This window comes from Cupressus sempervirens, chromosome 8, assembly GCF_028749045.1.
Source record: "Cupressus sempervirens isolate cs-2001-9-10 chromosome 8, ASM2874904v1, whole genome shotgun sequence".
Taxonomy (NCBI): Eukaryota; Viridiplantae; Streptophyta; class Pinopsida; order Cupressales; family Cupressaceae; genus Cupressus; species Cupressus sempervirens.
This window is the reverse complement of record NC_143125.1, coordinates 681357004-681429092: the sequence shown is the minus strand read 5'-3', so window position 1 is coordinate 681429092 and position 72089 is coordinate 681357004. Positions and strand designations below refer to the sequence as shown.

At 33.4% G+C, this 72089-nt stretch overlaps 1 protein-coding gene across 1 annotated transcript; it reads left to right on the top strand.

Moving 5' to 3' along the window:
- Positions 1 to 52104: 52104 nt before the first annotated feature.
- LOC149544284 (uncharacterized) lies at positions 52105 to 53034 on the top strand. The gene has a single exon (XM_089795946.1). It carries the CDS (start codon positions 52105 to 52107, stop codon positions 52594 to 52596), a length of 492 nt encoding a protein of 163 aa, XP_089652072.1. The 3' UTR covers positions 52597 to 53034.
- The last annotated feature ends 19055 nt before the right edge of the window (positions 53035 to 72089 follow it).

Sequence of the window (72089 nt, the reverse complement as noted above, 5' to 3'; positions counted from 1 at the left end):
TCTCTTCATAACCACTTACAGAAGTAGAGTCTTTGTGCTCTTCCTTCTCCTAGATATCTTCTCCTTGACACCCTTCTAACCACTTCATAGATTTGGCTCTTCAGTAGTAATAGTATTAGTAGCATTTGCTTCTTGGTCTATGACTCCTTAAATAGAATTCTTGGACTTCCTTTTCCACTTTGATTCTTCCATTCTTTAATTTTAATTCGTATGGATTAGGTAGGATTCATTGCATCTAACCCATATTTTGTTTCCTCTAGAAACTTCTTGAATGATCCTTTAGAATTGACCCAAAAATGGTTTACATAGAGTTTTGTGCCACCAACTCATCATTCTTATCTTCTAAATCGTTCACAAAATTCAAGGTAATCACTTTGTCAGCTCAAATTTGGTGAATCTTTATCAAATGAAATAATGCAGTAGCTTGACACTATTGAAATACTGGTGCTTGACACATACTGTGGTACTCGACATCAATTGTGATTTTCCTAATGCTTGACACCTGAAGATCACTCAGCACCAACAAGGATTTTCTGATGCTTGGCACCTGAAGATCACTTGGCACACACTAGAAATTCTTGTTACTTGGCTTCAACTGATAACTTGCTCAGCTTCAACTAACTTCTTGGCACCCACTAATGATCTTAGTTTAAGCTTTGCAGTAATCCTTGTTACAACTTCTTTCTCCAACGTTTCTAAGTGTGACCAACCTTTGTATCTTTGAGTATGTTATCAATACATCATTTACCATTGTCTTAACTGATCCTTGTACTTCATTACAACATCATAACTCAACCTTTCCCTTAGGTGCTCTTGTTACATCTTGTTGATCAAATTCTCTTCATCAATCAACTAAGTGACAGTACTTGGATATTATAAGAAACTGTCATTCCTACAAATAGTAGGTTTGACATCAATGACAAAAAAATGATTGAAAACATTCTTTTACAACAATCTTCCTCTTTGATCTTCAATAATGAGCTTTTCAATCAAATTTCCAACAATCACCCTCTTTGGCATTGATGGCAAACCAAATTGATCAACCATCAGACTAAACTATTCAACCACAAGCTTACTAGGTTAGAACAGTAAGTCAAATGCCAAAAAGTATTTGTATCTTCACATCTCCTTCTACTATTCTGATTGCTTCATTTTTACTTCTCCCTCTTGGCTACTATATCCTTGTTCTTTGTCTTTCTCCCTCTATATTGCTCATATTCTACTGTTCTGATCAACTTCTGATTATTTCTATTGACTTCTCCCTCTATCTTCATTTAATCAATATCTCCCTCATACTTTTGACAACCAGATCATCAACATGTGATTAGTCTCTCACAACTTCTCCTATTGATCAATTTCTCACATCTTCTCCCTCTTTGAGAAAAATGCCAAAGACATATTAGCATCTTAATATGCAAGTATAGCTCTTGTAGGTCCATTTCATTTCTCACTCTATTTCCTTTCTTGTGACTGATTTGAAATTTTAGTACTTCTACTACTTTAGGCATGAATCCTAAAGTAAACATCCTCTGCATCAATGTGTAAGGTCTTTAACATTTAGCACATTTGATGTAGGGCATTCTTGTTTTTGCTTGAAGTAGCCTTGGCTAGGGGTATCACCCCTAACTTACCTCTAAGATACTCAAAAGAATCTTTAGGTAGTGCTTTTGTGAAGATGTTAGCAATTTTTTCTTTTGAGCTAACATATTCCATCTTCACTTGTTTGTCTTCCACCAACTCTCTTACATAGTCATACTTGATTGCAATATGCTTAGTTTTACCATGCATTATAAAGTTCTTTGATATGTTGATAACACTTTTATAATCACAATAAAGTATTACATGCTCAGTCACCTCTTCCTTCATACCTTGCAAAAAATGCTTGATCCATACAATATTGGTACAATTTATAGTAGTTGCAACATATTCAACTTTAGCAATGGACTGTGAGGTGTAGCTTTGCTTTATGCTAGTCCATGTAATCAACCTTTTTCCTAAGAAAAAGTGCTCCTCCACTGGTGCTTTTTCTATCATCAATGTTACCTCCCTGATCTACATTAGTGTAGGCTTTTAGTTCAAACTTTTACCTCCTCTTTTAGTACAAGCCAAAGTCATCAATTCCTTTTAGGTACCTCAGTATTCTTTTTAATGCCATTAAGTAATTTTCTCTTGGATTTGTAGAAAATCTTCCCACTATTCCAATAGCTAATGTAATGTCTAGTCTACTATGTACAACATATTGTAGCTTTCCAATCATTGATTTGTATAATGTCTGATTCACTTTAGCTGATTCATCATTTTTAGATAACTTATATCCAATTGAAATTGGTGTGCTAAGTAGTTTTGACTCTTCTAATCCAAATGTTTTGAGTATCTCCATGATGTATTTGGATTGGGTCACAAATATACCATGTTTTAATTGATGTACTTGCAATCCAACAAAGAATTTGATTTCTCCAAACATTGACATCTCAAATTCATGCTTCATTTGATTAGAAAAATCTTTGCATAGAACATTTTTTCCTCCAAATATTATATCATCAACAAAGATATCTAATATCAAAATGCCTTTACCTTTTTAAGCTTTGATGTACAAGTTTTTGTTGTCATCTGTTCTCTAAAATCCTATCTTCACAAGATATTTGTGCAACCTCTCATACCATGCTCTAGGTTCTTGCTTTAATCCATAAAGTGCTTTGTGTAGTTTGCAGACCATGTCCTTGTTCTTCTTGTCAACAAAATCCCTCTAGTTGTTCTATGTAGACTTCTTCTTCTAGCATACCATTTAGAAAAGAAAACTTTACATCCATTTGGTAGAATTGGAAACCTTTGTATGTAGCATATGCAAGTAATGTTTTGACTCATTCCATTCTTACAATAGGGGAAAATGTTTCCTCATAATCTAGTCCTTCTTCTTATGCATAGCCTTTACAAACTAATGTGAGTTTGTTTATTCTTATCTCACCATTCTCATCAAGTTTGTTTCTAAACACCCATTTGGTACCAATCACATTCTTATCAGCTGGTCTAGCAACTAAGGTCCATGTTTTGTTCTTCTCAATTTGATCTATCTCTTGTTCCATGGCTTTGTATTTGTCATCATCTTGTAGTGCATCCTTCACTATTTTAGGTTCAATCTTTCTTAGCAGACATAATTCATTTCTCAATCTATTCCTTGTCATTGGTCTAGCATACTTGTCATGAATGATTTGATCTATAGCGTGATGTATTCTTACATACTTGACTAACATTGGTTTTGTCCTTCTTTCTATGTTTGATCCTTTAGCTTTAGAGTCATTTTGTTCTTCTTTATTTGGAACTTCATCATTCCTCTCATGTATATAGTTCTTAGAACTAGAATGTGCATTTTCTACATTCTGTAGCTTGGCTTCTAAATGCAACTTGGCATTCATAGACTGACACTTGGTAGATACTGCAATTTTTTGTTGATTCTCAACTTGATTTGCAACATTTTCTTCAATAGTCATTCCTTAATAGAAGTATACAAAGGATCTATAATCCTCTGATTGCTTGGACTCATCAATTTGAACTTCTACATGCTCATCAAAATTTACATTTGCACTCTCCAAAATCTTGTTAGTATTAGTGTTCAAACACTTATATGCCTTACTTCTAGTGGAGTATCCAAGGAAAATGCCTTCATCACTTTTTGCATCAAACTTTCCATTTCTATTATCTTTAAGAATATAGCATTTACAACCAAATACTTTGAAATATTTAACATTAGGTGAGTGACCATACCACAATTCAAAAAGTGTTGCATTTGTACCTTTCTTGACTTGAATTCTATTTATTATCTAGACTGTAGTACTTACAGCTTCTCTCTAGTACTTTAGTGCAACATTTTTCTCCATCATCAAGGTTCTAGCATAGTCAATCATTGACCTATTTCTCCTTTCAAAAATACCATTCTATGGTGCAGTTCTTGGTGCTGATGTTTATCTTTTGATACCTTTTTTATTGCATAATATTTCAAACTCTTTTGATGTGAACTCACCTCCTCTTTCTGACCTTAGGAATTTTAGGTTCTTTCCTATTTCCTTCTCAACTCTAGCCAAATACCACTTAAACATTTGAAACGTATCATATTTTTTCTTCAAGAACATAATAGTCATCATCTTGGAATAATCATCTACCAATAGCATTATGTATCTATTGTGTAAGTAGCTTTGCACTTCTATTGGATCACATAAGTCAGTATGGACTAACTCTAGTACTTCATTGGAAGTGTATGTTCTACTTTTGAAACTAGACTTAGTCATTTTCCCTAGTTAACATTGTTTGCACATTTTTTTTTCAGGTTTATTCAACTTGGGAAGCCCTCTAACCTTCTTCTTTTTACTGATGCTAATCAAATTATCAAAGGTAACATGACACAACCTTTTATGCCACAACCACACATCATCAAGTCTAACAACAAGACATATTGCATCTTTCATATCTAGGTAAAATAGATTACTACTAGTTTGTTCACCTTTTCCTATCAAATTTCCATCAATGTCATAGATCTTGATAGTTTTGTTTCAAAATTAAACTTTGCAACCTACATTACCTAATTGTGATACACTCAACAAGTTGTAGTTTAATCCTTCAACATAGTATGCATGATCACATGAAATTTTCTTTGTGAGTTTAATAGAGCCTTTTCTTTTGATTTGACATGGAGCATCATTACCAAATCTAACACTATTTCCATCATATTGAGTAAAGGTAATGAACTTACTTTTATCTCCTATCATGTGATGTGAGCATCTACTGTCTATGATCCACTTGTCATTCTTGTTCATACACGTAACCAATGCCATTGCTTCATCTTCATCTTTATTTGATTCATCCTTCATGACCACATATACTATTTCCTCATCATTTTCATTAGAATCTTCTTCAACAATGTAGCATCTCTTGCCTTTCTACCTGTAGTCTTTTCTATCATCTTCTCTCTTGTTCTTGTATTTGTTTCCTTCTTTGTAGTTCTTCTTCTATGTACATCTTGTAGCAATATGACCTACTTCATTACAATTGAAACATATGATAGGGAGCTTACCTTTGAATTTACCTTTACCTCTATGGAATCTCCTAGCTAGTAGTGCTTCTAACTATTTCACATCTTCCTCATCTGCATTGCTATCACTAGATGCATGCTTTCCCTTTCTTCTCTTTTTGCTTGATGTCTCTTCCTTAATGTCCTTTATTTTCATTTCCTTGAAAGAAGATTCAAGGTTCTATGGTCTATAGTTATCAAAGTTGGACAATTCAAATGCAGTAAGTCTTCCCACTATTTCTTCAAAGGTTAGTGTGTTTCCTTGTACACACCTCAGTTCTTGGATGGCTAAAAATCTGATAGCATAGATAGGGAGAAAAGTTCTTAAGTATTTGCAGATGACAATTTGTTCTTCCAATTGACCACCTAGACTTCTTATTGCACCTACCACTTCTTTCATTCTTGCAGCATATTGAGCATCATTTTCACCTTCTTCCATTTTGATGTCATCAAACTTTCCTCTTAGGCTTTCTCTCTTTTCTCTCTAGACATTGTGATCTCCTCCATAGATATCTGATAGAGATTTTCACATCTTGAATGCAATGTCACAAAATTTTATGTCATCATATTCTACATAATTAAATGTAGAGGCAATCTCCAACATTGCTTGAATGTGCTCCTTTTTATTCAAATCATCTGCAGTAAGAGGTCTTGCTAGATTTACATGTTCTATTCCAATTGAGGTTTGTACATAGTCACCTATTGATCCAAGATTCAATTTCATCAAACTTTGCAATGCAACAAAGTTGTCTTTTTTGAGCTTGGGAACTTCTCTCTTGGACATCTTGATCTTCTTACTTCTAGTACCTTTAAACTAAATCAGCATATGGCTTTGATACTAATTTTTAGAAATGATTTAGAATATCTAAGAGTGGGGGTGAATTAGTTATTCAAGGTCCAAATGTCCCATTCAAACTTTTCACTAAGTGTAGTGAGCCCATTCAACCATTCATTCATTGAAGCTTTAACTTTTCTAATCAACAAGTTACTATAAATCAACATGCAAGCATAACACATAAGAAATCAACATATAACATAGTGATTTATGTAGAAATCCAATTTGGAAAAAATCACCAATAACATGCTACTCCATTCTCACTCTTCTAAAGTGATGCCCTATGAAAGGCTTGCCCTATTAAAGGCTTACAACACACTATTAAATGTGACCTTGTTAGAGGATTTAACTGCCCTGTTAGAAAAGGGCCTAGTTAGAGGACTTTAGAACATTCACTTGGAATGTCACCTTGTTAAAGAATTTACAAATGGCTATTAAATCAACCTAAGTCCATAGGATTTTCATATCTAATACAATTGCTAGAGAGTATTAGAAAATCTTTGACTTGACTATAACATACAACTTATCTTGTAGATCTTAGATCACTTCTCAACTCATACCATTGCCTGGCCTTTAATCACTATAACTTTGATAGCTTGCCCTCCTTTCAATCTTAGTCTCTTTGAGTCTCCATGCTTAATGTACCAGTGCAATCATCTCTTCATGACCACTTATACAAGTAAAGTCTCTATGCTCTTCCTTCTCCTAGATGTCTTCTCCTTGACACCCTTCTAACCACTTCACAGATTTGGCTCTTTAGCAGCTATAATATTTGTAGCATTTTCTTCTTGGTCTATGACTTCTTAAATAGAAGTCTTGGAGTTCCTTTTACTACTCAATTTTTCCATTCTTTAATTTTAATTTGTATGGATTAGGTAGGATTCATTGCATCTAACCCATATTTTGTTTCCTCTAGAAACTTTTTGAATGATCCTTTAGAATTTGCCAAAAAATGATTTACATAGAATTATGTGCCACTAATTCATCATCCTTATCTTCCAACTTGTTCACAAAATTCAAGGTAACCACTTTATTGGCTCAGATTTGGCGAATCTTTGTCATTTGAAATAATACAGTAGCTCGATAGTATTGAAATACTGGTGCTCAACACATACTATGTTACTCGGCATCAACTATGATTTTCTTGATGCTCAGCACCTAAAGATCACTCGATGCCAACTAGGATTTTCTAATGCTCGACACCTGATTTTCACTTGGCACACACTAGAATTTCCTATTACTCAGCTTCAACTAACTTGCTAGACACCCACTAATGATCTTAGTTTAAGCTTTCCAGTCATCCTTGTTACAACTTCTTTCTCTAGTGTTTCTAAGTGTGACCAACCTTTGTATCTTTTAGTATGTTATCAATACATCATTTGACCATTGTCTTAAATTATCCTTGTACTTCATTACAACATCATAAATCAACCTTTCCCTTAAGTTCTCTTGTTACATCTTGTTGATCAAATCCTCTTCATCAATCAAGTGATAGTACTTGGATCTTATAAGCAAATGTCATTCCTACAAAGTAGGTTTGACATCAAAGGAAAAATAATAATTGATAATATTCTTTTACAACAATCTTCCTCTTTGATCTTCAATAGTGAGCTTTTCAATAAGATTTCCAATAGTTTCTTGCATGAAAAAGTATGATGAAGCTACACCTAGGAGGTCTTAGAGATCATGCAAAATCTACCATCATCCCTGAACATGTTGATCATGTTGGAGCCCTAACTACTAATGATCTGAAAAAGAAGAAAGAACACAATAAGGAAATGTTGGAGATTGTCTCTACCCTAAATTATGCTACATTTGATGATATAAAGGGTTGTGATTCTACAAAGAAGATGTGGGATACTCTATGCACTATTTATGGAGGAGACAAATGTTTTGAGAGCCAAATATGAAAGTCTTAGATGTAAGTTTTCTAACATGAGGATGCAAGAACGTGATAATGTTTCTCATTGTTTCTCTAGCATAAAAGATGTTGTTAATGTTATAAGAGGATCTAATGGTATTATTGATGATGATATTATATTAAGTAAAGTACTGAGAACACTATTGCCTATCTTTTGAACTAATATTTATAGTAGGTTCTAATCTAACTTTGGAAGTTTTGGTAGATAGGCTCACTACCTTTGAGGTCTCTAATTTTGATAACTTCAAACCTAATAGTATTGAATCTTCTTTCAAAGCTAAACTGTCATTAAAGGAGCCTAAGGAGAAAAAGAAAAAGGTCAAATATGTTTTTGGTGATAGTGACAAAGATGAGGAGGATGTAAAACAACTTGAAGCACTACTAGCAAGGATATTTCATAGAGGCAAAGGAAAATTTAAAGGCAAGTTACCTATCATGTGTTTTAATTGCAATGAGGTTGGTCATAGTGCTATTTGATATCCAGAGAAGAAGAACAATAAAATTAGAGAAAAATACAAAAGTAAAAGAGATGAGGACAAAAAAGATTATAAATAAAAAGGCATGAAGTTTTGATACATTGTAGAAGAGGAAATTAGAGATGTATTTAATGATCATGATGATGAAGTGGTGTATTTTGCAATGAAGGTTGATTTTAATGAGGATGAAACAACTATATTGGTGTCTTGTGTGAACAAAAAATATAGATGGATCATTGATAGTGGGTGGTCACATCACATGACTAGAGATAAAAGTAAGTTCATTACCCTAAATTATTATGATGGAAATAGTGTAAGGTTTGGTAATGATGCACCTTGTCTAATAAAAGGAAAAAGATCTATCAAACTGATAGAAAAGATTTTGTGTGAAAATTCTTATTATGTTAAAGGACTTAACTATAATTTGTTGAGTGTGTCACAACTAACTAGTTTAGGTTGCAAGGTTGAGTTTGAGAACAATATAACTAAGATCTATAATTCTTATGGGAAACTAATTGGGAAAGGTGGTCAAACAAGAGGTAATCTATTTTATCCTAATATAAATGATGCTATTTGTCTTGCTGTAGAATTTGATTATGTATGGTTATGTCACAAGAGGTTATATCATCTTAATTTTGATAGCTTACTAACTATTAATAACATGAGAAGAGTCAGAGGTCTACCTAAATTGAAGAAACCTAACAATATAATTTGCAAACAATGTCAGTTAGGCAAGATGACAAAATCTAGTTTTAAGAGTAATACTCACACCTCTAAAACAATTCTTGAGATTCTTTATACTAACTTGTGTAGACTAATTAATGTGAAAAACTACAAGGGTAACACATAAATCATGCTATTTGTTGATGATTATTCTAGGATGATGACAATTATGTTTCTGAATAAAAAATCTGATGGATTCCAAATGTTTAAGTGGTACTTAGCAAGAGTTGAGAAGGAGACATGAAAAATCCTAAAATGTCTGAGATTTGACAGAGGTGGAGAATTTACATAAAATGAGTTGATATGTTTTGTAATGATATAGGATTAAAAAGACAAATATATGCACTAGGACCCCTGCACAAAATGAAATTGCTGAAAGAAGGAACATATATATAATGGAATTTGCTAGGAAAGTCATGATGGACAAGAATGTTGCTTTGAAATACTTGAGATAGGCTATAAGCATAATTGTCTATACCTTGAATTGTGGAAGTCAATAAAGGTAATTATTCAACACCTTTTGAATTATGTATGGATACTCCCCCAATGTAAAATATTTTAAAGGTATTTGGAAGCAAGTGCTACATTCTTAAAGATTTTAAGAATGGTAAATTAGATGCTGAAATTCAAGTAGGTATATTCCTTGGCTATTCCACAAGAAGTAAAGCTTATAAGTGTTTAAATACTAACACTAAACTTTTTTTGGAAAGTGCAAATGTGAAGTTTGATGAATATACAAAGGTACATGGGGCTAAACCTATGAAGGAACTAGAGGAATACAAATCTTTTGTATACTTTTATGAAGGTATACCTACTAATGAAGATTTTGTAAATAAAGTTGCAAATCAACAAGTTTCAATGACTGTCGAGTCACATACAATGAATGTTGAGTAGCCTTTAGGAACTGATTTACTGTCAAGTGACAAGCTACATATTAAAGCTGAGGCTGATTCTAATTTTGAGATTAGTGTACATGAAAGAAATATTAGCGATTCAAAAGTTGACAAATGTAATGAGGAAAGTAGAGAACAACCAATATTGTCAAAGTATGTTAATAGATATCACCCTCCTAAAAAAATTATTTTAGACAGAGATGGTAGACCAATGGTAAGGAATAGGCTAAGAAGTGATACATGTTTGATGAACATGCATGAGCCTAAGACAATGAAAGATGCCTTAAACAATGTGGAATGGAGTAAAGCCATAAAAGAAGAGGCTGAGAAGATTGAGAAGAACAATGCACGATTAGTTTTGATGCAAAAGCATCTTGCATATGAAAATAAAGAGAGAATTTTTTTTGGAGGAGAGTGAAAGTAACAAAAATAAGAAGGAAAAAGAAAGGGAAAATGGAGAAAAAGAGGAATTTATATTTTAAAGGTGCAAAGGTGGCATAAATAGAAAAATAAATAAAAATGGTTGTCATTCTATTTATCGAGATGTGTAGGTGAAATTCTAGAAGTTTGTGAAAATTTCCTTAAATCATGCATTTAATATTTGTTGGGCCAAATGGTAGTGCTTAGTTGTAGTTGGGTGGGAATTAAATATTTTTTCAAGGTAGTTGCATTTACCTTTTATCCCACATTGGTTGTGTTTGTAACATCTTGGGTGGTAAGTGCCTATTTAAGAAAGGCATATGAGCTTTTATAATCAAGCTTCAAGGTGTGATCTCTTCTTAGTAGAATCTTGGAGAAAAGGAGGAAGCAGAGGAGAAAAGTTTTTTGAAGTGTGTGGAAAAAGCGCCAAATGTGAGCTAATTTACACTTGGATCTTGGTTAAAGTTGGAGAAGAGCTAGTGACTACAGTTTAGAAACAAGGAGGTTTCTTGGTAGGCTTCAGAGCACAAGTATAGATCTTCCTTGGAGCTTTCTACCAGAGTGTGGATCTAGACTAGCTAGCATTTGGATTGGATCTTGAGGGATCTTGTAGAACTATTACTTGCTTTATATTTGGCCATAATCAGGAAGGCCTTACAACATGACACATTACATGTAATCAATTATTTTATGAATAAAGAGTTGTGATTTCATATCAGATCTTGCATTGTTGTTTATCTTCCATTGTATGATTATTTTTTGGGGGTTAGGACATCTCCTTTGGGGATTCTCTACCTTGCACTGCATCAAGTGGTATTAGAAAATAAGGAGAAAAAAGAAAAAAAATGAAAAAGAAGAGAAAGATGGCTCCAAGAGGATTGGACCCTGGGATGATTATCAACCTTCATGATGTGGTGGAGAAGAGGTTTTATGAGATGTATTCTCCATTTGAAGCTAGCCTGGCTAATCAAGTTAGATGTATTCTCCATTTGAAGCTAGCCTGGCTGATCGAGTTAAGGATGAGGCAAGGAAGGAATTCCATGGATGTTTGTGGAGCTAGAGGCTACCAATCTAGAAGAGAGTTATCTGGTCAGTTAGAAGACTTTTTTGAGAGAGAAGACGACATCATAAGGTCAAGGTGGAAGAGGTTGCTTTTATTGATCAGTTTGTGGATTTTGATACAAAACTTGCACAACAATTGGAGGTCGTTGTTGAGGATATTCCTAATTTTATTGATATTGGGATGGAAAAAAAAGAGAAAAAGGAGAAAAAGAGAAATTTCTATTTTTGAAGTGCATAGGTGGTGTAAATAGAAAAATAAATAAAAATGGTTGTCATTCCATTTATTGAGGTGTGTAGGTGAAATTATAGAAGTTTGTGAAAATTTCCTTAAATAATGAATTTAATATTTGTTAGGCCACATGGTGGTTCTTAGTTGTATTTGGGTGGGAATTAAATATTTTTTCAAGGTAGTTGAATTTACCTTTTATCCCACATTAGTTATGTTTGTAACATCTTGGGTGGTAAGTGCTTATTTAAGCAAGGTACATAAGATTTTCTAATCAAGCTTCAAGGTGTGATCTCTTCTTAGTAGAATCTTGGAGAGGAGAAAGAAGAGGAGCAAAGTTTTCCAAAGTGTGTGGATAGAGCACCAAATGTGAGGCAGTTTACACTTGGATCTTAGTTAAAGTTGTAGAAGAGCTAGTGGCTATAGTTTAGAAATAAGGAGGTTGCTTGGTAGGCTTGCAAGCATAAGTTTAGATCTTCCTTAGATTTTTCTACCAAAGTGTGGATTTGGATTAGCTAGGGTTTGGATTAGATCTTGAGGGATCTTGCAGAACTATTACTTTCTTTGTATTTGGCCATAATTGGGAAGGCCTTATAGCTTGATAAATTAAATGTAATCAATTATTTTATGAATAAAGAGTTGTGATTTGGTATTAGATCTTGCATTTTTTTTTATCTTCCATTGTATGGTTATATTTTTGGGGATAGGAAATCTCCTTTGGGGATGCTCCTACCTTGCACAACATAAGTGGTATTAGAAAATAAGGAGAAAAAAGAAGAAGAAAAAGATGGCTCTGAGAGGATTGGATCCTAGGATGATATTAAATCTTCATGATGTGGTGGAGAAGAGGTGTTCTAAGATGTTTTCTTTATTTGAAGCTAGCTTGGCTGATGTAGTTAAGGATGGGGTGAGGAAAGAATTCCATGGATATTTGTGGAGATGGAGTCTACTGATCTAGAAGAGAGTGGTGTGGCTAGTTAGAAGACTTGTTTGAGAGAGAAGATGGTGTTGCAAGATCAAGGTGGAATAGGTTGGTTTTGTTGATTAGTTTGTGGATTTTGATACAAAACCTACAAAACAACTAGAGGTTGTTGTTGAGGATATTTTTAATCTTATTGATACTAGGATGGAGATTGGTTTTCATGATTAGTTGGTTGAGTCTAACATGGATATTATAGAACACTCCATCATGAATGATCTAGTTGTTATAAGTGGTGACTTGTATGTTATAGAGCATCTTGTTGTGAGCAATGAGACCACTGGTGTTGTGAGTTTGGAATGTGCTGCTATAGATATGGAGCTTGTTGCTGCTAGTGTAAATTCACTAGTTACTAATATGGATGAGATTTTGTTGATGAAGTATTATGTTCAATTTGTTCTTGGGAGTGAGCATGTTGATTAGATGGTTGAGATTCTAGTGTTTGACAAAGTGATTTAGATGTGGATGATTTACATGTTGGTTTTCTTGTCCTTGACGGAAAGATGAAGATAGTTGTAGATCTTTCTTTTGGCATCAAAGTGTGGGACATACTTTTCTATCTACCTAGGGAGTCTAATGCAGGAGAATCTTGCATCAAAAATTAAGGAGAAAAAAAGAAAACTAGAGGAGAGAGAAAGTGACAAAAATTACAGGAAAAATTAAAAAAAAAATTAAAAGAAATAGAAAAAGGAGAAAAGAGGAATTTCTATTTTCAAGGTATATAGATAGTGTAAATAGAAAAATAAAAAAATAGTTTTCATTCCATTAATCGAGGTGTGTAGGTGCCATCTTAGAAGTCTTTGGAAAGTTCCTTAAATCAGACATTTAATATTTGTGGTGATCCACAAAGGAAATGTAATTTTCTAATTGGCCACATGGTGGTTCTTAGTTGTATTAGGGTGGGAATTTAATATTTTTTTTAAGCTATTTGTATTTACCTTTTATCCCACATTGGTTGTGTTTGTAATATCTTGGGTGGTAAGTGCTTATATAAGAAAGGCTTATGAGTATTTGTAATCAAGCTCTTCAAGTGTAAGCTCTTGTAGTGAAGCTTTCATGGTGTGATCTCTTGTAAGAAAGCTTGGATGTGAAAGTTCTCTTGGTGAAGCTCTTGGTGTGAAGAATCTTCTTGTGGAAGATCTTATGTGCGAGTACTATTATGTTGAAGCATTTGTAAATTTCTTTTGGAAGAAGTCATATCTATGATGTAAGGATTTTCAAGTATAATAATAGCATTCTTTGTGAAGCATTTTGTTTTCCCTTTGTCTCCATAGTTTTATGTTATGGGTTGTGAGTTGGTAAGGGTGGTATGGCCCTTCATCAAATGGTATTAGAGTAGGAGTTCTTGAGCATGTGGATAGATTACCAAATGTGAAGTAGTTTGCACTAGGACCTTGAGTTGGGTAAAGTTTGTCAAGAAGGAGTTCTTGATTGTGTAGATAGATTTCTAATTGTGAGATAGTTTACATGAGGTGCTTGTGTTGCACAATATTTATCTTATGAAGACTTGATCATGGTCAAGAGAAAGAAGAAGATGACTATTGTGTTTGGATGGATCATGAGGATTCCTAGAATGGAGAAAATTAGAGAAATAAATCAAGAGGCATTATGAGTTGCATTCTTTAGTTTTCAGAAACAAGTGAATGAATTAGAAGTAGAGTTGTGGAAGAGAAGAGTGTGTCACCAAAAAAGAGATGTTGACAATTCTTTAGATGCAGAAAAGAAAGAAGATCTAGTGTAGTATCACACATGCGATACAAAAGAAGAGCAACAGGATGAAGATGAAAATATATGTGAACTTGAAGTTAAAGAAGATGAAAGAGAGGAGGAGAAGCATGAAGATGACAAGATTTGTGAACTTGAAGTAGATCAAGATGATTTGAAGATTGTAACAATGGATGAATGTTATAGTACCTTAGTTGGAAGTCCAACAAGTGAAGTAGTTACATGCATTGTTGACAACATGGAAGAAGCAAGTGCAGCTGAATATGTGAAAGAGGTAAATGTTTATGAATCATGGGATGTTGAATATAAATTGAATTTGAAAGATATTGATGATGGTTTACATGCAGATCTTGTTAGTGATGTTTGGTATGCAAAGGAAGATTGGTATGCTATTGTCGAGTTTATTACAAGTGTGTTTAATTCAACAAGATTGGAGGAGGATGAGATTTGAAAAATAGGGTGTGATCAAAATTATAAATTAATAAAAAAATTTAAAAAAAATAGAGGAGAGAGAAAGTGACAAAAAATAGAGGAAAAATAATAAAAAAATAAAAAAGGGGGAAAAAGGAGAAAAAGAGGTTATTTATTGAGGTGTGTATGTGGAATTATAGAAGTTTGTGAAAATTTCCTTAAACAATGCATTTAATATTTGTTGGGCCACATAGTGGTGCTTAGTTGTATTTTGGTGGGAATTGAATATGTGTTGTAAGGTAGTTGCATTTATCTTTGATCCCACATTGGTTGTGTTTGTAACATCTTGGGAGGTAAGTGCCTATTTAAGTAAGGAATATAAAAATTTGTAATCAAGCTTCAAGGTGTGATCTCTTCTTAGTAGAAGCTTGGAGAGAAGGAGGAAGCAGAGGATAATTTTTTTTTCCAAGTGTCTAGATAGGGTGCTAAATGTGAGGTAGTTTACACTTGGATCTTGGATAAAGTTTTATAAGGGCTAGTAGACAAGGCTTGGGAAACAAGGAGATTGCTTGATGGGCTTATGAGCACAAGTTAGATCTTCCTTGGAGGTTTCTACTAGAGTGTGGATCTAGACTAGCTAGTGTTTGGGTTGGATCTTGAGTGATCTTCTAGAACTATTATTGTAATTACTATTGTATTTGGATGTAATTAAGAAGACCTTACAACCTACCACATTGCATCTAAAAAATTATTTTATGAATAAACAGTTGTATTTGGTATCAAATTGTGTATCCTGTGTTGTGTTTTGGTTGTGTGGTTATTTGCTATGGGCTAGGACATATCGTTTAGGGATTCTCCTACCATGCACTAAACCAAGTTGTATCAGAGTGAAGGTTGTTCTTGAGTGTGTAGACTGAGCACCAAAGTTGAGGTAGTTTACACTAGGACCTTAGGAGAAAATGTATATGGATCTATGGTTGTGAAGATGGAAGGTCGATATTGTTTGGAAAAATTGATCTATTGGTGATTTGTTGCAGGGGTTTGCAAAGATCTCAGAAGATGGATCTGAGAGGACTGGACCCTAAGGTGATTGCAAATCTCCCCAATGTGGCGGAGAAGAGATTTTCAGAGATGTTTTCTCAGTTTGAAGCTAGTTTGGTTGATTTTCATAGAGATTTGTGGATCTAGAGTCTACCAATTTAAAAGAGAGTCATTTGGCTAGTTAGAATACTTGTTTGAGAGAGAAGATGGCATCGCAAGGTTGAGGTGGAAGAGTTTGATTTTGTTGATCAGTTTGTAGAGCTTGATATAGAACCTTATACAAAGAAAATAGAGGGTATTGCTGAGGATATTCCTAATCTTGTTGATGCTGGGATGGAGATTGGTTTTCATGATAAGTTGGTTGAGTCTAACATAGAGATTGCAAAGAACTCAATTGTGGATGATCTGGTTGTTGTTGATGGTAACCTATATGTTGTAGAGCATCTTGTTGTGAGGAATGAGATGGTTGGTGTTAATAGTTTGGCATATGTTATTGAGGAGTTACATATTGCTATTGATATGGAGTTTGTTGTTGTTGGAATGGATTCACTAGTTACTCATGTGGATGAGGGTTTTCTAATGAAGCGTTATGTTCAATTTTTTCCTTGGAGTGAGAATGTTGATTGGATGGTTGAGATTTTGGTGTTTGATGGAATAATGTAGATGTGGATGATGTGTAGATTGGTTTTCTTGTCCTCGATGAAGTGGAATCCTTTGGTGAAGATGAAGATGGTTATAGATCTTTCTTTTGGCATCAAAATGTGGGACACACTTTTCTATCTACTTGGGGAGTCTAATGCAAGAGCATCTTGCATTAGAAATTAAAGAGAAAATAAAAAATAAAAATAAAAAACAAAAAACAAAAAACTAGATGCGAGAGAAAGTGATGAAATTTGGTTGGTGTGACCCTTCGTCAAATGGTATTAGATTTGGAGTTCTTGAGTGTATGGATAGGTTACTGAATGTGAGATGATTTTCACCAAGACCTTGTGTTGGGTGAAGTTTGTCAAGAAGGAGTTCTTGATTGTATATAAAAATCACCGATTGTGAGGCAGTTTGCATGAGGTGCTTGTGTTGTAGAGTATTTGTCTTATGAAGACTTGAACATGGAGAAGTGAAGGAAGAAGATGACTTTTGTGATTGGATGGATTATGAGGATTCCTAGGCTTGAGAAAATTAGAGCAAGAAATCAAGAGGCACTACAAGTTGCATTCTTTGATTTGTAGAAACAAGTAAACAAATTAGAAGTAGAGCTGTGAAAGAGAAGAGTGCATCACCTTGATATTAATAATTATTTGGATGTAGGAAGGAAAGAAGACATAATGGAGTATCATACATGTGATACAAAAGAAGAGAAATTTGATGAAGGGTTACACCACCCTTAGCAACTCACAACCAAAATCACAATAATGTGGAGACAAAGAGATGACAAAATGCTTTGCGAAGAATGCTTTTATTATACTTGAAAACTCTTTCAACATCAACAATATGACATCATAGATATGACTTCCTCCAAATGAAGTTTACAAATGCTTCAACATAAGAACTCCCAAATAAGAGCTTCACTAAGAAGAGTCTTCACACCAAGAGCTTCACCAAGAGCTTCCACCAAGAGACTTTTGGATTGGAAGATTCCAAACTAGTTAGCAAACCTATGGTGATAGGACACAAGTTGTCAAAGAATGATGATTTAGCTAATGTGAATCAAACATTGTACATGTCCATGATTGGAAAATTGCAATATGTAGTATATAGAAGACCTAGCATTGCATTATCTATTGGGATTGTTGCAAGATTCTCTGCTAATCCTAAGGAGAATCATTCGATTTCTATTAAAAGAATTATGAGATATCTGAAAGGAACATAAGACTATGGTCTATACTAAAATAAAAATAAGAAGTTTGAGTTGAAATTCACTGATGCTGATTGGGGTTGAAAAATTGATGATAGAAAGAGCACTAGTGGAGGAGCATTTTTATTATGAAAGAGGTTGGTCACCTAGACCAGCAAGAAACAAAATTGCATATCTCAATCTAATACTGAAGTTGATTATGTGGTTGTTGCACTAAATTGTACAAACATTTTATGGATCAAATAGCTACTCAAAGGTATGAAGGAATAAATCACTAAACCTGTGATACTCTATTGTGATAATACAAGTGCTATAAATATATCAAAGTACCCTGTGATACACACAAACACTAAGATAATTGTAATCAAGTATCATTACTCGAGAGAGTTAGTTCAAGAAAAAGAAGTGAAGATGGAATATGTGAATACAAAAGAGTATATAGTTGACATCTTCACAAAAGCTTTACCTAAAGATGCTAATGAGTATCTGAGAAGTAAACTAGGGGTGATACCCCTATTCAAAGCTACTTAAGAAGCATGAGTAGTGCCCTCCATCAACCAAGCTAAATGTTGTATCTTACAACTTGGTGTAGTGGATATTACTTTAGGAGCTGACTAAAGTAATGATGGAGCAAAATTAGTTGATCTACAGTCACAAGTGAGGTGATCGATGGAGAAACTAAAATTGTTAACATCTACATGTTGAGATGAAAAGTATTTGAAATTGTTGTCAAAGAGGGAGAAATGGTAAAGGGAGAAATAAAGAATACCAAAAAGGAAAAATGAGGGAGAAATACTTGAAATATCTACTTAGAGGGCTATAATGTACCTAATTTTACTAAAGAGGGAGAGATATATATATGCCCTATTGAGGGAGAAATGACTAAAAAAATACATCTACCTAGCAAGAGGGAGACAATACTAAGGGAGATATAAGAACATGAAGAGTTGATTGTCTATTGACTAGAACAAAATTTTGTAGCCTATACAGAATATGATAGAGGGAGAGATTTCAATACAAGGAATTGTTTTCTTTTTTGTATTGATGTTGGTATTGGTTTTCCATCAATGCTAAAGAGGGAGATTGTTGATATGAGATTTTTTTGATGTGAAGAATCTATAATGGAACAATCATTATTTTGTAATTGATGTCAAACCTACTATTTGTTGGTAAGACAACTACTTAGTTGATTTGAGTACTATCATTTGTTTGATTTATGAAGAGGATTTGATCAGATGAGATAAAAATAGAAACTAGAGAAAAGAATGAGTTATGAAAAAGGGGTACACAGATTAGTTAAGATAATGATGATATAGTGTATTTATTATCTACTTAATGCTGAAAATGTAGGATACACTGATTAATTCTAGAAGAACAAGTAAGAAGAATTGTGTCTTCCAAGCTTGACCGAGTGCACAATAGGTGCTGAGAAAAGTTAGTGCAAGCTGAGAAAATAATTAGTTGGAGCCAAGTAAAGTGAAGATTTAGTGTATGCTAAGTGAATATAGTATAAGTCAAGTAAAGTTTAGCTGATGATGAGCATCAGTAAATTTAGTGTATGCCAAGTTAACTAGTGGAATATGAGTGGGAGAATAGTATGGGAGCCAAGTGACAACATATTGATGCTAAGTGCTAGTATTCATGTTAAATCATAGATTTGACAAATCTAAGCCAATTTTTTTTTTTCTTGAATTATGTGAAGCATGTGGAAGATAATTATGATGATCTAGTGACATAGAATTCAAGGTAAGCCATTTTGAGGAAAATTTAAGGAAGATTGAAGAAGTTTCTAGAGGAACCAAATGAAAAAATAGGTAGATTTATTATATTCTACCTAATTCTACCTAGCCCTAAAATGGATGATTGTGGTGAAATGACAATAGATATTAAATCTTTATTTATAGAGAGTGCTAGTTAAAAGAAAAGATTTCCATGCAATAGAACCTAAGGAAGACATGGAGTCTAGTTTATTTTCTTCATTCAGTGGCCAAATAGAAGAGACTGCAAATGGCATGCAATGAAAGAATGCTTAAGAGTATGAATTATTAAAGGGTGAACAAGTTATTAGAGCTAAAGTGTGTGAAAGCCAAGAAGAATGGAGGAGTTAAACACAAATCTATAATCCACAAGTGAGTTTTAATTTGTTATTAGATCAAGCCTTACTTTTACTTTCTAATAATTGTATTAGTGTAGGGTAAATCCTTTGGATTAAGCTTGACCTAACAATTATTTGTAAATCCTTTAGCTAGGTGACATTCCAAGTGAATGATCTAAAGTCCTCTAACAAGGCTCACTCCTAAGAAGGTGATTGAAATCCTCTAACTAGGTCACATTTGACAGTGTGTATTATAACCTTTAACAAGGTTGGTCTTTAATAGGGAATCACTTCAAAAGAGTGAGAATTAGTAGCATGTTATTGGTGGTTTCTACCAAATTTGGTTTCCATGTAAAATCCATCTGTCAAATATGTTATTGAATTTTGTGTTTCATATTTACATTTCTACAAAGTTTTTTTGACCTAGGACAACAACCTACAAGGTTTAAGCATTGTATGATCTAATGGATGCATGCATAATAAGGTTTTATGTATATGGGTTCACTAAGCCATGAAACATTTTATTCGTACATCTAGAACTTGGATAACTAATTCACCTACCTCTTAGTTATTCTAAAGAATTCTAACATGGCTACTCAAGGCGTCAACAACCTAATTTTGTTTTCTAGACTTATATTTTAGTTTAAAGGTATATCCCTATAGGAAAGATACCCACTTGGCATGTCAACTATTCAACTTCTTTTGTGTGTTGAGATATTTTAGAGTAATATGATCAATAAATAATACAAACTCACATGGGACTAGATAGTGCCTCCAATATCTTAATGCTTGACCAATTACATAAAACTCTAGATCATAGCTAGAATAATTCTTTCTTACTTCTTTCAATTTCTCACTAAATTCTACATACTTACCTACTTGGCTAAGAGAAATGCTTATCCCAACATGTCAAGCATCACACTCTACTTCAAAAACTTTGTCAAAATTTGGAAGTGTCAATATAGGATCTTTAGTTACATTTTTCTTCAAGAATTTAAAACTCTCTTCAACATCCATTGTCCATGTGAACTCCCTTCCTTTGGCGTAGTTTGTTGTGGGCGCTACAATAACACTACATTTTTTGGATAAGATTTTGGTAGAAAGTTGTCAAACCATGAAAAATTCATACTCCTACTATACTTGAAGGACTATGCTATTCTAGGATTTCTTTTACCTTTTCTAGATCCATCTAAACACCATCTTGAGAAATGACAAAGCCTAGAAAGGTCAAACTAGTTTGGATGAATCTACAATTCTTCAAGTTTGAAAAGAGCTTCTCCTTCCTTAATACACTCAAGGTGATCCTTAGGTGTTTAAGTGTTGTTCCTTGCTTCTACTATAGATCAAAATATCATCAAAATAAACTACAATGAACTTACCAATATAAGGTCGCATCACTATATTCATCAATTGTACAAATTTTCTAGGTGCTTTTGAAAGCCCAAAAGGAATAACCATCCATTCATACAAACCATCTCCTGTCTTAAATGTTGTCTTCTATTCATCTCCCTCTCAAATGTGGATCTAGTGGTAGCCACTTTGGAGATCAATATTTCTAAAGTACTTAGCTCCCACTAATTCATCCATCATGTCCTCTATTCAAGGAATAGGAAACTTTTACTTAATGGTAATAATATTAATCATTCTACTATTAGTGCACATCCTCCACGTGCCATCCTTATTTGGAGTCAACAATGTGGAAATTGCACATGGAATCATTCTTTCTCAGAACAAAATCTTTTACATCATTTTTGTCACTTATTTATTCAACTCTACGTGTTGTGTTGGTTTCATCCAATAGACTTCTTGATTAGGTAGAGTTTTTCTAGGAATAAGATCAATATGATGTTGAATATCTCAATTTGGCGAGAGAACATAAGGTAGTTCATTAGGAGAAACATCAAAAAACTCCTCTAACACCTTCATTGGCTCAAGTGGCATCAAATTGTCTTGTTCTTCTCCTCTTTTTAGTACTAGTGTACAATGACATCATGGTACTTTCATTTCTTTGACAACTTCTTTTGCAGATAATATGGTTTCATTCTTCTTTTCATCCTTAATTGGAAATAAAGCCACTTTAGAGCCATCCTTCCAAAATGTGTAAGTATTTTTCTCCCATGAAATGACTCCTCATTAATAAAGCCACTTTAGAGCCATCCTTCCAAAATATGTAAGTATTTATCTTCCATGTAAGCACATCTATTAGTGAATTCTTGGCCTTGTCAAACCCAAAAGATGCCCCATAAGCCTCTAAAAATGAAAAATACTAGAACATAGAAAATACCAAAAAAATAGATTTTGGTATTTTCTCATTTTTTCTTGTGCCAACATCTTCTACATCTTCCTAGACTATGTTTTGATCACTTCTGCTACCATAACCTGATCCTCCCTGAAATTTCCTTCCTCTTTCTAGTTTTGTAGGATCTTGTTTGGAATCTATATTTCTTTTAAATCCTTGGAAGGATTCTCCTCAGCTATAACTAGAACCTCCTTGAAATGGTGTTGAGGGACCCCTTCTTCCTCCTCTATTCCTCTGATTATACATTGATTCTATTATTCTTCAACCTTTAGGGTTAGTTGGTAGACTCCTTCCATACCACTAATATGATGCATGCTTAGCTCATCTTGGAAATAAAATTTTAGGCCATTTATATACCTAGTAACCATCTTGTCATCATCTTCTTAATTCTCTATTCTTATGGATAACTTATAAAACTCATTTGTGTACTCTTGTACAGAGGAAAATTTTTGCTTCAAATTCTGGAACTTATGAAAGAGGATATATGAGTAATCTAAGGGTAAGAAATTTTCCAATAGAATTTTCTCCATCTTGCTCCATATTCTAATTTTTTTCTTTTGTTTTCTAGTTCATTCCTTTTGGACGTGATCCCATGATATTATTGCATGCCCTTTTAATCCTCTTCCATAGGCTTCCATTCAAAAAAATCCCTATCTCATTTAGCTAGTTATCAATTCTTCTAGATTAAGACTACCAACTTAGTTTGAAACTTTGATCTTGATCCCTTCATATTTACCTTCTAAAGCTTGAAGCACTCTATCTTCATAGATTAGCTCTTATAACCATTCTTCTTCATTTTCTTCATTTTGATTAGCACCCCTTTGATTTACCTCTTCATCTTATTCATTCTTTCCTTGTACTAATGTGTTCCTTGATTATCCATTTTCTCATTTAGTTGTTTAATCTTCCTTTACATATCTAGCATCAATCATTGCATTGGAGTGACACCTCCTCTTCCTCTACAAGCCATCTTCCTACTTTGATGCCAAATGATGTAGTACCCAATTGCCTAATTACAATAATGCATTCTACATAAGAGAAACATACATAAAAATATAGAAGCAAAAAACATATTTTGAAACTTGAATATGTTCCATTAACCAAACTCCTTCTACATTGCTTTGCTGCTTCTTAAAAAACTAAAAAATATCTAAATTCAAAAAAATAGAGAATTATCCTTTCTGGCAGATTTTACCAAATCTTTAATTTTTCCATATTAGATAACCTTCAAAATTAACTCCTAAAAAGCTGAAAATAAAACTAGACTTTTCATAAGCTATGATAACTTGACCTTCCAACTAATCTTCAAATTTGTAAATGTCCATTCAAAGTTATTACAAAAAACAAACTCTAAGAAATAAACAAAATTTATGAAAACTAAGTTTGGGAGTCTAAATAGATTTTCTAGGACCCAAAAAATAAATTCTTTTGGACACAATGGAGCAAAGATGAATTGTTGAGCCATCAAACACTCCCTTTCAAAAATGTTGTAACAATTTGACATAAAACCGAGGTTCAAGTCAAAAGTTATGACTCTCAGAATATGATGCATCACCTTAACAAAGATTCGACACATCAACCTTTAGACCATTAACTGAACCCATTCTTTTATAAAAGTTCAAGAATTGGAAATCCTTGAACCCGATCCTTCTACTTCAAGAGTGGTAAAAAATTGAACCATGCAACCCTAATTCACAATAAGAAAAAATAATCTAATATATATAAATAAAAATTCCTCTTAATTTTATGGGTATATGAATGCGAGTGGCATATAAAAAACAAACCCACAATGCATATAGATCCTTGCACAACATTCTTTTCTAAAAAGTTTCTTAAGTTTGAGGAAATGGAGAAAACAAAATCAAGACATCATAATTCAACTTTTTCTGCAAGATTACAACATAGGAAGAGAAAACAAAAATAGAATTCTAAGATCCGAATCACTAAACTATGAATGTAAAGACATAGCCCATTTGATTGACACAACTAAGTTATGAAATTTGAGGATGAAAATAAATGGCATGGTTCCTTTATAAATATAATAAGATAATAAGATATATTAATAAAAAGATTTTAGGTCAAACATAATGAAAACTTTATTTATTTACTATAGAAGTAAATTTAGATCATTAATAGATGTATAGATGAAATGCATAGTCACTTCAACCAATTGTATAGATATGGTATATGGTGACACACGGATCTACTTCAAAGGCATTGAATTCAATAGAATCCTCTACCTACATAGAGATATACCATATGCTATAAAACCATTGTCTTGAAACAATAAACTATATTTTTAAAATCTTTTTTTAGTAATATTTTCTAGCATGAGTCAAATTCAGATTGCAAGAAACCTCACAAGGAAAGCATATTGACTAATAACCATAAAATAAGGACAAACTGATTCAAAAATTTTATTTGTATCTACAAATAGCCAAGGATATGTTATATAATTTGTAAAAAAGAATATATATTCACATGTGGCTATGTTTTTAGAAATTTATTCATCCTTTATATATAAGGTGGTCACTATCTAGTGGTAGAATGCACATGGGAATCCTCACATACAAGTTTTTCTTGGGAATTTCATTAACCATAAAATGCTAATCATTTCATGTTATAGTTTGTTAACATATTTAATAATAAATTTGATTGGTCAATATTTTCCTCCATTTAGTGTAAATAAATCTATGTGTCATGCAATGCAATGCATTGGTAGTGTTTTCTCATTGCATATGTAAAAAAGGGGTCATTAATATATATTTATCAGTAATTTATTCCTTAACATGCTGTTTCTTGTCTTAGCATGTTGTAAGCCATCTATTTATCTCATAAACTCATTTTTCTAGTAAGATTGATCTATGGCCATAGTTTTTGTTCACTACGGTCTTTTTTTGTGCTTCTTTGTCAAAATTTATCAAAATATTGTGCACAATTTAAAGGGGATGTAGTACTAGCACTACTAGTTGTGCTACTTAATTTTGTCAAAATTAAGCCACCTTTAAAAAATAATTATAAAAAACTTTTATTTATTTGAATTAAGGATTGTAGAAAATAAATTCATAGTTGATTTCAATAAAGAAGATAACTAGAATGCCATTATGATCACACCTTTGTGGTGGTATAGGAAACATTTTAGTATATCTACAAAAGTGGACCTAAACTTCAATTAAAGAATGACATCTTTGTTGGATAGAGCTTAGTAGATATAACTAAATAAATTAATTTTTTAGTATTATTGTAAAGAGTGGATTTGGTATATTGGCTGAAAATTAGGGATGGTATCATGTCTAGAGATGAGAAAAGGGATTCATTTTTCTTCAAAATAAAACTATTTTCCATTGAAGTCACTCCAAAGGTTGTTTATCTTTCATTTTATGGTGAAATATAGAAGGAGAATACAATTCTCTTCATAATTTGATATATCTAATTCTAAAGTAAGTGATTCCAAAGGTCATACCTCTTTCATTTGATGATGGAACAACATGGGAAGATTTTCTCCTTTTGAAAGATGGATGAAATGGTTTTGTAGTGGGTGAACTAGGAATATTAGTAGATTTATTTTGTATAAGTCAATCCATAAGCAAGGATTTTAGTATATGAAAGAATATTGGTCAAAGGTAGCATAGAAAAATTAAGAAAAAAAGAAAGTGAGAGAAAAGCACAAAGAAAAAATATATTGAAATCAAAGAATACATGACCAGAACCAAGGGAATCTCTTCTTCTTTAAGGGTAATAAAGTTTCTTTCAAAAAATGTTTAAAAACATTAAAATAACCTTGACAAAATACTCTCAGATATCTTAAAATAACTCTTTATTTGTAGATGATACATTACTTTATGGGCTAGCAACTATTTTAGAAGTTTAACCAATCCTAAAGGTCCTTTAGAAGTATGAGTTGGTATCTGATCATAGAATCAATCCAAGTAAGTCTTCTTTCTTTATCTTCCATTTAGAAGATTCACTTAAATAAAGAATCATATCTTTCTTTGGTTCTATTGACCCTTTTTTTCCAAGTTCTCAATTAGGAATTCCCTTCTTAATGAGTGATTCTAAGGTCAAGTTTGGGACTTGTTGGCATAAATAAGTATTTACTATTTACATAGTTTTACTTAAGTTTACTTAGGTTAATGCATTTTCATATCAGTTTTCATATAGATACCTAGGAGTTTTCATATTCATATGAGTTGTCATGTAGATAACACAGTAGTTTGCACTCCAATTGAGCACATGTTGTCTACTACATCTCTTTATGAGATACACCTTTACATTCTTATCCTCTCATTGTTGCACATACATTCATGCACAATGGAGGATAATCCACTCTTGGTGGACATGTGCTTAGTTATTTCTTATCTTTTTTCATGACTCCTAGACATATCAATTACCTTTATATACAAGGCTCTTCTATGGTGTTTTCATCCAATTATCTGATATCCATTATCATTTTGATCATTATTTGTCTCTCTTGTGCTATCTACTAAGCTTCTTGATCTTGGCATTGAATTATTACCTTATCCAAATTCTTACATGGTATTAGAGCTATACCAAATTCTTACATTGTATCAGAGCCATAAGAGTTTCATTGCATAGCCATTGGAGATTTTTTTTTTGTAGGTCAAGATTGGAGCTTACTGATGCAATTTAGATGTTGGTGTCACATTTAGAAGGTCAAAATACCATTGAATCAACTTTTGTTTCATCAAAATCAAACATCTAAGGTGAAATCTAGAGTCATTTGATTCTTGGAGGTGTAATTATGACGATTTAGGAAAAATAATTGCAGAGGTGATTGTCAAACAACAATATCTCCCTCATACTTTAGGTAATATTTTTTTTTTGGATAGAATTTCGTGATCTACACATTTCTGCAGGTTGTTTGCAATCCCTATTCCTGAATTTTTCAAAAAATTACAAATCTCAATTTTCGCAAATTCAAAGGTTTAGTTTGGGCTCTTCTAGACACATATTTAGGTGCTATTTTTTTTGAAAGTGCATGATTTTTTATCTACTTTCCAGATTTGGTATTATTTTGGAGTAATTCTAACTAGACATAGTACTTTCAATTTTTTCTCATTTTTCCCTATTGGCACTTATAATTAATTAGATCCTTGAGAGGTCTTGTGTCTTATCTTGTTGAGTCTAATATAGATTCATATTTGTTGTTGTAATCATCAAAATTAGAAGTCCACTTTGGTTCATTTGGACAAGTGGCCAATTGTAAACACATTACATATAATGTGCCACAAGCATCATTTTTGGGGTGAGGGTTATTTGATTTATTGGAAAGGGGTAGTGTGTCTTGTGCTCTTTCATCTCCTTGATATTGTGCTCTTTCTTTTTCATTATGGGTTCTCTTTCTAAGTTAACACCACATAATTATGTTACTTGGAAAGAAAAAATAAAGGAACCATTAGTTGGAAGAGGTTTACAATGTTATGTAACTGGTGTAGCAAGGAAACCAAATGATGATGCTAATGAGTCACTGGGCATCAAAAAAAAAAAGCCTTAGGAACCTTGATAAAGAGTATCTTAGTTCATATTAAATATCACATTAGGAACATTACCAATAGAAGTTTGGAATAAACTTGAAGCATTGTATGGGATAGTAGATGAAGATATGGCCTATACAATTGAGGACAATCTTCTCAAATTGCATCCTAGGAATTTTGACACCATGAAAGACTATCTTACCCAAGTAGACATGTATAGGGCACAACTTAAGGATAATGGTGAACCCAACAAGGATGGAAAGTTGATCAAACATGTGATGACTTAGCTTACTCCTGAATATGCAGCTTTTGTTTCAAGTTATAATACTCACAATTTAACAATGGGTAGTGCCTTCACTAAGCCTTCATTCAAGTCATTTTTAGGAATTTTGGTCTTAGAACATGAAAAGTTAGTGAGTATGGGAATTCTCCAATCTTCCAAGTCCAAAGCCTTGGTAGCTAATAAAGGGAATCAAGGTGGTAAAAGTTCCAACAAGAAGCAAAAGTAGTGGAAGGCTAAGCCAAAAAATGACAAACAACAAACTTCCTCTGCACATCAATCTACCTCCTCACATCGATATTCGTCCACACAAAAATCTTCCTCACAACAAGGCAAGTCTTTTTCAAAAAATAATAAGGGGAACAACTTCAACAAAAGGGAGAAGAAAACATGTGCCTATTGTAAGAAGAATGGTCATGATGAACATGAGTTTAAAGATAAGAAAATTGACGAGTTGCTAAATATATTGAGGAAACATAAAATTGATGTCCCAAATGCCTATAAGGATAAGGGACCTTCATCCACTTCAAAAAGTAAGGGACAAGCTTTTGTAGCAAGTAAAAACAATTATGAGGAATTAGTTCTTGATTCAGGAGCTAAATATCATATGGGTGCTTCGAGGGTGCATTTTTCCTCTTTGAAATCATCACATGTACCTTACATCTATGTGGGAAATGACATACAAGTGGAAGTTGAAGGAAAAGGGAATTTTGAGTTGGAAAATGGAGTTTTCAAGGATGTTCTTCATGTTCCCAATCTTAGCACCAACCTCCTTTCAATATACCAAATAACTCACTATGGATGTGGCAACAAAGTGGAATTCCTTCCTGATTTAGTTGTGGTAAAAAATCTAAAGAATGATTCTATGGTGGCAATTGGAGAGGCTAATCATGATACAAGACTTTATTCTTTTTCTCATTTTGTGCCTAAGTCTACTTCCCTTTCCTTGTTCACCCACTCAAATTCATAAAGTAAACTATGGCATGATAGGTTTGGATATCGCAATTACCACTACCTTCAACAACTTAGCAACACAAATATGGTCATAGGTCTACCTCAAGTCAAGTATTTAGAGGGTGTATGTATACGTTGTGAAGTAGGCAAAGCATCCCAAAGAGAAGTTTGACAAGGGAAAGTCTTGGAGAGCTATTGTTGTTCTTGAATTGGTTCATAATGATGTAGCTATCCCATTTCTAGTGCCATCATTTAGAAAGTCTTACTATGTTCTCACCTTCATTGATGAATTTTCATGTTACACTTGGGTCTTCTTTCTTTCTCATAAGAGTGAAGTGTTTGATAAGTTTATCACCTTCAAAGCTCAAGCTGAGAAGCAATCAGGGAAAGTAATAAAGATTCCTTGAACACATAATGGAAGGGAGTATGTGAACTTAAGATTTATAGAATTTTATACTCATGAGGGTATTGATCCTCAACATTTACTTGCATACAATCCACAAAAAAATGGTGTTTCTAAAAGGAAGAATAAAAACCTTAAGGAAATGACCACTTGTATGCTACAACATAATTCTCTAGATCAAGTTTTTTAGGAAAAAGCTATGTATTGTGCCAATTACATCCAAAATAGAAGTCCCCATAAGGCCTTGGATGGAATTATAGCTTTTGAGGCTTGGTGTGGAAGAAAACCAAGTGTAAAACACTTCAAAGTTTTTGGTTGTCTAGCATGGGCAAGGATACCTCCACAAAAAAGAAAGGCATTGGAACCTTGTATATCTACTGGATATCCTGACCATCTTAAAACATACAAACTCATGGATTTAGAGACACATGAAATTTTATTTGAGAAGATTTTACACTTTGAAGAAACTTGTCCAAGTTTGGCTCCTTCAACTCCTCCTTACTCCTTCATGGAAAGTGATGATAGTGATGATAATGAGTTGGAAGATGATATTCCTTTAACTTTGACTCACATGAAACCAACTTCATAGGGTCTACAAACAATTGAGGATATTCCTTGTTCTTCTTCCACTAGACCTCGTTGGGCACAACAAACACCTGATTTAGTGGGTTCATTGGTGGGGAATCCTTCACATATTAGGAGGACAAGGGAACAACACAAATCATTTCCACATGCACATATAGCCATTGATTTTGATCCACAGTCGTTTAAGAAAGCATTAGGGGTTCTTGAATGGGACAAGGCCATGGAGGAAGAATATAACTCTTTAATGAAAAACAACATTTGGGACTTAGTTCCTCTTCCTAAGGGAAGAAAGTTGGTTCAATGTAAGTGGGTCTATTGGACCAAGTTTGCATTGGATTGAAGTGTGGATAAGTATAAGGCTAGACTTATTGCCAAGGGTTTCTCACAAGTTCTTAGTATTAACTATACTAAGACCTTTGCACTAGTAGCTAAGATGAACTCCATTCATTTGATGCTAGCTATTGCTACAGCTCATGGTTGGGTTGTACATCAGATGGATGTGAAGAGTGCTTTCCTCAATGGGGATCTTCTTGAAGAGATCTATATGGAGCAACCTCAAGGATTCATACAAGATTCTACTATGGTTTATAAGTTGAGGAAGTCTATCTATGGCCTTAAGTAGGCTCCTAGGGCTTGGTATGCCACGATGGATTCCTTGCTACTATTAGCATGAGTAACCAAGTGTCATTCAGATTCAAATGTTTACATTCTTTGGAGGGATGACTCACACTTGATACTCATGCTTTATGTAGATCACTTGATCATTATAGGAAGTACTTCATTCATCATTTCAAATGTCAAGACTTCTTTGCAAGATAGATTTGCTATGTCAAACTTGGGTTTACTTCATTATTTCCTTGGTATTGTGATCACACAATCTTTAGTTGGGATCGTACTTTCTTAACCCAAGTATGCTCTTGATTTACTTTCTCGATTTCACATGATTGATTGTAAGCCTACACCTACTCCCTTTCTGTCAGGTGTTAAGTTAGAGGCCAAGTGTTCCACTCCAATTATTGATGCTAATTGTATAGACAATTGGTTGGGAGTCTCATTTACTTGAAACATACATGCCTTGACATAGCTTTTGCAGTTGGCATGGTTTCTTGCTTCATGCAAGAGCCATATGAACTTCATTAGAAGATTGCCAAATGCATCTTGAACTACATATAGAGTACACATACACAACACTATGCAATAGGTACTAGACTTTAGTTGGTTGGTTACACAGACTCATATTATGCATGAGATCTTGATTCCCACAAGTCTACTTCAGGTTACATGTTTCATCTTGGTTCCAACCCCATTTGTTGGTAGAGTAAGAAGCAAAATACTATTGCTCTTTCTTTGATTGAGGCTGAGTATCAAGGGGTTTTTATTGCAACTATAGAGGCTATATGGCTACAACATATCCTGAAGGAGTTTGGATTCAACTTTCCATAGTCTATAGTCATTCATTGTGATAATCAAAGTGCTATTGAGATCTCAAAACATCAAGTTCAACATTAGCAGACCAAACACAGTGAGGTTCATATGCACTACATTAGAAATCTAATACATGAGTAGGTCATTGAGTTGAGGTATTGTCCTATAGCAGAGTAGGTTGCAGACATCTTCACCAAACCCTTCATTAAGGTCAAGTATATCCATTTACAAGATCTCTTGGGGGTGCATGATATTTCAGTAAGGGGAGTCAGTTGACTTCTATCTTCTTTCTTATGGGAGGGATATTTTCCTAATATGAGGTATTCTTCTCTCTCATTTTATTTTATTGTACTTATCTCTCTTTTTGGAGGGGGATTTTTCCCATGTGGTTTTCTCTCTTTCTCCACTTTATGAGAGATTACATTGCATCTATCTTTTGCACTTGCAGTTTGTACATGGGCACCTAACATGGTCTAGTAGTTGGGACCCATCTTGCATTATTCTCTTTCTTTTGTGAGCTTAAGTACATTTCCCTAAGTTTCACTTAAGGGGAGTGTTGGTGTAAATAAGTATTTACTATTTACACTTTACTTAAGTTACTTAGGTTAATGAATTTTCATATTAGTTCTCATATAGACACCTAGGAGTTTACATATTCATATGAGTTGTCATGTAGACAACATAGTAGTTTGCACTCCAATTGAGCACATGTTGTCTACTACATTTCTTTATAAGATACACCTTTACATTCTTATCCTCTCATTGTTGCACATATATTCATGCACAATGGAGGATAATCCACTCTTGGTGGACATGTGCTTAGTTGTTTGTTATCCTTTTGCATGACTCCTAGACATATCAATTGCCTTTATGTACAAGGCTCTTCTATGATGTATTCATCCAATTATCTAATATCCATTATCATTTTGATCATTATTTTTCTCTCTTGTGCTATCTACTAGAGCTTCCTAATCTTGGCATTGAATTATTGCCTTAGAGAAATTATTACAAGACTCAATCATTCAAAGACTTAGACTTAAAACATTCTCATAGAAAGATCAGTGGTTTACTCTTTCAGGCAGCCTAATGCTGGTTAAAGCATTCTTGAAAATGCTCCACAACTATTTGTTATTAGTTCTTAAAGCTTCTTCTATACTTTTTTAAAAACTTGATAATATTACCTCAAAATTTATTTTGAGGGATTACACATGATTGATTAAAAACACGTTCCATTAGTTTCTCTAAACAACATGACTATTGGTAAGTTGGAAGGTGGTGTGGGTCTTTATGACTTGCGTTATAGAAATTTGACCTTTGGTACCAAGCTTGTTTGGCATATGCATACTTCCGCTTCTACTCTTTGGGTTCAATTATTGTAGGGTAAGTATTTAGATACCAACAATAGATCGAGAATATTCACTATTGTAATCCCCCAATAAGTTCAGCTATGTTGAAATTCTTTCTTTAGTCAACGGACATAATTACATCCTATATTACATGGGGAGTGCATAATGGTGAAGAGGTTAATTTTTGGTTGGATTCATGGGTCAGATTTCCTTGATTGTATTTTTTAATTGAATTTAGATTTATTGCTAATTTGGTTTCATGAATTTGGGAAGTGTATTAATTCATTATGTTGAGGCACTTAAAATAGGTTCTTGCAAGGTTATTTGGAAAATATTTTCCTCTTTACCAATTCCCATTCTTCATCAATAGGCAATTAGGGAGCTATTACACTAAATAAATATATCATATCTGATAAGAATGATGAATTCATTTGGGCCCCTTCTAGCACTGGGAATTATACTATTAAGAGGGGTTATGAAGCCTTATTATCTCTTCATTATAAGTAGTCTTCCCAAAGGCCTTTTATCTTCTATTGGAATAATGTTATTTCTCCCAAGGTTAGTTGCTTTTCTTGGCTTGTGTTGGAGAAGCATACACTCACTATTGACCTTCTTGTAAGGCTTAGTATTACGAATCACTTTCTATGTCTCTTATGTGAAGATAGTATTGAAATTGTAGGTCACTTATTTCTTCATTGTCATTTTGTAGACTCCTCTTAGATATATATATTGAGCTTTCTAAACTTAATCTTTGCCTGCCTTTTATTAAGACTATTTGGGATTTTTTTTGAATCTTTGCCACTATTATATCAGTCATCTGTGTGTAGGGCTATCTTGTTCACGATCCCATGAAATATTTTTTGGGCACTACGTTGGGAGAAGAACTTCAAATTTTTTACGAACAAGGAATTACTATCTAGTCATTATTTTTAAAACCATATCAACATATAAGAGAGATTCTTAATGTTCAGCTTCTAAAATCACATTCCAAGCTCTCAATTTTTTCATTGTGGGATGCATAAATGATTAAATCTTGGAACAATATCAAAATTCCCTTTCTTGGTTTAGTGCCTTGATCAGTTGAAACCAAGGTTAATAGGAAGGAAATTCATTGGCACCCTCTAGATGCCCCATTTGTGAAATACATGGCAATCCTAGGATTATAGGTGCAAGTTTTGTTATCAAAGATCATATAGGAAATTTATTATTGGAGTCTTTGATTCCATTACCATCTTCAACAAACAACCATTATAAATGTATGGATTTTCTTTTAGGTTTCAAAGCTTCTCTTCATAAAGGCTTTAAACATTTGGTTATTGAATTTTATTCCATGACTATTATTTAAGCCACCATTTTTAGGTTTTTTCCTAATAGGAAATTTCTTTATGTTCTTCAAAAAGCTTGGTTTATCTTGCATCAACTTCAATAATTTTATATTCATCATACATATTGAGAGGTTAATGTTTTGGCCGATTTGTTTGCCAAATTGGCATGTGATGGACATACTCTCTCTCTCTCTCTCTCTCTCTCTCTCTCTCTGTGGATTCTTAAAATTTGGTAGAGTTTCATGAAATTTCAAAATCACTAGAATTAATTAAAGTTAATACATTTAAATGCTGAAAAGATGATATTTGTAGAGAATGTTGATGTCTATACTTCTAGATTATAGCAATTTTTCTTCCCATCTCTTCTGAATTTACTTCACAGACATTGATTGCCTTTTTTTCCCATTTTTATAGTGTATCTATCTTTATTTTATTTAATATATAGGAAAATTTCCTTTATAAAAAAAAAAGCTCGATGAAAAAATTCTTCTTTAAAGGTGACACCTAGATGTACTAAAGACTATGAAAGGGGAATTTTGAAGACACAGTATGAGGATGTCCATTGCAATTTTGAGAAATGAATGTTCATGAATGGTTGAGAAAGTTGCATTTGTGGATTTAGATTGTAGGTTCTTTCTTTTTAATGTATGTAGCTCCATAAATAGAGAAGAAAAGAAGGATTTAATATTGTCCATAAAAGATGAGATTAAAGTGATAAGTAATAACAATGCAATTATTAGGGGATGATGTGTCATTCATGTTATAAATGAGAAAAGATTGGGTGAATAAAAGTAGTAGGGTGATATCGGATTTTATGGAGGCAATTGATATTGTTGATCTCTCTCTAAAGAATGGAGTGTAAATAGATGAAAAATAAATAAAAGAATTAGTTTACTTCAATTTCAAAGAGATTAGACTAACTTATACTAATAAGGTGTTGGTTAATAGTTTTTCTTCCTTGATATTTTGGTTTATACCTTGACTCTTAGACTACCCAATGGATTGTAGAAAAAAAAAAAGTTAACAACATAATGGGTCAGCATAGTAATCTCCCAAAGACCCCTGAATTGAAACATACAACTCCCTTATGAATGCAAAATATGCAATGAATTTGTCTTTTGGGTTTTGGGTAATGCTCTTAACTAGAGAGCAGAAGAGGCAAAAACCAAGTTTCTCAACGTTTCAAACAAAATAGGAAAATGAAGGGGAACTAACTCATAATATGCAATCTATTTAGACTTATAATGCAAGGAATGGAAACATACATTACTAGTTATGAAAATAGGAAGAAAGAAAGGGATGGCCAAATAAGTAGTTCCTAGATTACATAGTTAACTAATGTTTTGAGAATACCTAGATTGTCTATCTCTCAGCTACTCCACACACTCACTTCTAGCTTTATTGTGCAACAAACTATCCTAAACAAAAAAAAATACAACATACAATACAAAGAATAAATGAGATTCTTATGCTAAAGAAAGTAAGACATACATTCTATTGAACAAAGGAAACAAAAAAAAGTTCATTCACATTCATTCAAATTTCAACATCAACATATTCATTCCATATACTATATTCTAAACTAAAATGAATAGAAAAAATTAAAATGAATTCAAAGTCTCACATAGTAGTCCCAACTACAGGGGTTTTCCCAAAGTAAATTTTTTGATCTTATTAACTTCATCAAAGATTAAATTTACAAGCCTTCTCAAAATGATCAGTTACATGGATTATTTCTTTGTAGGGCATCTCTGAATAGAAAGACTAAAAATAGGACAAGCTTGAATCATTGTTCATTAGAGAGACTACCAAAATTCCAAGAATGGATAAAATTATGAAAGAGAAGAAGGCGAATGGATGATGTTTGGAAAAGTATTAAAATCATCATGCCTTTTTAGAAGTAATTGATTTGGCTTTATAAGCTTTCATGGCTTCAGTTACATTGTCTAGCTCTTAAAAATTTGGAATGATGATATTGTGGGCTCAGACCATCCAGTATTTATGCATCTCTATTAGTTCATCTATTCTAACCATTGTTGACTAGAGTTTCTCCATTTCCCTCCTTATGATTACATCTGTTGTAGAGATCTCTTGGATCTTGGACACTTGGTAGTTGAGTGCGTCAACAACTTCATCAATAAATGCCAAGAACTTTGATTTTATTCTTTGAATGTCCACAAGCTTGCCATTAGTGGGCATGAAGGACTCTATATACAAGATCTTCAAATATTGGAACAACTTTTCAATGACCTTTTACACTAGGACATGCACATCCTTGAGCTCATTTGTAGGTCCCATGGAACTTTCTATAACAAAATCCAAGGATTGCTTCTAGTGAAATAGTGACTCCTTCCTTGTCTTCAGAATCCCATGATTAATGGACACATTTTTCTTCATGTCTATTACTTCTTGTAGAAGGGCCAATTCCTTTGTCAGCTTGTCTATTGCCTTATGTATGGTTTTCTAATAATTTGAAGCCACTTGATCTTATGAGCTTCCAATACTAGGCTTCGCAAGTTTTCAACAAGTGGTTAAGCTTGAGCCTTCATTTGATCTACCCATGCCTGATCTACCTACCTGAATTTTTTGTCTTGTTGCAGCTTTAGGAGTAAGTTATTGTTCTCCGCTACATCAGAGTCAAATTGACTCAAAGAAGTGATCTCGAGTACAAACTTTATGTATTCCACTAACTCTCTATTTGAGGCCTTCAATATCTCCTTATCTTCTCTAAGCTCTTCTAGCTTATCCTCAATTTTCTCATTGGTGTACTTCCACATGTTCACCATGGAGTCATGAACTGGAATGCCAAAATCCATTGTCCTAATCTGGAAGCCATCCTTTGAGAACTCATGAAATTTACCTTCTTTTTATGGCTCAAAAATCTCAACTAGCATATGGATAAGTGTTGAATCCATAGCCAAATTAGTGATTGTCTTCTACTTATTTGTCTTCTTTGATGGTTGAGAGGAGGTGACTTGTGTTATCAAGTACTTTGATGGGGTTGTATCCTCATATCCCCTCTTCTTCCTATCAATGGTCTCTTCAAGCCATAACTCTATAGAGAACACATTGATAGTGGATTAAAATGCAATGGGGTCAAACAACAACCTTAGTTAGGAGACTTTGAACCCCTATTAGGAGATTCCAACCCTGTTAGGAGTTGTAGAAGGTAGAAGGGCCCACTATCCAAACAAATTATGGGGCAAGACCATTGAACTTCATTGTCCAACTCATCTCTCAACTATTCCTTGTAGAATACTTGTTTGTAGTATGCTTTGATCCTCTTTCCTCTATCCTATCAACTAGACCACTCACTATCAAACCTTGTCTAGACTAGGTCACGAACCTTAGATCCAAATATCAAACATTGGATCTCAAAATAAAACCTTGGCAAAAAAGTTCTCTCTAACTTCGCTCTATTCTTCTTATCCTCACATATCAATTTGTTTCTCTTCTATTCAACTCTTCGTTCTTCTTGCTATCATTTCTTCATTCACACATAACAAAGGAGAATTCCTTTCCTTTATACTAAATCCATAAAAAAATTCCTTGACTTGATTATTACACCTTCTCAATTAATTATTATAGGACTTCATTAAGAACACATTATACTTCGTGGTAACATTAATATATCACCTATTAATTTGAATAAAATTCCATACGTATAATATTATGACAAGTGAGCTTAACCACGTCATCTAGCCAACATTTCTTCTACATGCCTTTAACATTTCTTCTTAGAATAACAACTCTGCTAAGAGATATAACAAGCTTACCAAAACATGCTTTTGTAAACTCTATCTCATAATAGTCTTCACCAAACCTTGCATAATTTCTTCCAAACTCAATCTCTTATGTTTTTGAGGTTAGTTTCATATGCTAGACACATAGTAGTATCTCCCTTTAACCTCTCTTAGTGAAAATGCTTCAACAATCTATCTATACCAACATGATCTTTACCATTTTTCTTCTGTCAGATACCACAAAAAATTGCTATGTTGACATCAATGACAAAAATATTCATGAATGTAACATATCATCATGATAATGATCTAATCATGTTTCTACAGTACTTCCCCATAGGAATAAAAAAAAAATTCATGCTTCCAATAGTTTTCCCCTTTAGCATTGATGGAAACATAGATGAAAACATCTAGTTCCAATAATACTAGTTGAAAAAGATTGTTATCCTTTATTTTCAAATCCTCTTCATCAATTAATCTCCACCATTGATATACCTCAATGTGCTCTATATCGGACTATTTTTCATGTTGTAATCTCTCCCCCATTGACATCAATGTCAAAGGTTTCAACAACCATCTATCATTGGGACAATTATCTCTAACCTGTTTAAGTGTCCAAAGACACTGTTCAAAACAACATTTATTAGGAGTCCTAGATGGCTCTATCCATCAAAAATACTCCTCAATATAGGAAGCAACAACACACAGTCTAGACAAACAATAGTGCTTTGTATCATTGGACTGATGCACTCTTGCATTATCTACTATGATTTAGGTAGGGGCATAACACCTAGCATGCCTCACAAATACTCAAAAGTCTCTTTGGGAAGAGTCTTGATGAAAATATCTACAATCTATTCTCTGGTGCTTACGTACTCCAATCCAATTTCCTTTTCTACAATGTTCTCTCTCAACATGTGATATTTGATAGAAATATGCTTAGTCTTAGATTTGCAACATTGGATTATTAGACATATTCACTATCCTTGTATTATCACAATGTATGACAATAGGTTCACTAAATTCTATCCTTATATCCTTCAGCATCAACTTCATCCAAACAACTTGATTACAATTTTTCGTTGCTACAATATATTTTGCCTCTACTATACTCTATGAGATATATTCCTACTTCTTGATTAACCAAGAAACCAATCTTCCTCCAAGAAAGAATGCTCCACTAGTGATGCTCTTTTTGTCATCCATACTACCTACCCAATAAGCATTAGTATAAGCATATAAAGTGAAATTATTAGATTTGTCATATCACAATCTGAACTCTAGTGTTCTCTTCAGATACCTAAATATCCTTTTAACTATTGTGTAATGTGCTTCTTTGGGATCAACTTAAAATCTTGCAACAATTCCAACTATATTTTCTATAACCAGCCTTGTGTGAGTTAGATACTGAAATCCTCTAATCATAATTTTTGTATTTCTTCTGCTCAATAGTAGGTGTCTCATCCTTTGTAGATAAATTGTGTCCAATTACCATAGGTGCTCCAACTAGTTTTCACATTTCCAAACCAAACATTTTCAATAGATATTTTAAATATTAAATATGTAAAATAAAGATTCCTTCTTGCTATGAGTAACCTTTATATACCGATCTTTCTTTGTTCCTTACAACTTCACCTTGTTCATTCATCTTGTTCTTGAATACTGATTTTGTTCCTATCACATTCTTGTCTATTGTTCTAGGGACCAATTCCCATGTCTCATTCTTCATTATTTGATCCAATTCTCCTTTCATAGCTTATTTCCAATAGTCATCTTTACATGCCTCATCTACATTCTTTGGTTTTACTTGAGATATTGGACATAGTTCTTCATTGATTCTACTTCTTGTCATCTCACCTTTATCTCTGCTATCAATGATCTACTGTGGTGGATGATTCTTTGTCATATTCTTACCAGAAGTAGGGGTTGTTATCTCAACTCTTAGCTCTGTTTTAGGTTCCAAACTTTTTTCTTTCCTTTTCTCTCCTTCATTCTATAAATCATTGTTAGTCTCAAAGAATACTTCATAATTCCTTGGTTTAGTAACAACAACATTCTCATCATCAGAATTGTAGTAAACTATTCTTTCTTGTATCTTGAATTTCTTATCATCTCTTACACTGGCACTTTCAATAATAGTCTTAGTTCTTTAATTATAGCATCTATAAGCTCTACTTTCTAATGATTAACCAAGAAACACACCTTCATCACTTCTAGCATCTTGAATTTACCAATATCACAATATCTTTTGATATAACATTTGCTACAAAAAATTCTAAAATACTTAACTATAGGTGAGTGACCAAACCATAGTTCATAAGGGGTATATTTTGTGTCTTTCATAAGTTGCACTCTATTCATAGTGTAGACTACTATATTCATAGCTAGGTAAAAGCACAAACTTGTTTCACCCTTTTGTAAAGGAAAAGGCTAACAAAAGTATAACTACTCACCTTCAATGAAATAAAATTGGTACTATATTTAGAATTTGATAATGAATTAAACAAAAAAAATGTATAGAAATGGATGAAGTTTAGAATTATAGTTTTTAGTAATTATTTGGAATAAGAATTGATATATTTTGCTAATTTTTATAGATACGTTTTTAGTTGCTGAAAAATGTTGAAAATTAAGGGTCTAGTTCCCACCACAAAATTATATTGAAATGAACTTATTTCTCTTTAATCTCAGGCTATGTCATAGATAAAACACACACACACACACACACACACACACACACACACACACACACACAGAACATTCAAAAATAAAAATGGGCTTTAGAGCTATATTTTATCTTTTATAATGATTCAAATTTCAACTCACCTAAAATCAATAGTTTTCATCTCCCACCACATTTTTCAAAATAAATGTATTCTAATTAGAAGAAAGATTATACATTCTAGAAAAGGACTCTCTCCTCTAGAATGTCATATAATTTTAAAAAAATTTATTTTGTTTAATATTTTTTATTTCTTAGAATCAACTTCTTTTGAGTGTTAAAATACATGCTAGTAGAATTTTTTTAATTACAATATACTATTTCTAATTAAAACACTATAAAATATATATGAGAATATTCTAAATTTGAGATTTATAAAATGATGTTTATATATTATTAAAAAAAATTACAAAAAATAGTAAGAGTGATTGACATGTCAAATTTTTGAAATGATTCTATTTCTTTAGTAATTGGATACAAACTAGTATAAAACATGCATTTAATGGACATTTCTAATTGGAAAAGTGCGAGACCATATATAACTTAGTTAGAATTAATTTATCTAGATAATATGTTTGAAAAAAATTTGACGTTTAGATAAAAATACTCAAATTTAGTGGTTCTGATAAGTCAGCCTAAAAGGTGACACAACTTTGTGCTTTTACCTAGCTTCTCTCGAAAACATCTTCGATACATCATTCTCAACTAACATAACTCTTGCTACTTTAGTTATTGACCCATTTCTCCTTTCTACAATACCATTTTCTTCAAGGGTTCTAGGAGCTGGTAACTATCTTTTGATTTTATTAGCTTCACAAAAGATGCTAAACTCATTTGAAGTAAATTCTCCCCCTCTATCTAATCTTAAACATTTAATCTTCATAACTAATTCATTCTTAACTCTATTCTTGAATATCTTGAACTTGTCAAATGCCTCAAATTTCTCTTTAAAAAATGCAACCCACATCATTCTAAAAAAGTCATCAACAATAATCATGAAATACCTTTCACCATAGAATCCTTTAGTCTTTGTAAGACCACTAAGATCAATGTGCATAATTTTCAGATTTTCTATAGTAGTAAACTTCTTGCTAGGAAAAGAAGCTTTATTATGCTTTGGCAATATACACTCCTTGCAAATTGTGTTTGTAAGCTTTAAAATCTTAGGCAAATCTCTAACGGAAACCATACTACTAGTTTTCATAATGCTATCAAAGTTCATATGACAAAATCTATTATGCTATAACCAACTATCATCTACCTTTGCAACTAAACATGTAATTTTAGTGAGATTTAGCTGAAATAAATTACCTCTAGATCTAGTTCTTGTTCCAATTATTTTTCCATCTTTGTCTCTAATCATGCATGCCTTCTCTACCAATTGTAACTAATAACCTATATCCACTAGCTATCTTACATTCAAAATATTATGTTTCAAACCATCAAAAAAGTATACATCCTCAGATTTAAAGTCTTACCATCAAGAGTTATAGATCCAATACCTTTAACATGACGAGTTGTATTATTTCCAACTCTAACAATGCCTCCATCATAACTTTTGAAGTCAACAAACTTGTTCATATCACCAGTCATACGATGTGAACAACCACTGTTAATTATGCAATCATATTTCTTTTCAACCTATGATACCAAAGCCATTTTCTCTAGACTTTCTTCTTTAATATCCATGAATCCTATTTCATCATCACCAATCCTTACTTCATGTTCATAAGATTTATCTTCTTCATTGACATACAAACAATCTCTCTCTCTTCTATGTTTAAACTTTTCTTTATACATTTTTTCTCTTTTAGGACACTTAGATGCATAATGAACAAACTTGTTACAAGTCCAACAATTAAAGATTTTCTTACCATCTTTTTATCTTCTTATAAGAAGGGCTACTCCTTTTTCTATCTTTCTATCCTCATCAGTTCTAATACTGCTAGCAAAATCTCCTCTAGCACTTATGCTCCTTGATATATTAGGTTGAATGTTTAGGGAATTGAAAGCTATCTCTATTCTGGACAATTCTTTGGACTGTTTAAGCTCTTTCTCAACTACTTCAAGTCTCCCAAGTAATGTTTCCTTGGTTAAATCTTTGGTACGAGAGATCAACAACTATAGGATTTGAACTATTTTCTTAAATGGTGTCATTAAACTCTTCAATGTCAAGTTTAGATCACGTCATCATTCTTCTTGGTTCCTCTTTGAGATCTGATACCATAGAAATTTGTTTATATCCTACCTACATATGTTCTTATGGATTCATCATCCTTCATTTTAGCATCTTGTAATGCACAAATCTAGCTTTTTAGACTCAATTTCTTAGAATGTTCATCACCTTCAAAACTATTTTCCAAAGCTTTCCAAATCTCATGAGAAGTATTAAGTGATTTTACCTACTTGTACTCTATTTGAAGAAGTGCAGACAATAGTACTTCTCTAGCTCTCATGTTGCACATGAATCTCTCTCATCCCTAGTACAAGTTTCCAATGCACTTTCAGAAATTATTGTCTCTTTTTTACTTTGTCAAGATCCAATAACATGGACCTATACACAATTGATGTCTCTTCATCTATTCCGTCTAGTTGTCATAATTTGTTCCATCAAACTTTAGAGTATCCTGTCTAAATATGTTTTCTATGGAACTCCTAAATTTTTTAAACTTATCTTCAAGGACCTAATGCTCTGATACCAATTGCTAGAAATAATAGTCCATCATGATAAGTGAGAGTGGGGGGAGGGGTGGGGGGTGAATCAGTTATCCAATTAAAAAATTTATCAATGTTAATTAATTTTAACCATTCAATCAAAGTAAACAACAACCATAACAAGATGCACACACACAATTACATTAGATTTGATAATTAGGGAAACCCTTGATCAGAGGGATACCCCAGTGGTAATGATGCCCATACTCTAATGTATTAAATATGTTTCAAGACTCCTAATAGGCTCCATCCCCATATATATATATATATATATATATATATATATATATGAGGATGGAGCCTATTAGGAGTCTTGAAACATATTTAATACATTAGAGTCCTTATTAGGAGACTTTGAATCCTTGTTATAAGGTTCTGTAAGAATTTTCCTTAGGGAAAAATGACACCAAGATCAACAAGCTCAAGAACTTAGCACAATGTGGACCAACAATGTATGATCATAATAACAATATGAGAATGAATAACTTATTAATACACACTAGAAGTGCTTGTATATAAAGGCATCTAGAATACCTAGGAGTCAGTAAAGTGATAAGTATCAAAACTAAGCACATGTCCACCAAAAGTGGATTATCCTCCATTGTGCATGAATGTACATGCAACAATGAGAGGATAAGAAGAACAATGTGTATTTCATGAAGAGATGTTGTAGACACCATGTGCTTAAAATAAGTTGCTAACTCCTTTGTTGTCAACAAGAAAGCTCATATGACAACACATACTTCTAGGCATTTGCATGAAAACTAATATAATAATGCATTAACCTAAGTAACTTTTAGTAAAGCGTAAATAGTAATTAATTATTTACACTAACACCACCCCTTAAGTAAAACTTAGGGGAATGCAGTTAAGCTCACAAAGATAAATTCAATATGCAATGTGGGTCTCGACTACTAGGTCATGTTAGGTGCCTATGTACAAATGCAATGATCTACACACAATACTATATAATGCAATGCAATCTCTTCGAGAAATGGAGAAAGATGAAAAAAACCTCCTCCAAAAAGAGAGATGAAGAAATACAAGATGCATGCAAGGATGGAGTAATCAAGACCACCCTAGTATGACATACATCATGCATGTACAAGCATATATCCCCCATAAAAAAAAAAAAACATGATGGTATGCCCCCATATTGAATAATCTCCTGCAAGGATGTCATGAAGACAAAAAAGTATCCAATACCTATAAATGACATTTCTCCCTTTAGGAAGAAGATACACCAAGTGTAGGTGCAAGTATACTTCCCATTGTGGATCATAGGAAGATGGATGAGGAATCCATATGCAGTATGATATGGATGCTACCTGTGAAGTCTACTCATATGTTCACAAGTCCTTGATGAATGTAGATGCCAAAAGCTAATTTGGTGGATGCCCAAAAGAAGGTGGCACACAAGATAACATGTCCATGTATAAAAGTGAATCAAAATCCAAAGATAAGGAATCATCCTTATAGGAAGATATCAGAAGAGAAGCAATGCAACCTCCCCTCAATGATGAATGCACACCCATGAAAGAAGCTCCTTAATGACAGAAGAAGCCGCACCATGAAAAATGAATGAAGTTCCTCCTTATAGGAAGAAGTGGTGCCATAGGTGTAGTAGAGAATGCTCCCCAACTAGTAGGAAGAATCCTAAAAAGATATGATGTCTGAGGAAACTGGAATACAATCTCCAAAGACTATATGTCTCTTTTGAAGTAAAAGACTCCTCCTCTAATTGCTGAAAAGAAGTGTCCACAATCATGTCAGTCTCAAAGGAAAGATCAAGTGGTTGAGGGTCAGAGTGTTCCCTCACAACAAGTGAAGAAGAATTCTCCTCAAAAAAGAGAAGATGGATGTCATCAATAATGTTTGCCACATCTTCAGTGTAAGACTCCACACACAACACTACAATGTCTAGAAGAAAGTCATCCCATGAAGCTAAAATAGGAAGACATGGTATTTCTTGTTGCACTAAATTAGAAGCATCTGTGGCTAGAACTGGATTAGTAGAAGCAACAAGAGCATTAGGAGGTATGATCTCAATTGGAGTTGTAAGTACCATAACTAGAGTGACTGGAGGTAGAATTTCCTCTAGTAATAGAGGGAATCATGGATCTCCATATGCTTCCCAAAGACACATCCAAACATAATGAGGACTACTTGCTTTACTAAAAGGAGCAAAAGATTCCTTACTCACACTGTTACACATAAAGAAAAGAAGAAGAGATAGATGCCCCAAATTAGTATTAGGTAGAAATATCTTTGAATATAGATAAGGAAACACTTCCTTATGTTCTCCTAGATGATCGATCATCAAAGCACTCCATTTTGATAGTTCCCTTTTGTCAATTTGAATCTTAAACCAAAGTGACACTTTTGACATGAATCCGTGAGATCAAATAATGTATGCACTCCCAAAATGAAAAAATAAATCAAGGAAATCCCCACAAATGAATGCTTTAGGAACTTTATATTTAGTGCAATTACAATAGCCACTTGCCAATTTAGGCATAAGTGAACTTCTAATTTTTCTATTTACAACCTCCTCTTGAAGTTCAAATTTGGTACTTACCAATGTAACTCAAATATACAATAATTTTGAGGTTTGATCAAAGCAATACAATGCAATGAAGGAACTATTTTTGAAAGTAGTATTTCTATCCACAAAATCCTATAATCTAATTGTAAATCTAGAAAGTAGATAAAAAATTATGCACTTTCAAAAAAAATGAAACCTGAATATGTGTCTAGATGAGCTCGTACGGAGCATTTGAAGTTGTGAAATGTAGGATTGGATAGGTATAGTTGCCAAAAAATGAATTTTCTAACAAATCCATGCACAAAAACTAGAAAATAATAGCACCACTAAAAATTTTAGGAAATTCTAGCCAAAAAAAAAAAGCACCTAATTTGGAGTTCGAATAACTGAGATATGGCCTCCCAAAGTTGGACTATCAAATCAAAACTACATATGGTGAGGGGACTTCCTTGATGATGTTTAGAAATTGATGGGTTAAATTTCATGTCCAAACAACCATCATGGTAGTGCAATTTAGCTTGTTGGTGATGGTCAAATGGGCATCAATTTTAGGACATTAAAATGGTGACATCAACAAAAAAAGGTTACTCGACTGACGTGGTAGTATGGTCTGATGATGTGGTAGAGCTGTATAGATGATGTGTTGGGCCTATTTGATGATGACCTATCTAGGGATGATGTGGCAGATCTGACATGTTCAGGGCTGAGTTGATAGATCTGACGTGTCAGATATCCATTCTCATTTGATCATCATTTATCTCTCTTGTGCTATCTATTGAGCTTCTTGATCTTGAAACCATTTTTCCTTGAGAAAAAATATTGCATGGTATAATAGCTATACCAAATTCTTATAGATTCCAACCCTATTAGGAGTTGTAGAAGGTAGAAGGACAAACTGTCCAAACAACTTCTAGTGCAAGACCACTGAACTTCACTATACAACTAATCTCTCAACTATTCCTTGTAGAAATCTTTGTTTGTACTTTTTTTTAATCCTCTTTCCTCTATCCTGTCAACCAGAATAATCACTATCAGACCTTGTAGACTAGGTCATGAACCTCAAATCCAAATATCAAACCTTAGATCTCAGAATAAAACCTTGGCAACGAAGTTCCATCCAAATTTTCTTTGCTCTACTTATCCTCACATATCAACTTGTTTCTCTTTTGTTCTACTCTTTTTGCTTATTGCTATCATTTCTTCATTCATACATAACAAAGGAAAATGCCCTTCCTTTATACTGAATCCATAAAACAATTCCCTGAGTCAGCTATTTCATATTCTCAATTAATTATATATGACCTCATTAAGAACATGTTATACTTAGCGATAACATTAATTTGTTTCCTTTTAACTTGAATAACTTTTTGCACATGTAATATTATGAGAAGCAATCTTAACCATGTCATATCCACCATATCTTTTATGGGCCTTTAACCTTACTTCTCAAGATAAGAAATCTACTAAGAGATATAACAAGTTTACCATAATATGCTTTTGTAAATTCTATCTCAGAACAGTCTTCACCAAAACTTGCATAACTTCTTCCAAACTCAATATCTTATGTTTATGAGGTTAGCTTCCTATACTAGTCACTTAGCAGTATCTCCCTTTAACTCAACTTAGTGAAAATGCTTCAATGATTTGTTTGTATGAACTTGATCGTTATTGTTGTTCTTTTGTTAGATACCACAAAAAGCTTCTATATTGACATCAATGACAAATATAGTCAAGAATGTAACATATCATCATGATAATGATCTAACCATGTTTTTAAAATACTCCTCGATAGGAATATCATTAGCATTCATGCTTCCAACACTAGGCAAGCTAGGCCACAAGTGGTGAGTTTCCAAAGCATAGATCAAATAAGAGGACATGTAGAATTGATTGAATCCTCTGGTCGAATTCAACCATGAGGAGATTTCATCACAATTTATTTGTGCCATGTCGATCTCCATATTCTCAATAAGTATTGCTTGTACTAGGAATAAATGTTGCTCAATGAACTCCAAAATCTCCTCTTTTCCTTTTAGTCCGAGGAGGAGTGTGAGGATATTCTTAATCTCTCATTTAAGATTCATGCCAAAAAGGATCTTCGACATTTTTCTCTTCTTTGAGCAAGTAGTTTGAAACCATGTCCTCTACATGTCTTCCCATTTAAGGGTCTTCTTATCATTGAACATGGACATAGATGACCCAAAATTGACATCACAATACTGCTCCTTATTAGGAACACCAATTATGGACTACACCAATGCCTTATTTATTGATATTAGAATAGGTTGGTCAGGAAAAAAAATCTACTTCTTTTCCACATTGTATATTTTGATGCATTTCGTTACAAGCTTAGGTGCATGCACTACCATAGGAAAACCAACTACTTCAACCAGTTTACTCTCTTTAAGTTTTTGAGTGATTGGGTGAATGAGTTAAGAATTAATTCTTCTATGAAGATCACCTAAGTCATAGAATTTGAAAGATGTGTCTGTAAGCTCTCTTAACTCACTCTTCAGGCCAATTAAATTATCATAACTAGTAGCTCTGATTTCCATTTGCTATGATTGCACAAGATGTAGTTCTTGATAAATAGTCATTAAAATATACTTAAAGAAACCAATTGCATGTAATCTTGATGAAATAGCTTTAGGAATTAGAATGTTACTGGCACACGAACAAAATTAATTTTGACTAATGATTATAAGGATAGGATTTACATTTAATTCCATGAGTAACAACTATTTAAACTTTCCATTCATTTGTATATAAAATACTAAGTTCTCCAAAAGTCTCTTACTTTACTTAAAGTAAACTGATATGACTAATAATCACTTAAGAATACAATTTCTTTATCTTTTCACAAGGTGCCTTACTTTTCTTTAGAGTCTAAAATGTAGATATACTTAATAAGATTAAAGCATGTGGAAGAGAGAGAGAGACACTTAGCTTTTTTGCAAACCCATTTTCCTTCTATCTAAAATCATAGCACAAGGAATATATTGAAATGGCTTGCACACTTTGTTCTTTCACTTTCTGCCTAAAACTTTTAACACTACATCTCCTTCACTAACTTCTTGAGAGAAGTGGCCTTTCTCATTTCCTTTAGGTGGAAAACTCTTTTCCCAAAAACATTTCTTGGAATGAAGTACAACAAACAACACTTTATTTCTTTACTTTAATCTGATGTCTTTGAAACTAGATCTTGAGCATACATTATTGATTATGAGCCAATAAATGGTTCATTCAACCTTGTGCTCAACTATTTGATCATTGCAACTGAGATTTGGCTCAAGTTCATACAACTTCAAAAACAAAACTAAACAACTTCATTTCCATGAATATGCAATAGATATTCTATAGATTCAAGTTCACTTGATCTTACCTCCATGTATTTGGGTGAGATTCATCCTGGCTTCAATTCACAACTTCATAAAAAAATTTCATCATGACAATTTTCATATTCTCTGCTTGTTAATCAATGTGACAGCTTCATCCTTTAGATTCATACTCAATGTAGTTCATTAAAGGGAAAAATCAGCTTGTAAGCTTAGAATCTACGAGATATCAAATGTTAGGGGAAGATAGTAGAGAATGAAATGCAGAACACTTACTTCTCATTAGGAGAATGCCAGAACACACTTGAACCATGCCTAGATCACCTAGACCTCATGCACACTAGAAAAATAGGAAACCCACTTAGAAAGATTAGGTAAAGGTAATGTAAAGGGAGATCTAGAAAACAAATAAAGTATAGCACTTAGGAAAGATGAGAAGTAAGTGACTTAATAGATACTTAGACACATCTTGGATAGACGCTCACTTTCATACCAATGACTTGAAGATTTAAAGGGTAAGACTAAAACTTGGCAACATAAGGTTAGTTATAGGAAGGTAGAATGTTAGAATCTAGAATACTTCCCATTTTGGTTGCAAAATTTTTTCCTATATCTTTGGAAATTTGATCTTATTATACTTCACATAAGAGAAATTTAAAATTTAGAAGCATGTGGTTTAGTGACTAGAAGTTGGTTATAAGATTGAACCTAATTTTCTAAGAATTGGAAAGACCAAGCTATAAAAATTCATAGGTAATTGAATTCTTTAAAAGAGAGGAACAAGGAATAAGATAGGCCAAGAAACTTAAGTTTTATTTACAACACAAACAATATCAAATTAGATAGACCACATAAAAAATTGAGATGTCACTGCAATAAGGTTCCTGTAATCTATGATCAAAGATAGATTTTGACTTTTAATTAAAAGAAAGTAAATTCTGTCGAATTTGGATAAAATTAAGGTGTAAAACCATTGAACAAGACATTTGAATATTGAACTAGATGAGATTTATATAAAATATTAGGGCATAAACTCTCTATAATATTCCCAAAAACAACAACTCACATCTCCTTACAACTTAACAACAATGAATCTCTAATCCAAATATTAGACCCCACTTTATTTACCCATTTCTCCCACCTCCACCACATTTGATAACCCAATACACATACCTAAAAAAACCACACATTTTTGTTTAAGTTTTTTAATACACATTATTTGTTATTTTATGCATCTATATACTCAAGAATCTATTCATATGAAATAGGAATCTATCCATAGAAGATAAAATTTGATTGTTCAATTGACATAGACATGTACTCTAATAATATATGCATCTATATAAGTTGGATAGACACACCTTGTCCAAAGACTAAGACTCATTGAAGTCATCTAACTATTGAAACACTTATGATACGATATAGCTCTCTCATTTAAGTAATCATACTATATCTGTATGTTTGTATGTACATATGTATGTATGCATGTGCATATGTATGTATGTATATGTATATACATACATATACATATACATGTGCATGTACATAGATATGTATTTGTATATGTAGGTACATATATATACATCTACATATACATATGTATATATGTATATATACACATATAGATATACATATATGTGTATGTGTACAAATATGTGTGTGTGTGTGTGTCTACACACACACACACACACACACACACAAATATATATATTGAGACTTTCAATTTTTGTCTAAAGTCAAGCAAATTCATTAACTAAGATTCTTTGAGTACATGTTAATTTTTTAATTATGTATTATATTTGAATATTTATCTTTAATAAATTTCTTACATGTGCATCGACTTGATGACATTAGTCAATCTTCTAAGAAGGTAGATATACAATCTTTATAGAAGCCGTATCCTCACACTTGGAATCCTATGTATTGAGAATTGACTTCACTCATGACACTTTGTACACATTGCTTTCAAATAGAAGAAATACGTGTACATGGATTTTGATAAACCTAAGAAGCTTCTTTGAAATAAGACATCTTGAATTTTGAGGATTCAACACTATTCCACTCGAAATAATTTAATGATAATGACAACTACCTATTACTCAAGTTAATCAATATTGATAAATACACCTACATAATCTGCACAAATTATTTTTCAATTTAGACTCAATATTATGTAAGCTAACCAACTAGTTAAATGTAGTGTCTAAGAATTTATGTATATCTAGTGTAGTGTTGGTATGAAAGAATTTTTGGAGATTAAAAGAAGTCATATTAATAATATTAGTTGACTGTTCATAATTGAAAGAATATGAAAATATAATCATTATGCAATATTCAGATAATGAAATCTCTTTTAATACAAGAAAACTAAAGAAATAATACATCTACGGATTCTTTATATAATATTTAAAATCTGTCACCTAAAATTAATATAGAATGTGTAATAAATTTTTGATGTGGAGAATTTAATCTTTTAAAAATAAAGATCTCAAGTTCAAATCTTACAAAAGATAAGCTATATATATATATATATATATACAATAGCCACGTATTACCATAGATTACCATAAACTATCTAGAAACAAATATACAATTCACTTGATATAGTAAAGAAAAAATCAATCTAACTATCCAATAAATAGATAAAGCAAAGTATGTAATAAGATGATATAAATAGGGAAGGAAAGTATATTCTAATCCACATCTGATCCAGTCTTGCTGTGCAACAGGAGCAAAAATAATGAGAAGGTTACTAAATCCGTCATCCATTTCAACCAAAGCAGCTAGTTATAAATCTTATTCACAGAATTATAACGTCCAAAATAAGTGGATGTTTTATCAATTCATTTCTTGTTTAAAACCCCTGACACTAGCACATGACAGTTGACATAAAGAAGTCATTTTGCTTGTGAAATCCACCATCAAGATCGTACAACGATTTATTTATAATACTATATCGCTGGTTGCCCACTATCAAGTAATGGAGCACTAAAGGTTACTCCACCAGGGACACGTTCCTATGCTTTCTATCGCACGAAAAACCAAATAATTTCACAAACTCGCTTATCCTTTCCTCCACTTTCATGTCTATAAATAAAAGCCTTTGTATTCATTTCCCATTCATTCTTCACTTCACTATATAGATTCAAAGCAGAAACCATTCGAAGTCTGGTAGGAAATCAATAATCAGTAGAAGGTCGAGATAGATAGAATGGGGAATTACAAGTTGTTTGTCTTGGTCGCTACACTTGTGATCTCATGCAGTGTGGAAGGTAGGGTTGTACGAAGTGATCTGGGGGTGGACCTCGGCGGAGGGGGAAGTTTGGGTGTAGATGTGGGTGTGGGTGGAGGTCTAGGTCTAGGTCTTGGTGGAAGTGGAAGTGGAAGTGGAAGTGGCTCGGCCTCTGGGTCTGGTTCTGTGTCTGGATCTGGTTCAGGCTCGGGCTCTGGCGCAGGCTCTGGAGCCGGATCTGGTGTGGGCTCTGGTGCCGGCTCCTATGCAGGTTCAGGAGCAGGCGGCCAGGGTGGTGGTTCGGGGAGTGGGTATGGTGCTGGGTCTGGGAGTGGGCATGGTGAAGGTGGTGGGAGTGGGTATGGTTCGGGCTCTGGGTCAGGCAGTGGGTATGGAAGTGGTTCTGAAAGTGGCTCGGGTTATGGAGCTGGGTCTGGTTCTGGTGGTGGCCGCAGTGGAGGAGGCTATTAGATTCACTTCATTATTTGTCTTAATTAGACTTAAATAAAATGAGGTGTCATCACTATTTGGGCATCTTTATATATATTATAATAAATCTTAACTGCCGTAGGCCATGAGTGTTGGAAGTAATTTCTCCTACATTCCTCTATCAGCACACAGTCAGTTGAAACTGAACTGGCAGGACAGATTGTCTGTTGAAGACTATTTTTGCATGTTTCCTATATATCTGCCAGCATTGCCTAACAAGATGGATAACTATCTTATCATCTGTTATCCATGTCTGAGTCTGTTTGTTTGTATTGGTTCTACTCTACACTGTAGATTAGAGTTGTTAAGTTGCAGATTTCTTTGAGTTGTATGACTCTTAGTTTTTGTGACTTGAAGTCCTCTATAAATCAGAGGCAATCTATATGTTTTGAACAATCAATACAAATAAGTTTTTATCTTTGTTTGTGTTTCTATTTTTCTCTTTTCCTTTCAATAAGTGACATGGTGTCTTCCCTGTCAGAGGTTTGTGACATGTGGACATTTATATTGTGGAAGCTTACTCTTCAAGCTCATCCCAGAGTGTAGATCGAGCTTCTGCGATGGATTTAGTGTGGGCTTTAGCGTTTCATTACATTTATTTTCATTGCTAGTTATTGTAAGATGTAAAAGGAAAAAGGGTAAAGTCTTGGTGTTAATATATGAGGAATTTATTCCTGATCATTTTAAACTTCTGGGTTATATATATTGCAAGTTATGGATTGACCAGTGTCTCTTCCTCATTTCAATGCTAGAGATTTGATCTCGTTGTTGCCCTTTGTTGAGATTACAAAGTTGCTTTCCATATAGTCCGAGTTTCGACTGTTTCACGTGGAATGGAGTTATTCAGTTAGTTCAATTCTTATTTTCTTCCAAGGAAAAAAAATTATTGATCATATGAGAGAAGATTGGCAGTAAAGTTGTTTTCTAGAATAAGGAGGATAACAATCTACAATCAGGAGATAAATAAAGGAATAATATTCCTGATAAAGTTCAAAGCTTTATCATCTCAGATAATAATAATTGGGGGGCTCTTGAGACGTATAAGTTGGCGTGCTCTGTTTCAAAGGATGGTAAATTTAATAAAGAGGGTTCCTTTATTTATTTGAATGAAAAGAATAATTTCTCACTTCCATTTTTAGAGGTTGGACGAGGTGAGAATATAGTCTCCTAAATTGACCTACTCTTTGAAGATGAGCTGGTAGTAGTCAAAGCTTCTCACAAACCAAATCAAGAACTGGTTGATTCTGTTGGATCTAATGTTGAGAGCATTCCTTCTTCGGAGGACTCTAGGGTTAAAAGTTACCCTTAAAATACCTAACAAAATGATCAACCCCTGGAATGACGTGGTAAAATAAAAATGTAGAATAAATCTAATGAGAACTTGATATATAGACAATCCAAAGGCTTTTTCCATTATTCCTAATATTGCTATTGATATTGCCATTCTCAATAGTTTCAGTCCTGCATATTTTAATTTTGAATATGATTTGGCAATGGTTGTCCTTAGGGAATAAAGATGAGGATGGTAAGAAATAAAGAGAACAGTTAGAAAGGTCTAAAAGCATCGATACCCAATAAAGAGGGGATGCGAGAAAAGAAAGGAAGATAATACTCACAATCCAAACAAGTCATCTACGATAGAAAGAGTTTCTCGATACTTTGAAAGATTGTACAAAATCTAGAGTTTTCATTCATGGATGTGAAGGGAGTAATTATTCATGGAGTCCTTTATAAGATTTATATGGACCAATCAGTAGGGCATTTTTAAGGTTCATCTTTCATTTTCAAACTTACAAAATCCATTTGTGGTTTCAAACAAGCTGAATAGTCTTGGTCCATGGATGTCTTCCTCCTATCCTTAGGTTTTACTCAATGTTATTTATATCCCCATGTTTATCTTTTTCAGTAAGTTGGTTCATTACTGATGCTTCTATATGCCATTGATCATTTGATGTGAGCTCTTCATCTAGTATTGTAGTTATGGAGCCAACTCTATATTCTTATACGTGTGAATATCTTTTTGTTTAGTCTATCATAAGAAACATTGGAGAATGAACCTATTTTTTAGAACTTATTTTCTTTAATAATTATGTTAGCTATACTTAGTAGGTATTTGTGTACAACATACTCTACATATTCTTATAGATTTTTCTTTATTAATATTTATAGATAAGCTTCTTGAAATACACAATATTTTTCTTTCCTCTTTCATGGAGTTGCACATCCCTTTTCAAGGTCATGATTTCTAATAAGATCGAGCATAATAATGAGAGTACCTCTACCTCTTTCTATAAATCTATGCATAAAGAAACAAAGGAAAATGTCAATTGGATGTTTCTAGAGACTTGCATTGGTTAATTCCATGTTTTGGTATTTTCACCTCCAAAATAGTTGAATAGATGAGATAATGTTGATAGCTAATTACAAGGAAATAATAAAATTGATTAAGATAAAGAACCATGATATGCCATCAAATTGTGAAAAATATTAGAGTGAAGAACTACAAAGCTAATTCTTGATTTCATGAAGGCCAACTATTGAAGATGATGAAGACAAGATGGAATAAGTTGTTACAATATAATAAATTAATGAAGAAGATGTGAGAATGTTATCAACAAGAAGAAATAATTAAGTAACATGAAGGAAATTTCCAGGAGCCATGTAGAAGGAAAGAGACAGAAAATAAAGTTAAACAATGGAGATATAATAGAAAATAGTGAAATTCTAAAATTGGTGGGTGGTGGTATGAGGTATTAAACTATAGAGATGGTAGTCAATACACATCCAAAGATTCATGAGATGAGTCAAATGAGAAATCTACACAAACATATATGTAGTAACATACATCCTTAGTTCATTAGGACAAGTGATGAAAATCTAAGTGGGTTGTGACAAGGAAGCATGCATGGTTTTATTGAATTTTAAATTTTTTTAAGGTAGGAACATTATGTAATTGTAACTTACACTAAGGTCTACACTTATGTTATTAAAATTTTTCCCACTTCAATGCATATACCATGATAATAGATGCAAATTAAAGTTAAAAAAGCTTACCTAACATACTTGCATGATTTTCATTTACATAGGATCTCCCCCAGTTAGAAGTCATTTAACTATTATTAAGAAAAACACAACATGCAAGTTGTAGATGAGCATGCTAGATGATGAAGACCATCTATTAGATGAATAGCAACTATGGTACATTGGTATGAGTAGTAGTTACATGTACTATAGATAGCCATATGATATGGTGATTTTGATAGTAAACTAATGTGAGCAAAAAAATGTAGATAGTTGAAAAATAGAGTAGCTTTAGATAGTGTGTTGCACGATAGGGAAACATATGACATGTGGTGTATATTAAGAAAAAGCTAGATATTCTTGTGATAGTGTTACTTAGATCATGCAAGTATGAGTAGAAAATTCTAAAGAGTGTATCATGTTTCTTAAAGAGGAACATGAGACATTTTAAGGAATGATAAAGACATTGTGGCATGTCAACATACAATATGTTTCTATGGAATGCCACTTCTTGATGAGTTTTACATGATATTCACAATATACACATAGAAGCAAGGGGGATATGATAAATTTATGTCAAAACCTAGGAGAGTGACAAAGATATATGATATAAATCCTTGTAGGGGTATTTCGTTAGGGTAAACATGATTTGGATATAAGAAAAGTATATAAAGTAAAAGTAAAATAAAACATTTGATCAACATGGAAGGGAAGCCTAAAATTCTTTCAATACTTTGCATTCTTCCCAATTGTTCAAACTCAATGTATGAAAGATATATAAATAACAATAAAAATAGAAGAAGGTGCACAATAGATAAATATTTTCTTCCAAGTACCAAGAGAGAACAAAAGTCCTCAAAATGGAAACAATATTAAAAAATAAGAACTAGGAAACATACTAACACACATATATACACTCTAATCTACAAATCTAAAAGTAGGCATTTCTTTCAATTGTCATCTCCAACAAACCATTATCCTTCAATCTTGATCATATGGGTATGGAGATCAAGACTACAATGGTACAAATTTTATAGAAACCCTAAGTACCCAAGTAATAACTAAATCTAAGGTTGAAACTAGCTTGAAATTATCATCAAAGAGATCAAAAAAGTTGAGTAAGAGGGATCAAGTGATGACCACTTCCAATAATACAATTTTCTCAATAAAGACCAATATAAATGTAGAATTCTTCTCATGTTTGCACTCCATTCCATGGTTATTTTGACTAGAGAGATACTATGATTATGATTACTTGATTATCGACACTCTGATAACTATATATTATTTTGATTACTATTACAATAGTTGTTATATATTAAACATGTTTCTATTTAGGTTGACCATATCTGCACAATGATGTTAGTGACATGACATGATACTTTATGATGATGCCTAGTTTATTTTGTATTTGGACTTGGATCATGTATTATCTATCTAGAGGATATTTATTGGACTCATGACTATTGCATCTTTATGTTGTGGATAAATATCTTTTACTTTCAATTGATATATGCTCAGATGGCCTTAAGATGATTATTTAAATGTTCTAATTTAATGCAATATTGTATGATTACTTGTTGTGTATCAAATACTACACTACTTCTATGTATTTTAAGCCAATTCCATCTTAGTGTAGACCACATATCTATACTACTATAATTGGTATTATGGCAATGGCATATGTTGATGAATCAAAAATTCATGATGCATTATGTGATTAGACCCATGAGCATGTCTTTGTATTTAGAGATCCATAGTTGTTGTGGAAGGTTTTAAGTTGAAAATGTCAATTTAATTATAATTTGAGGTGTTTAATCATTTGATTTATTTTTCCAACTAATTCATTGTTGTTGGATTTATTAAAAAACAACTATATTTTGGGAAGTGAAATTTGAAAAACATCTCAAAGAGGCTCTTCAATTGGTCTCTCTCTCTCTCTCTCTCTCTCTCTCTCTCTCTCTCTCTCTCTCTCTCTCTCTCTCTCTCTCTCTCTCTCTCTCTCTCTCTTCCTTTTTAGCTTTTTTTCCATGTAAAGGCCCTATGTACATAATCTATGTATTAAAATAAGTGCATTCTAGTTAGCAACTAGCTAGGATTTAGTTTTTTATAATAATAGATAAAATTTTATCTTCTTCTATATTTTCTACACAAGAGAAACCCTACCTCTGAAAATCACAATTTTGAGGTTGAATTTCTATTGAAGCATGATAAAAATAATGTGATAAGTGTCAATATTTTATGCAAAAAAAATATACAATTGCTGCTCCTATTGTGGGTGTGGCTATTTCTGCTAGAATATTGCATATTTACAAATGATAATAAAACTAGTTGGTTATAGTATGCAAAATTCTTGTTGATTTTAGATTTCTAAAGTTCTTTTTATGTTTTATATGAATTCCTCTATTGTGACAAATTAGAAAGTGAATTTCTACCAAGTATTGGAAATACAATAGGGAAAGTAAACTTTGAGAAGGGGAGTGAATTAGTCCTTCAAAACTTTAACCATAAAATCATCCATCTCACAATTTGCATGTAAACTAAAATAGATAGCTAAACATATTCATCCATAGAATGAAATCAAATAACATTCAATACATATATGACACAAGATATTTGATTACCCATAAACCCTCCAATGAGAAGGTAAAACTAGGGTGTGGATGACACCGAAAAATCTTCACTACTACAGTTGTAAAGCATACCCAATGAAGTTTACAATGCTTGATCATAAACTATGATCTACCTTGTTAAAGGCTTACAAGATTTTTAGATCTTACCCTATTAAAGGATTTCAACACCTTTATGGAAGTGTTATTGATTAAAGGACTTAAGATTACAATGAAGTATGTACCCTATTAAAGGATTTGCATTAGCCTGTTAGGACTACTATGTTCAAAGAGATTTAACTGATTCACCTCTTAGAATGTCTCAAAAATGATCATGTGGTTAGTACTCTATTGCTAGATAAAAAATCACCTCTTTGCACTAATATTTGATCATCTCTGATTAGATGTGTCACTTTTGTCCTCTAACTCCTTTCCTTTATTGTCCTCTAACTAATTCTACAATGTATAACTCAATTTAAAACTCCTGAGCCACCATGAATTCTCTATTTGCACATGCAAACTTCTCTCTTCATACATATAGTATTTTAGGGTTTGTCTTCCTTAAGAAGACCTAGGTGACTTAGGGTTAGGTATGAATCAACAATTGTGATTCACCCATTTTTCCTCTTAATCCATCCCTTTAACTAATTGGTTGCATTTACTATATAGGCATCCTCAATAAAGATTCATTCTTATCATCTAGAATAAAAAAACAATCCTTAAGTTGGTTGAAAAATGGTTTACATAGAAGTTTGTGCCATTACAAACAACTATGTCCAAAACTGTTATACTCAGCCCTTGAAGTCTTTGATGCTTGACATCCATTGTATCTTCAATGCTATAACTTCACCTCTGAATGACTTGACATTCATTGATCACTTGACATCTGAGTCACTTGACATGAACTATCTACTCGACACTTTCTAGTTACTGAACACATGCTTCATATCTCACTTGGCATACACTGTCTGACAATTTATGCTCAGCATTCATTACTTTTTCAACATGAACTAAGTTCTATCTTGTAAATGAATTAAGTGTATTATCACTCATATGTCAAAACCAATATGAGATTAACAATCTCCCCCTTTGACATGAGTGGCAAAAAAACTTGGTCATGCATGAATAACCTTAACTTATGAGTATAACTTAGATAATCTTTATTTAGTAGTTGAATTGCATAGAAAATATCCAAACTTCAAAATTTTGCAAAACTTGTGAATTATCTATCATGCCTCAAAAATTTATAACTCTCCCTGAGTTGATTGTTCTATTTTGAATTTGAATACTCGTGCTAAATCTGTTGTGCTGCTATGTTGGCTCTATTTCTGTACTAACTCCCCCTTTGTTTGATCTCCCCCCAAACTTATGCATTCTCCCCTTTTATCTCATTCTCCCCCTTTTCGATACTTATTTCATGGGTGGTACATAGATAGTGTGTTTGGCCATGAATGATTTATGGACCTCTATTATGAGCTTTAGTGCTATAGCCCAGTTGTCACATGCTACATCTAGATATTTGATTTGAATAGCTAACTTAGCAGCACGATTAATTAGGCCTTCATGAGTAGAAATATAGGGATCTTTCTTCATTACTATTTTTTCAAGCACTAGTTCCTTGTGTAACACCTCCATGTGAGGGGTCAACATGGACAAGATATTGATCAGTGTAGCTTGAATATTGGCATCTTGAGCTTGCAATGGTACTAACTGACCTTGGGCTAACAACAATTGTCTAAAATGAGACTATATTTGACCAAGAGATTGTTTTAGGATGGTAGCTATTTTGTTCAAATCTCCCTCAAGGTGGTCAATGCGTCTTTGCACTTCTTGTGTGAACAAGGGTACATCACACAACTTAGTGTAAAGAGAGAAAATGTTCTTCAACACTTTCTTCACACCATTAATTTTGGTTACTAATTAAACTTGACTTAGTGAAATGGCACTAGATACCTTTTCAATTACCTTGACTTGAAATTTATTGTTAGACCATTCTAATGCAATGGGCACCCTGCAAATGTCCAAGAATTGAACCAACTATTGATAAAAAATTTAATGTCTTTGGATAGATTTTGAAACCACATAACATGAACAATAAAGAATTTATGCTAACTAAAGATTGAACTACTGCTCAAATAATATTAGTTTTCAAACTAATAAAATTAAATACATAACAAATTCACTAATTACTCTAGCATTATAACATGATACTCTAGTAATGACTTCCCATCTTGCTACTATAGTAATATGAATTCCAAAGGTCCAACCCCAAGGGAATGATGTCTAGAATGTCACAAGAGAGGATAGATGGATCTCTAATAGCTAAAATAGATTTATAACTCACACATCTATTTTATTCTCATATCCAACCTTCCTAGTAATAGCCACAAGCTCTCATTTTATTCCTACTTCATAGGGTTGACCACTTTTCACAAGAAATGCAAGATAAATAAAATAAAAGGCTAACGGTCACAAAAATGGACAACTACTAAAGTGGGGACATTATAGTCTACCCCCTTGAAATTGCTTGTCCTCAAGCAATCTCAATTTTTGTTTGTTGTAACACTTGCTCACTCTCCTAAGTAGCATCTTCCTCTAACAGGTCTCTTCATTTGACTAAATATTCTTTAATCACTCTATTCCACAAAGTCCTCTCCCTGGTATTCATAATAGCCTTAGGAATCAATATGAGCTTCCCCTCTTCATATAATGGTGGAAAATTTATAGAAGGCACAACTCTCTGACTGATGGCTTTCTTAAACCTTGACACATGAAACAAATAATTCACCCAACTGCCCTTTGGAAGCTCAATCTTGTAGGAAACCTTGCCCACCCTAAAAATCACTCTGTAGGGACCATAAAACCTAGGCTGCAACTTCTCTACTTTTCTCTTATTGAGTAATGACTATTTGTATGGTTGTAGCTTCAAGTAAACCATATCCCCAACCTCAAAGATGTGCTCTATCTAGTGTTGGTTAGCTTATAATTTCTACTAATTTTTGGCTTGCTATATATTTTCCTTGACAAACCTCAACATATCCTGACTAACCTACAAGAAGTTTTTTCTTTAGGGACTCTACTATCCCCCAAAACTAGATCCATGAAACTAGGTGCTTTATGTATGTACAGTGCCATGAATGGAGTCATCTTGATAGACATATGATAAGTGGTGTTATAAGAGTACTCTCCCATATGAAACCATTTGACCCAAGCCAATCAAATAGTTCCTCAAATATCCTTCGACCCATTTATTCACAATCTTTGTCTGCCCATCTATTTGCAGATGATAACTAGTGCTGGGTGTAAGATCTGTTAACCTCATAATGGTTTTTGATACTTGAGTACCAACACACTTAATCACATTCCACATTGGAAGCTGAGTACATCATGCATGTCGAGTCACAACAAGTGCCGAGTGATCTTCATATGCCGAGTAGTTTTCAGATACTGAGTGAAGATCAGATACCGAGTGAAGATCAAATACTGAGTGAAGATTAGATATTGAGATACCGAGTGAAGTATAAGTGCCGAGAAATATAAGGTGCCGAGTGATACAGTTTTGTTTAAGTGCCGAGCTATCCAGGAAACAACATGTGCAGAGTATCAGCAATACTTTAGGAGCTGAGTAACTCAGTAGATCAGCATAAGAGTTTGTAATTGCACAAACTATGATGCAAACAGTTTTTATAGCCGACATAAGGTAAATCTCGAAGGATGTAATGATGAGATTGAATATTTTAATTTTCATATGCAATCCACATGTAGCCAATTAGAAAAATGATGAAGGCATGCAACCAATAAAAAAAGGTAAAAATAATAAGCGAAAAATAAAGTTTGAATATGGATCGTAGATCCATACCTAACCCTAAATTATCAAAAGTCTTTATAAGGAAGATGAAATTTCATTGAAAATGTGAGATAAGATATACAAGGGTGCACAGAGAAATCTATTTTCAGAAGCGAGGATTATCAAATCACAAAGGATCAAGATCAGTGAAAGCGAAAAGGTGCCTGCATTCAACAATCAAGGATTGTAATCAATCAGGTTCATTGTACCTAATACTCTCTAGAAATTGTATTAGAATGAAAATCCTATGGTGATAGGTTAGCTTAATAGCTATTTCATCAGATCCTTTAAATAGGTGATTAAATCCTTTAATAGGGTGACACTTCATGTTAAGTGTTTGTAAATCCTCTAACCAGGTCACTATTGACACAGTGTAAAGCCTTTAACAGGGCAGGCCTTTAACAAGGCAAACCATCAGAAGTGGTTGAACAATATTGCTGCAATAATTTTTGTGGGTATCATCCCCACCCCAGTTTTACCTTCTTATTCCTGGAGGGTTTCTGGGTTACCAAATTCCAGTGTTATGAGTTATTGATGCATGTGTTTAGTTACATGTTTATTTGATGTATTTACATGCATGCAATTTACTTTCAGTTAAAAGTTTTATTGGCTAAAGTGTGATACATATGATTCACCCCCCCCCCCTCTCATAAGTACTCTTTCCATATTTTAATATTCCAACAAGATCTATACCACACAGCCCAAAAAATTCTTGCGAAAAAGTACTCATAAATTTACTTTCCTAATCATTAACAATGAAACTAGGTAGCCCATGTAACTTGAATATCTCTTTGAAGAAAAGATCGACCGCCTATGCTACTATGTAGGTGGATGTAATAAAAAAGAAATGAGCAAACTTTTTTAGCTAGTCAAGTATCACATAGATGAAATATGTCCCTTGTACTCATGGTAACCTAGTGATGAAGTCCATAGAAATACTTTCCCATTTCCTATTCAGAATGGGTAAAGGCTATAACAACCTTATAGGATATGTGTGCTCTCCCTTATTCTGCTAACAAACTACACACTCTCTGACATGCTTCTAAACATCATCCTTGAGTCCTTTCCATGTGAACCACTCATAGATCTACCTATAGGTCTTAAAGACCCCTAGATGTCTAGCTGTAGGTGCATTGTGGAATGCCTTCATTATTACCCTCCTAAACTATGATGAAAGAATCACATATATCCTACCATGGAACTTGATTAATCTATCCACCACCACATAATGATCATCTTGTATGGTACCTGCAATCACTTCAGAAGCCCAAGTGTCCCTCACACACTCTACTTTAATCTTATTTTTTCAATCTCTTGTAATCTTAGCTAGAGCACAAATATGAGATCTCCTAGATAAAGCATTTACCACCACATTCTTCTTACCTTTGACAAATTCAATGTCAAATTTGTAAGCTTGCAACTTCATAATCCACTTTTTTTGCCTATCGTTCAAATCATGTTGACTCATGAAGTATTTGATGTTGTTGTGATTAGTCTTGATAACAAACTTCCCCCCAACTAGGTAAGACTGGAACTTGGCTAATGCATGCATAATATCCAATATATCCCAATCATAGATGGAATAGATCCTCTCCACTCCATTGAGCTTCCTACTCTCAAAAGCAATGGGATACTTCTCCTGCATCAAGACTACCCCAATCCCATCACCTGATGCATCATATGAAGCTCAAATGACTTCATGAAATCCAATAGAGATAATACTGGACATGATGAAAACACCTTCTTAAAATGATCGAAGCCTTAACAATTCTCCTATAAAACCCACAGAGATCAAAGGACCCCTTAAGTTGTGTAAGGTTTGTAGGGGTAGGCCAATCAACAATAGCCCTAATCTTTTTAGGATCTACCCAAACTCCATTTACACTAATGATATGCCCAAGGTATATAGTAACTCAGTCAACCCAAACTTGCACTTAGATTCCTTGACACATAGTGACTCTTTTTCCAAAATGGACAACACCATCTCAAGATGTTGTAAATTCTTCTCCCAAGTCTTAATGAAGACCAACATGTCATCAAAGAAAATTATGACAAATCTCCTATGCTACCCTCTGAATACCTAATTCATGGAACTCTAGAATGTAGTAGGGGCATTGGTTAGCCCAAATGGCATAACCTAAAACTCAAAGCGACCATAGTGACACCAAAAAGCTATCTTCTCAATGTCCTCCTCCCTCATCCTAATCTGATGATACCCTGACCGAAAATCAATCTTCATAAAAAATCATGCACCATGCAACTCATCAATTAGCTCATCTATCCATGGGATGTGATATCTATTCTTAATGGTCTTCCTATTTAATGCCCTGTAATTGATGCACATGCATATCATCCCATCCTTCTTCTTTACCAACACTACTACTAAAACAAAGGGGTTCTTACTAGGCCTAATATGCCCCATCTCCAATAAATCCTTGATTTCCTTTTCTATCTCATCCTTGTATTTCTTAGGGTGATGATAGAGAGTAATCATAACTAGTTTGGCTCCCTCCTCGAGTTCAATAACATGCTCCATTCCTTTGTTAGGAGGAAACCCATGAAGAATCTTACCAAAAACTTTAGCATGCCTATAAAGTATCTCTTGGATATCTAGTGGATGACTTTTCACCTGTGGTTCCTATGAGGCTGGCATAGTAAAACTTTTTTTGGCCCATTCCACATCATCATGCCAAAATAGTCTTTGCATTCTTCTCAAGGAGATTACTTTGTAGTTTCCATCTAAAAGTCTTCTAAGTACAATAGTTCTCCTCTCATGCTGAAACCTCATCTCTAATTTTGCTAGGTTGAGTGTGAACTCAACTAGCAAGGCCATCCACATCATGTTGAGGATGACATCATAGTCTCCCATGTCTACTACATAGAACTCATCCTCTAACTCATAGGCATCTCCAAACTTGATGTGAAGATTAGATATCTTTTGAGTGCATAATAATTTGTCACCATTAGTTACCATGACTCTAAAACCAATTTGTTCCTTAGTTTGTAAACCTCTCTTGGCTACCAATTGTGCATCTTTGAAATTATGTGTAGCCCCAGTGTTAATGAGTGAGATCATTTTTTGCCCCTGGATTGTACCCCTAAAATTAAATGTGATTGCCTTTTGGGCCCTTATTAATCATGCCAATGAATTCTCATCCTTAGGAATGCTACTCTCCTCTATAGTGCTATCTTTGTTTGAATCAGAGTGTTGATCCTCCCTCTCTGACTGTGACTCCTCTATTGAGAAATATTCCATTTGCTTAGCCTTAGCCTTGTGAGGATACTTATGAGATAAGTCCCAAGGCTCTCTACAATGAAAACATAGCTTCTTTTTCCTCAACTCATTTAGGGTGTCATTATCCAACTTATTATCCCTTTTTGGTTGAGCATCCTTGTGAAAAGATTTTTTGTCCTTCTCCTTTTCCTTTTTCATATATGAATCACTATGCTAAAATATGCTCCTAAAAGAAGAAGGTGCTAAGTCATGAGCCTTTTTAGTAGCCTCCTGTAATGTAGTTGGGTCATGCCCCTTGACCCAAACCCTCAAGGGATTTGAGAGTCCATCCATAAACAACACTACTAACCTCCTCTCTGAAATAAATGTGACTAACACAAATAACCTCTGAAATTCACTAATATACATCTCAACTAATCCTCACTACTTGAGTTGTACCAATTCCTTAACCTGTAACTCAAGATCCCTAGTATCAAATCTCTTTATGAGCTTCTTAGTGAAATCCTCATAACATGTGATTTGATTACGTGCCAAGGTTACCATGCCATGGTGTCACCAATCATGCACTGGACCATCCAAATAAATAGCCACATAGTTGACAGCCTCCTCCTTAGGCATAAGATTTAGCTAGAAGTATGTATCTACCTTTTACACCCAAGCTCATGTAGTCATCTTCCCTAAAGCATCATAATAAAGTAAATAAAGTTTTCCAACTTTATTTCTCAGCTCAAAGTTTTAATTTCTCCCTTCTGATCTGGGCATGTGTCTCATCCTCAAGTCCATATAATCTCTAAGGGAAATATCCACTTGAAAATCTAGTCCAGTAGCCTCCCAGTACCTCTTGAATTGATTCTGTAACTCAATAATTTGCAATTCATTAACTAGTAGAACTAGATCTCTAGGTGGGAAAGTGGGTAGAAGACGTATCAAGCTCAGTATTCAAGTTGTGTGTACAACATGTCTAAAGTTATCAACATCATTCCCATTGTTACCATGTCCATTATTATGTTAATTTTATTATCAAGACCATTGTTGTTGCCTCACCCTCCATTATTATCAATGCCCCTATTGTTATCATTTCCCCCATTGTTATTGTTTCCATTGTTGGCATCACCTAGATTAATATTAATGCCCATTTGTCTAGCCATAAGCTGCAAGATCATATCCATTTTCCTATTTTGCTTATGTTGCATATGTTGCCCCTCCTCTAATGTATCCAATAACCATTTGAACATTACCTCCTCCTAATTAGGACTAGTATTCTTGCCTCCACCAATCTTGTATTCCTATCATCTCTGTCACCCATACTACTATCTTGTTTAAAGAATATTTCCTCTATTTCTACATGACTTGATTGTATGTCCCTCTGCACGGATGAACTAAATGGTTCACTCTATAAGTTTTAACTCCTACTTTTTCTTTCTTTGGTATTGCAAAAATTATAAAGCCCCTATCACATGCTTAAAAATAAATGCTTAGCCTTTTTAATTTATGCTTTAGTGTTTTGACATTTTGTCAAACACTTTTCCTTCTATCTAGCTATTCTAAATTCCCTATAAGGCCTCCATAGGATGGCAAGACTTATAGCTTTGATACCACTATAATGGGCACCCTAGAAATGCCACAGAACTAAACCAACTATTGATAAAGATTTTAATGTCTTTGCATAAATTTTGAAACTACATAACATGAACAAGAAGGAATTTATGCAAACTAAAGATTGAACTACTACTGAAATAATATTAGTTTTGAAACTAATAACATTAAATACATAACAAACTCACTAATTACTCCAACATTATAACATGATATTTTAGTAATGACTTCCCATTTTTTTGCTATAGTAATATGAATTCCAAAGGCCAAACCCCAAAGGAATGACATCTAGAATTTCATAAGAGAGGATAGACACCCTCTAGTGTCCAAAATAGATATGTAACTCACACAACTATTTTCTTCTCATATCCAACCTTCCTAACAATAGCCACAAGCTCTCCTTTTATTTCTACTTCATAGGGTCAACCACTTTCCACAAGCAATGTGGGATAAATAAAATAAAATAAAAGAAAAGAAAAGGCTAGTGGTCACACAATTGGACAACTGCTAAAGTGGGGACATTACATCTAATATTTTGACATTGATGTCTAGGTCTTCAACATTTACCTTTTCCACAATATTTTCCAATTGCTCAATGATTGGCTTTTCTTTATCAGGTGGAGGTAGGCTGAATGCATCAAGAAATATGTCCTTGATGTCATGTAGTGTTTTTTTTTTCCTATGCTCCATTCTGAGTAGTTTTTGGTGTTTCTTTTTGGCTAAAACATATGTGATATGACCATTTTCTCTATGGTGATTGATGCAAGATTGAACTTTGGTAGTTCAATCATCTCATCTAAGTTGATATAACCATAAGATGTAACCTCATCAACCTTAGATGTACTAGGACTAGGCCTTGATGAATGCAATGGTGTAGCTTCTACAGTTGGCCTATGAAGTGCTTGAATAGGAATAGGAGTAGCAATATCTAGTAGGATAACCAGTGTCTAAATTTCTATCACTTCCTCTAGTTTTGTAGTCAAGAATGAATCTTTAGTCCTATCCTTCTCATTTTCTATAATCTTTGTATCATCTTGTGCATTTGTTGTATGTATAGGATTGGCTTCCTGACCTACTTGGACTGGTGCCCCATCTTTCTCAATAGTTGAAACTATATGTACTAAAACATTTTGCACCTATGTGCTGATATGTGATGACATTGTATCCTTCCTTTGATATACTACTTTAGGCATGGTAGATTGCACTTCTATAGATTTAGGGGGGACATTAAATAATTCTTGAGTTTTCTCCCCTATAGATGCCAATTCTACCTTCTCAATCTCATCCACACTCACCAATATAGGATGGCTGCATAGATTTTCCTTGGCGGTGGAATCAATCAATATATTCTTCATATCCTCCTCTATTAAGGGATTGATTTTCTGCGTGGTGTTGTCACAAGCATCCTTGATCTTTACTATTTCTTCTTGTTGATCTACTTTGTCCACATGAGGGGGACTGAAACTTGGCATATGTACCTCTAGTACATTCCAATCTTGTTTTTTCTCTTCCTTAGCTCTATCCTTTGTATTTGATTCTTTTATAGTGCCTTCCTCATGTCTTTCCCTTATAGATTCATCCTTTGTTACCTCAACTTCCTCTTGCTCAACTTTGTCTTCACCTACTTCTATAGTTGTCTATTTGCTTGACTTATCTATTGCTACCCCATATATCACTTTCCATATCTGGGTGGTATTTTGGACAACATCTTCAATATTTTGTTTAAAAAAGTCAAAGGCTCTATATTTTGGAGAAAATATTACCTTATACTTATTAATGGCCTTTTTCATTGCAAACTTGTCCAAGTCTAGCATCACTCTTTCTAGAGTAGTCTCTCTGATATTGCTTTCAGTTAAGAGACTGTATTGCCACCTTTACTCAACTCTGTTAGATAGAATTTTGGGTAAAGAGTTGGCAATCTCAATTAGAGTTTTCTTAAAAGTTTCCATCATGGCATATACAGATTGTTCTACTTTATTCATTTTTATCTTCGCAAGTTTATCAAATTCAACATGTGTGGACCTTGATAAATCAACATTGTTCTTGTTATTATCACACAAGTTGTCCAAATAAGAAGAGACACTATGAATTACCACTTTGAATTGGCTATTGTCATCTGACTCAATTGCCTCCTCATCTAATTCAGATGAAGCTATATATTTCCTCCTTTGCCTTTGCTTAGGTTCATTTTCCTTGGTAGCTATTCTAGTTCTCTTGCCTTTAGGCTTCTCAACTTCTTGAGTCTTATTAGCAGTAGCTCTTGTGATAGCCCTAGTGATAAGAACTATAGGATTTTGTGTGAAGGTTTCACAACTTTCTTGGGTGTTCTTATTGTTGGCTACTTTGCTTTTCTCTATGTCTTCTCTGTAGCAATAGGTGTTTCATTGACTTCTTCTCCCTTGGAACCTTCATCAAATTCTACCTCTTCTTCTTGTTGCTCCTCAACTTGACCCTGTGTGAGAGCAAGTGGTGCTTGGGTAGGTGTATCTTCTTCTTCATCTTTATTATCCTCTTCTTCTTCATCTCCTTCTACCTCTTCACCAAATTCTTTCTTGAGCTTTTTCACAATTCTTTTCTTCTTCCTCATCACACATGTTGTCTTCAAGTCGATTATGATTTTAGACTTGGCTACATCATAGTTTCCAAATGTAGTAGCCTTCTTATCCACTTCCTCTACTAGTAAAGAAGTGATGGCTACAAAAGCCTCATCCACATTAATTTCATAAGGTAATGGCATGATCCATCTCACCCTTGGAATAACAACTTGAACATAAGTGAAATCAACATCAACTAAAAAAAAGACATCATTGAAATGTTTCTCTACTAGTGATACTGGTATCCTCTGTCTTTGTATCATTGACTTCTTAAAGTATTCAAAAATACTTGTTATTATAGTCTCAAAATATCTCCAAGTTTCTCTATGTATTCTCCAATGTGCACTACAACATACCTGTTGGGCTTCCAAGCAACTTTTCCAAATGAGGGAAAAGTGTTCTGCACATAGAAAAATATAAAAACAAGAATTAAACCAAATTTGCATTGTGGAGTTTTTGTCTTTCTTATGGCTCCCAAGTTTTCTGATAACTACTAGAGTTGTAACTCAACAAGATCATAAGAATGGTCCTTCTTTACCATCTTAGATCCTAAATCCATAGCTATACATGGTACACTATTCATTCTAATCAATTGAAATAACTTATGGGCAATAACCCTTACTAAAAATGCAATTAGGGGATTAGTGATTATGTCTATGGTCATCCCTTTCTTGTTCCACACTGCCCCTGTATTCTTCTCAATTGCCTCTTTTGCATCACTCCTCATAGTCTTTGTTTTGTCTAGGGTAGGATACCCTATTACTCTTTGAATAATCCTCTTTGTAATCTTGATAGGGCCATCTTCTAATCATATAGAGTTTTCATGTATCCTACTAATAACTATCTTAATCCACTCTATCTTGAATACATTAAGAAAATTTAGGGCACAGGTTAACCCTTTTCTCTCTACAATTTTGATTTCCACTTTTAGCACTCCATTTTCACACAATTTTATAGATGAGTATATGATTTCCATGTCACCTATACTTCCTACCTTACAAGTGTATCAACACCTTACATCTTGTAACTTTACAACTTGTGGTGGTATCATAGATAATGCACTAGATGGGTCTCCTTTGTATGAAATATTAGGAATTGCCCATAAATGTGGTTATTTTATCTCATTACTAATTAGCTAAACATTTAAGACTTCTTTGTCTTCGTTAACCACAACAACAGAAGAGCTAGACACCATTACAATTATCTAGGGTTTGCATAAATTTAATAGCATAGCTTGACACATAATAAATACCTTGAAAATTTTGATGTTTAGTGGCAAGTAGTAATTGAATTCAATTTGTAGATGCTTGAATTGATTTGTCCAATTTATCTTAATTTCTTCATGCTCTCTTCAATCTTGAATGGTTGCAAATGATTCGAAAAACAACCATATAGCCCTTGAAACTTCACAATAACTGCTCGGTGCTTACAAAACTCTAAGCTTAGTTCCAATAGTAATTTTGACTCACTTGGATTTCATGTGATTCCTAGAATGTTTAGAAACAATGATGAGCTTGGCCAACACTATCATCTTCAATAACTCGACATCAGCTAAACTTTCACTTGGCAACAAAAGTGAAACTTTTCATGCTTAGCAACAACATAAAAACTTATAGATTACTTCTAAGTTCTAACCAATACTTTGCATCTTAATTCATGCATATATGATCTTTTTAGAGCTAAATTCTTAGAACTGATGTATAATTGAACTTTGAAATATTAGTCCCACACATACCTCTTGATTTCCTAGTTGGGGGTAGTGTGATCACCTGATCCATTAGATGAAGTGATCTCGTCTGAACTTGATGTTATACAATCTTCCTTTTTCTTCCATGTCTTGTTCATCTACACTTTGAGTTCTTCAACAACAACCTTTCCCTTTCCTTCATTGAATTTACTTCTAGGTGCTTTTGACCTTGTTGGCAATTTCTACTGATGTGTCTAGTCTTCAAACAACTAAAACATGTATTTTGACTCAACCATCTATTGTAATCACTTTTGAAATGTGTTCTAATTGAATTCTTAGACAATTTTCCATAAACTTGACAATAGTGACAACTATACCTTGTATTGTAATCCCAATTTTAGGGTTTTCCATTGTGTTGTACCTTTGTCTTCTTGTTTATTGATAAGTCAGGATCAGATCTACACATGTATGCTCTATGTCCATACTTCTTACAATTGTAGTAGTAACCTCCAAATCTTTGTGTGCTTCTAGTCTTGGTCTTGCATTCATATGCCTCATGTCCTTGGTTGTGGCACTTATGAAAATTACCCATGAATTTCTTCTTAGGGTTCTGATTTGCATTGTTGCTTCCGTAAACATTTTCTATATGACACATCTTTCCATAATTATGAAAAATGGGTTTGTAGTTCTTATCTTTGTTGTTTCTTTGTTCGCCACTATTAGATGATTCTCCTTCCTTAGTACTAGTGTATCTCAATCTAGTAATATAATCATTAGATCTAGGAGATCTCATTAGCTTCTCAAAGTACTAGATGGATTCACTAGGTTTGTTAAAACTTTCAACAAATTCTTTTTCTCTTTTTAGATCATTTCTTAGTTGTTCATT

Coding starts and splice junctions, on each gene's coding strand:
- LOC149544284 (XM_089795946.1), top strand. CDS start 52,105: ATGGGGAATTACAAGTTGTTTGTCTTGGTCGCTACACTTGTGATCTCA.